The 69725-nt window shown below is 51.0% G+C and overlaps 5 protein-coding genes across 5 annotated transcripts; 2 read left to right on the top strand and 3 right to left on the bottom strand.

The window, feature by feature from the left end:
* Positions 1–3726: 3726 nt before the first annotated feature.
* Positions 3727–4662, top strand: LOC142365055 (olfactory receptor 14A16-like). The gene has a single exon (XM_075445500.1). The coding sequence runs from the start codon at positions 3727–3729 to the stop codon at positions 4660–4662; it is 936 nt and encodes a 311-aa protein (XP_075301615.1).
* A 5079-nt stretch (positions 4663–9741) lies between these two features.
* LOC142365100 (olfactory receptor 14A16-like) lies at positions 9742–10680 on the bottom strand. Its single transcript, XM_075445547.1, has one exon. The coding sequence runs from the start codon at positions 10678–10680 to the stop codon at positions 9742–9744; it is 939 nt and encodes a 312-aa protein (XP_075301662.1).
* An 11483-nt stretch (positions 10681–22163) lies between these two features.
* LOC142365099 (ubiquitin carboxyl-terminal hydrolase 42-like) lies at positions 22164–25577 on the bottom strand. Its single transcript, XM_075445546.1, has 12 exons — positions 25391–25577; positions 25142–25229; positions 24858–24968; positions 24680–24811; positions 24396–24532; positions 24238–24308; positions 23753–23785; positions 23610–23692; positions 23240–23351; positions 22781–22921; positions 22462–22562; positions 22164–22326 (listed from the first exon to the last, which is right to left on the bottom strand). The coding sequence occupies exons 1-12, from the start codon at positions 25575–25577 to the stop codon at positions 22164–22166; spliced, it is 1359 nt and encodes a 452-aa protein (XP_075301661.1).
* A 22873-nt stretch (positions 25578–48450) lies between these two features.
* On the top strand, positions 48451–55895 carry LOC142365098 (uncharacterized). The gene is given in 11 exon segments (XM_075445544.1): positions 48451–49370; positions 49768–49962; positions 50160–50311; positions 50524–50612; positions 51680–51769; positions 53214–53315; positions 53808–53929; positions 54140–54246; positions 54430–54623; positions 54724–54821; positions 54887–55895. Coding segments are annotated over 11 exon segments (3078 nt in total).
* A 12098-nt stretch (positions 55896–67993) lies between these two features.
* LOC142365093 (olfactory receptor 5AP2-like) lies at positions 67994–68866 on the bottom strand. The gene has a single exon (XM_075445536.1). The coding sequence runs from the start codon at positions 68864–68866 to the stop codon at positions 67994–67996; it is 873 nt and encodes a 290-aa protein (XP_075301651.1).
* Positions 68867–69725: the final 859 nt, after the last annotated feature.

Genomic DNA, 69725 nt, shown 5'->3' with positions numbered 1-69725 from the left:
GAACAAGACCCTTTCCCACAGAGCTGCTACAAGCCTGAGCAGTCCCCTAAGATCATTGCAGGGTCTTAGTCCACCTCAAGGTCAGGACTTAATGACTATCATGAGGTTCCTATTGGCTCATCCCTCCAGTCTGTCAATGGCCCTTGGAATGGCAAGCCGGCCTCTAGTGTAGTGTCTGTTGTCCTCAATGTCATGTCTTCTACAAATGCTATGAAACACCACTCTCTCATCTCCTATGGGCCATTAAAAACATGTTGAACAGGGCAGGTTGCAAGACAGACCCTTGCCGTTCCCTGCTAGCTACAGGTCCCCAGGCTAAGTACAAAACATTGACCATGCCTCCCCATGCCTGACCACCCAGATGGTTTTTCTTACCTATCTACTTCTCCACCCACACAGACCATAAAATCCCATCCTGGACACAAGAATGTTGTGGGAGATCATGTTGAAATTCATGCTGACTTTCCATTGCAAGCTGCTCCCCGACGTCCAGACCAGAAAGTAAAGAGGATGGCCAGGCACATTCTCCTCTGGGTAAACCCAGTCACCTTCTCTTTCTGACTGCAAGAAATGTGATCCAAGTGCACAAGCTGTGGGGCACAGCCATTTACTTCTATTTTAACTGTTGCAGAAGTAGTCAGCACTCATCTTCATTCCCTGGAATTGCCTTACAGGTTTAGACTGGTTTGTCATTTGGACTGTTGCTGTGCTTGGGGGGTGCCGTCCTTGAAGGACAGCTGTACCAACCTCTGCCACCACACCTTGGCAATTGGTTCAGTGCGTGCCACAACTCTGTCTCTGACATGAACGGCTCCAGCTCATCCTGTCTGTGCCCCTGGCTGAGGGCATTGCTGCACATTTGGGCTGAAACACAGATGCTGTCCAACCAGGCATGCTCATATTTGGCATAAGAAACCTGGTATCAAGGATCCAAGACCCCATGTGTGCAAAGGTTTTTTTTCAAAGCAGAGATATACATGGACAAAGGAGAGCTGAATGTCTTTGTAGCCCTAAATATACAAACTCAATATGAAATGCCTAAAATCACTCAACTGAAAACATCCCCCGCTCAGCTTGAAATAATAGATCCTTCCCTGTCACCTTTCTTCTGTCCAGCCTAAATATGAGACAAAAAAAGTGATTCTCATGCCCAGCTCCTTTTCTGGTATGAGTAATTGCACTGATAAAAGTAAGTCTCTCTCCCCAGCTGAGGAAGGGAACATCAGTGACTCCTCCAGCCTGTTTCACAGCAGGTTCCCCTGGAGCCCCAGGAACATCTCGAGGGAGTCCAGAGGGAGCAGAAAAAGAGATGGCTTGGGCTGGTCCTCTGCTGCTGAGGTGGGCTGGTCTCCTGCGATAGAGGGAGCTCATGGCAGCCAAGAAGCACTGCAGAGAGACAGCTGTGTCCAGGAGCAGCTCCTCTGCAAAGCCCAGCAGGGCTGAGGGCTCTGCCTGCAGGCACCAAGGGGAAAGGAGTGAGGTAGAGGCAGGTTATAGGCAGTCAGGATTGGGAAGAACTTGAGCTGAGACTTTACTAAGGGAGAACTCTTCACAGCCCTCTACACGGTAAGTCACTGGATGCAGAGCAATGCAGCTCCTGTTCCTGAAGGCATCTCCAAACGTACAGCCTGTGAAATCTTTCAGGAGGACTCTCAAAGTGTCTCCGGTGTAGAGGAGGAGGATGTGCTCCAGAGTAGGGCTTCCCTGCTGCACCATCAGAGGGACAGGGCATGACGGCTGCCTTCTCCTGGCACCCTGGGGTGACTGTAGGGGTGCAAAGTCAGGTGTGTAGCCAGTGGTGCCCAGGGCTGTCCTTCAGAGCAGGGTCCCTGTACGCCAGGGGCTGTGTGCTGGGGCAAGGACTCTGCCTCCTTTCAGGGTTAGCGCTCAGCCTGCCTGGGGAGAACTCTATGCTTCTGTGGGGAAAAGATGAGGGAGAAAGGATCGACCCCCGGCAGGGCAGGGTCCTTCAGCTGTGGAGAGGGTGCTGCATGGGTCAGGGCTGCTCACAGAGCCAGCTCATGCCCAGGTCATTTCCAAAGGGACTTTTCACGAGTACGTTCAGTGCAGGGGATTCCTGCTGGAGTCTGTGCTGTCTTGAATCTGCGATTCCGGTTTTCTTCAGCTCAGCTTGGTGGCAATGGAAACCCAGCTGTGCAGGTCAGAGCAGGGGCTGAGACTCTTCAGCCATCACACTGAGGTTTGCTAGGAACCTCAGCAAGTGCCTTTACCCCCCACCAGCCTGTAGATAAAACCAGCATCACCTTTCCATTTTCACCAGGGTTTGTGTGACCTGTTCTTTCAGCCCTGCACACACAGAGTGGTTGCAGGGCAGAGCTGTGCCCATGGGGACTGGGATGGGGTCTGTGAGCATGGGCAGGGAAGAAGCACGGGGCCAAAGAAACAAGTCCCAGCAGGGACAGCTCCAGGCAGTGGAGATGTGGGTAGGGAGGGAGGAAAATGCTGATGGAAATCCTGGTTCAGGGGAGACCTGGGCACCTCTGAGCCATGCCTTGCCGGCAGACTCCTTCCCTGAGCGACACATCTCTTTTCTCCTCTCCCACGTAGCAGAACCTTTAACCCGTGAGGTCTAGGCTGTTAGTCAGCTCCTCATCCAGCAGATCAGCCAAAGAGATCAAATGCATCTCCCCTCCCATGTGCCCATTTCCCAATGACCAGGGCCCAAGGGCGACTGCCCTGAATAATTGACGTCTGGGAAATGGTGTGCAGAGCTGGGTAAGGGAAAGATTTCCTGAGTGCCCACCTGTGTCGCTCCTTGCCTTTATTAGACGCTCTTGGAATTGCTGTCAGGCTCTCTGGGAATGGGAGTTTCAGCTGTAGAGTCAGGCACAGACCCTGTGGGTCGTCCTATGCAGATGTGTCCACAGCAGTGAGGTGTGCCAACTTTCCTCTAACCTGTGAAGCTCTGGGCAATGCAGTCCATCAGACTGGGGAATAAGCTGGCTCTCCTTTAACAAGTTACCATGACTAGGACCCTTGGCTATCTCCTTGGTGTGTCCATCCAGGCGGCATGCATCTTCCAGGGGACACTATGAGCCGTGTGAGTCCTTGGCTAGAAGTGGGGAATGGAGATTTTGAAAAAGGGTGACTCGTTTCATGGTCTGCAGTACATCTCTGCTTTTAGCAGTGTCTGGTTCCTTTTCAGGGTATTATGAGAGTATAATCACCCTTGATCTTAGAAACAATCAAGTCCGTGGCAGCTGGGAACAAGACAGAGGGACAGACCAGCTCCTGTTATTCTGCACTAAGCCATAGGCAATCCTTTTCCAGCTAGGACTCACTTTATTCTCCCTGAGTGCAGCAGAAAACATTCTCCAATTGCCTTTTGCCATCCCCTTCCTTAGCACTGGGAGATCAGACAATGACAACCCCCTCTGCATTAGGAGCAGATCTGTCTGACAAAGTCAAAAGCACCAGGACTGGCCCCTGACCCCAGTGTTCCAATGAACCCAGAGCTGCAGAGCAGGGCTGACTCCTCAGCACCCAGCAGGCAGCACCACTGCTCATCACGGCACACTCAGCCAGCACAGACAGGAGCTCCAGCTGTGGAGCTGAAGGCAGGTCTGCTAGAAAAGGAAAATAATATAACCTGTAGACCTGGAGGTAGGTCTAGGAGAAAGGGCTTTGACTTTTCTCAGAGAATTCTACCCTAACTTGTCACTGTCTCTTTTTTTTCAGACAGTGCTCCATGCTGAGTGGAAGCAAATGTCCAACAGCAGCTCCATCACCCAGTTCCTCCTCCTGGCATTCACAGACACACAGGAGCTGCAGCTCTTGACCTTCTGGCTCTTCCTGGGCATCTACCTGGCTGCCATCCTGGGCAATGGCCTCATCATCACTGCCATAGCCTGCGACCACCACCTCCACACCCCCATGTACTTCTTCCTCCTCAATCTCTCCCTCCTTGACCTGGGTGCCATCTCCACCACTGTCCCCAAAGCCATGGCCAGTTGCCTCTGGGACACAATGGCCATCTCCTACATGGGATGTGCTGTACAGTTGTTTTTCTTCCTTTTCTTGATCACAGCAGAGTATTGCCTCCTCACCGTCATGGCTTATGACCGCTACCTTGCCATCTGCAAACCTCTGCACTACGGGACCCTCCTGGGCAGCAGAACTTGTGTCCACATGGCAGCAGCTGCCTGGGGCAGTGGGTTCCTCTATGCTCTCATGCACACTGCCAATACATTTTCACTCCCCATCTGCCAAGGCAATGCTGTGGACCAGTTCTTCTGTGAAATCCCCCAGATCCTCAGGCTCTCCTGCTCAGACTCCTACTTCAGGGAAGTTGGGCTTCTCCTGCTTAGTGCCTGTTTAGGTTTTGGTTGTTTTATTTTCATTGTGCTGTCCTATGTGGAGATCTTCAGGGCCGTGCTGAGGATCCCCTCTGAGCAGGGTCAGCACAAAGCCTTTTCCACGTGCCTCCCTCACCTGACCATTGTCTCTCTCTTTATCAGCACTGGCATCTTTGCCAACCTGAAGCCCCCCTCCACTTCCTCCCCATCTCTGGATCTGGTGGTGTCATTTCTGTACTCGGTGGTACCTCCAGCTGTGAACCCTCTCATCTACAGCATGAGGAATCAGGAGCTCAAGGATGCACTGAAGAAGCTGATTCTGTCATTTATTCCTCTGCAGAAATAAGCTGCCCTTCTCTCTTTAGAAGTGAATTTCTAATTCACCTCTGAAGCATCCTGTGCATGAGGCATTTTGTCTGTGACAGTCCTGTTTGTCCAGGAATGTCTGCATCCACTCATCTTCCCCAGAGGCACAACCCAGCCTGTCTGACCTAGAGGACTTTGCATGATTTTCTGGCAGAATGGTACAGCAGGACTCTCCTGTTACTTCTCTGTAATAAAAGATGATTTTCTCAGTACCAGAGTCTGGATGTCAGGCTCTTCTTCCAAAGCTGAGGTAGGGATCAGGCTGAAGTAATTGCCCCTATGAGCATGGTGCTACCCCTTGCTTCTCCATGGGTTCAGCACTGAAGGGCGTGGGGAGATGTGTTAGAGAATGAGCCTGTGTGGATGTTTCACACGTGGGTGCCCAGTGCGGAGAAAAATGATGAGTGATCCACAGGGATCTGCCTGGGACCATGTCCCTGTGCCTTTCAGGAGCCACTGCCCTGCAGGCAGCACTGCCAACTCAGGGCAATGCCCAAGATGACATCCCTGGTCAAGAGCAGAGCTGTTTCTGCGTGCACCAGTTTGGGCAGGCTTTTCTCTTACTGGTGTAGCAGGAGCTGCCTGGGGAACCCTTAGGGCAGGAGTCTTTTGCTCAGGAGAGGGACTGGTACAGAGGGGCTGCCAGAAATAGGCAATAAGATTCTCTTTGAGACAAGGCCAGCAGACACAGGGAGATGCTGGCTTCTGTCTCCTCATGCCATGGCTGGTGCCATCCCTGGGGCTGATGGGGAACCTGAGACTCCTCTCTGTCCCTCAGGACCTGCTGTGCCCTCCAGATGGGCTGTGGCTGTGGGGTGAGTGTCCAGAGCTCTGCGGCACCCTGTGCTGAGCACTTCTGTGGAACCAGCCCCACTGTGCTGTGCTGCTGGGCTGGGGATGGGTCAGTGGAGATGGGGAGAGCTGGGGAGGAGCTGGTCTGGGCTGGAAAGTGTCTGGGGGAGAATATGATGGTGCAGTAGGCAATCCCTGCTCTGGAGCACGACCTCATATCATCCCTGGGTTTCAGCTGGTCAAGTCTTTAGAGGGTGTACTAGGGGATAACATCATGGCCCTCCAAGTGCTAGATCCCAACTGATACACAGAGGCCCAGGGCAGAGCCGGTGAAAGGAAATGTCAGTCCTATCTGATAACCTGATAAACCTCTTCAGTGTAATGACTGGCTGGGTCGGTGAGTAGAGATTGTCCACCTGGAATTCAATAAGGCTTTCAACACTGTCCTCCATCAAATCCTCATGGAGAAGCTGGTGCAGCACGGACTGGACAAGCAGACAGTGAGGTGGACTGAAAACTGGCTGAATGGTGGGCACCAGAGAATGGTGATCAGTGGCATGAGGTCTCGCTGGAGGCTGGTCATTAGTGGTGCTCTGCAAGGAGCCATGCTGGCTCCAGTCCTGTCCCTTCCAATCTCAGCTGTGCTTCTGTGATTTTGTGATGCTGTCACAGACTTTCTGGGAAACCAGTGCTGTCAGATCTGTCTCTGAATTGTCCAGTGCATGGATGTGCATAGAGTGATGAAGAAAAAGGGGGAATTAAGTGGTTGTGTGTGGTTACAGTGAGCTTCAGAGTCATGTGGATATCAGAGATGGTGTGAGACAGCACACAGCAGGAGTGCTGCCAGGGATGGACAGGCCTGTGAGGCACGGAGAAGGAGTCATCTTTTATGATAGAAAAGCAGCAGGAATGTACAGATCTCTGCCTTGGGACAGGGGATGGGCCCTCTGTGAGCTTATGGAAGACCAACACTGTCCCGAGTAAACACTACAACAGACAGAACCCAAGTCATGGGCCGAATGAACTCAGTGGACATTCTGTGGACATTTTACAGGGATGGTCCATAAACTAAGGGAATGATACTTTTGTATAAATCGAAGGATGGGAAGGGGGGTGATGATTAATGAGGATGTATTGGATAATGTGAGACCTGAGCATGCTGTAAATAGCATGGAATGAGGGGAGGGGGTTGTCCTGGTTTTGGCTGGGATGGATGTAGTTGTCTTCATAGCAGCTTTTCTTGTTCTGTATGTTCTGGATTTGTGACAAAACCAGTGTTGAAAACACAGGGCTGTTTTAGTTAGTGCTGAGCAGGGCTTGTAGAGCATCAAGGCCTTTTCTGCTGCTCACACTTCCCATCCAGTGAGTAGGCTGGGGGTGCACAAGAAGTTGGGAGGGGACACAATGAGGATAGATGACCCCAAGGGATATTCCATGCCGTATGACATTGTACTCAGCAGTAAAAACTGTAGAGATGGAGGAGGAAGAGGGGACATTCAGAGTTGTGGTGCATGTCTTCCCAAGTAACAGTTATGCATGACGGAGCCCTGCTTTCCTGGAGATGGCTGAACATCGGCCTGCTGGTGGGAAGTAGTGAATGCATTGGCTGCTTTTGCTTGGCACTTGCGCACAGCTTTATCTATTAAAATGTCTTTATCTCAGCCCACGATTTTTCCCACTTTTACCCTTCCAAGTCTGTCCCCCATCCTAGTGGGGAGGAGTGAACCAGTGTCAGTGTGGAGCTGAGCTGCCTACTGTGATTTACCCACCACACTCCAGCCCCTCGAGATCTCCCTGGATGGCACCTCTGCCCTCCAGCTTATTGACTGGCTCTTCCACAGTTGGGTGGCATCTGCAAACCTGACAGAGTGCACTTCATCATTTCCTCCATGTCATTGGTAAAGATGTTAACCGGGACAGACCCCAGGGTGAACACTTGCAGTACTCCATGTGTTGCTGGGCTGCAGGCAGAGAACCACTCCTTCACTATCAGACTCTGAACCCCACCACCAAACCAGCTCTCCAGACTGTAATGTTCTTCTTTGGACATCTGGCTGGTCCCAAAGAGTTGTGCTGAAAGGCCTTAAACCAAACCAGCAGCCAATCAGAATTGATGTTGCCCAGGGCTCAGTACTGGGGACAGATCTGTGTATCTTTATCAATGATCTGGATGAGAGGATCAAGTGCACCTTCCGTAACATTGTAGACGACAGCATGTTGGGTGGGAGTGTTGTTCTGCTTGAAGGTAGAAGGACTCTGCAGAGGGACCTGGACAGGCTGGAAAATTGGGCCGCAGCCAATTGTATGAGGTTTAACACGGCCAAGTGCCAGGTTTTGCACCTGAGTCACAGCAACCCCATGCAATGCTACAGGCTTGGGGAAGAGTGGCTGGAAAGCTGCCCGGCAGAAAAGGACTTGGGGTGCTGGTCGACAGCCGGCTGAACATGAGCCAGCAGTGTGCCCAGGTGGCCAAGAAGGCCACCAGCATCCTGGCTTGTATCAGGAATAGTGTGGCTAGCAGGAGTAGGGCACTGATCGTGGCCCTGTACTCGGCACTGGTGAGGCCACAACTCGAATCCTGTGTTCAGTTTTAGGCCCCTCACTACAAGAAAGACATTGAGGTGCTGGAGCGTGTCCAAAGAAGAATAACAAAGCTGGCCCTCAGCTGGCCGTGGTCTGCCCGTTTATCAACACTGCAGTGTTTCCCTACCTGAAGCCCCCTTCCATCTCCTCCCCATGTCTGGATCTGGGGGCAGCTGTGCTGTACTTTGTGGTACCTCCAGCAGGGAATCCCCTAATTTACACCATGAGGAACCAGGAGATCAAGGATGGCTTTAAATAAGTGATTCCATGGACATTTGCTAATAGAAATTAGATTACCAACTCGCTGCACAAATGCTTCTCAGAGTATCTGGATTTAAGGGGTTTTTTTATTTCTTTCTTTGTTGTAGATGTTGTGGGGATTTTTTGGTTTTTTTGTAGTATCATTATAATTATCATCATAGCTGATGTTATTTTTAATTCATGGTTTTTAGGTTTCTACACAAATATCAGTATTTATGTCAGAACATCTGAGTCATGCACCTACTCTGCGTGTATAGGGGCACCGGGTGCTCTTATAAAAGCATGTTTAAGACAGGCTCAGTGTTAGCCTCTCTTGTAGCATCTCTAATAAAAGAGGATCTCCTGATCTCCTTGGTGCAGTTCTTTCATGCTGGACTATTTGTACAAAGAGACCTGAGGACCCTAACAACTGAAATTCCTCTTCCTCTATGTGTTCAGGACTAAAAAGCTTCGTGTCTGTTTGTGACCTTCTAGAGACACAGGACTGGATTTAGGAGTCGTCAGTCGATTCTGGCAAGTAAGATGGTAAGTTTAATGGAGGGATGTACCCAGGGCTTTCACACAGGAGGAGAATCTGGAGCTGCCTGGAGAGCACGGAGGTTCTCATGGGACAGCATGTTCCTGGGGTGGAGTGGATGTGGAAGAGGTCTTCTCCAGTTCTTCCTCACCAGTCTACAGCCAGAATTCCCACACAGGGACACACTTGTCCAGATGTGACCACACCACGGCACACCGGAGGGGGATGAAAACTGAAGATGTCTGGGTTGGCCACGGTCCTCCTAGCGCGGCCCCATATGCAGTTGACCTTGTTCATGGTGAGCATGCACCACTGGCTGGTATGATGTCCTTCAGAGTGCCCAGGTCCTTCTCCTCAAGATCACTGCTCAGCCAGTCAGGATCCATTCTGCCCTGATATATGGGGTTCAGAATTCAGGCCTAGAGGTGAGGAGTATCCATGGCACAAAGAAAAGTTTGTCATTTGCACCCTGTGTCCCCTTTTCTCTTCTCCAGGAGATCCTGAGAGACATGCAGCCCCGCCATGGAGAGAACAGAGCCCTGGCCTTGGGGGTCCTCAAACGTCTCGTGCTGCCCCACAGAATGAGCAGCCTGCCCTGAGTAGTGGTAATCAGACAGGTGTTTTCATTGGCCACTTGTTCCTGCACAACTGAGGATGGTTCTCAGCTAAACAAGTTTCAGCAGGTTCATTTGTTTTGTTTAAATACACAGAGAGCCTGGCTCCTCAATTACACAAAGTCTCTGGGTCATGCAAGTTGGGTGAATACTTAAGTAGAAGGGGATGAATAAGAACAATAATTTCATGACAGCATAATTACAAGTGCAAAAAGGAAGCCAAATGCGATGAAGGAAAGATAAGGTTGAGCTGTCATGACATTCACAGGGAAATATATTAAAAAGAAAGTAGTCAGTCTCTAGCTGCTGAAACACATCTAGCCATCAGTGTTCTCAGGGCATGCTTGAGATCCTGGTTCCTCATGCTGTAGATGAGGGGGTTTAGTGTTGGAGGTACTAAAGTGTACACAACAGCAACCATCACGTCCAGAAGTGGGGAGGAGATGGAGGGTGGTTTCAAATGGGCAAATACTGCAGTGCTGACAAACAGGGAGACCACAGCCAAGTGAGGAAGGCACATGGAAAAGGCTTTGTGCCATCCTTGCTCAGAGGGAATCCTCAGCACAGCCCTGAAGATCCGCACATAGGACAGCACAATGAAAGCAAAACACCCAAAGACTAAACAGACACTAACCACAATAAGTCCAACTTCCCTGAGGTAGGAGTCTGAGCAGGAGAGCTTGAGGATCACGGGAAGTTCACAGAAGAACTGGTCCACATCATTGCCTTGGCAGAGGGGGAGTGAAAATGTATTGGCAGTGTGCACGAGAGCATAGAGGAACCCAGTGCCCCAGGCAGCTGCTGCCATGTGGACACAAGCTCTGCTGCCCAGGAGGGTCCTGTAGTGCAGGGGTCTGCAGATGGCAAAATAGCGGTCATAGGCCATGATGGTGAGAAGAGAAATCTCTGCTGTGATCAAGAAGAGAAAGAGAAACACCTGGGCAGCACATCCTGAGTAGGAGATTGCCCTGGTGTTCCAGAGGCAATTGGCCATGGCTTTGGGGAGAGTGGTGGAGATGGAGCCGAGGTCAATGAGAGACAGGTTGAGGAGGAAGAAGTACATGGGGGTGTGGAGGCGGTGGTCGCAGGCTATGGCAGTGATGGTGAGGCCGTTGCCCAGGACGGCAGCCAGGTAGATGGCCAGGAAGAGCCAAAAGTGCAAGAGCTGCAGCTCCCGTGTGTCTGCGAATGTCAGAAGGAGGAACTGGGTGATGGAGCTTCGGTTGGACATTTGCTGTGTCAGTGAATGGGGACGTGTTAGGGCACTCTTCTATTTCAGTTCTTATGAAAAACATCACAGGCTGCGTCTCCCTTTTCAGGAAGACCTCTGGCAAGTCCCTTGTGTAAAGTGCAGTTGGTGCTGGCCGAAGATTTCCCAAGGGAACTGTGTCCTCTGCTGTGCATAAGATAGAAGGAAGTTCTGCCTTGCAGATTAAATCTACTCATGTTATCAAAGAACTTTTTAGCATAGTTGCTCCCAGTTCACACGACTGCAGAGCAGAGCTGTGGAGATCTGGTTTTGTTTATTCCCCTCCGGTTGTCCCACCACAGCTCAGCAGTGCTTTTACGGCCTTTCTGCTGCCCTTCAAGTGAAATCTGGTGGGTCCTGAGAGGCAAAGGGACTGTCCCTTAGTGCAGAGTGAGGAGAGCTGGTCTCAGCTGCCCTGTGCTGGCACCTTTTGGAGCTGGAGGACAATCGCAGACAGGTGTTCCTCTCAAAAGAAACTGGACACTGCTGAGAGCAGAGGAATCCAGTTTCCAAGGGCACATCCCCAAAGCCCTCAGCGCAACTCGTCTTACCTGAGCAGGATCTCGGCCCTCTCCCAGCCAGGGACACACAGGGTTCATTACAGCTGCCTGCATGAAAGCTTCCAGCAGCATTTTGGTGGCCTTGGTGCTTCAGTGTCTTCTCCGTGGGGCTCTAGATAACACAGAGATGCCGTGGTTGAGCTGTGTCCTTGCAGTAGGAAACCTGCAGCCCAGCAGGATCACACAGTGAGAGTGAAATGTCCAAAACCTAGCATGTCCTGAAGGGAGGGTGAGATCACTGCCAGCCCTGCATGATGAAGCAAGCAGAGCCCCACAGTTTTACAGGTGATGTGGCTGCTTCTCCTCCATGGACATGTCTGCATAAGAAGATCCACAGCACTGGTACTCAGCAGCACCTGAATCCTCACTCACCTCATTAGTGGTTGTTTGTGTGGTGGTAGAAGGGAACTGATCACCTGGTGTCCATGGCATCAAGGGTGGGGGGCTCTGCTGGGTGGGAGAGGAGAACATGAGGATGCTCCAGGGAAGATGCCTGCACTGCACATGGGGGCAGGAGGCACCCGAATCCCCCCTCCACTGCATTTCTGGCAGCGGATTCCTCTCCCTCCCTGCCCACGGCTCTGCTGCCTGCAGCTCTCCCTGCTGGGAGCTGTTTCTCTGTCTCAGCTTCTCCTCTCTGTCTGGGCACACAGAACCCTACTCACACACTGTGTGCTCAGCTCCGCTGTGCAGAAACCTCCAGGCAGGAGATGACTGCCCAGGGGCATCTCTGTGAGTGCGGGGGCTGTTCAGACCTAACTAGAGCTGGGTGCTCAGTGCCTTCCTCCGAGCAGAGAAGTAAATTCCCTTCTCCCACTGCCCACCCAGTCCACCAAGAGGAGAAATGTCAAAGCAGAGAGTGCTTCCCTTTCAGATAAATGCTACCTTGAAGTCCTTCTTCAAAAGGACCCTCTGCCAATGTCCTGGGGGTGATGGGCAGCTGTGAGCAGCCCTGACCCATGCAGCACCCCCTAAACAGCAGAAACTCCTTGCCCTGGCCAGGGTCTCATTTTCACCCTCAGCTTCTCCCCCCAACACCGTGAGGTGGTCCTGGGCAGGCTGAAAGTTGACCCTGGCAGGCAGCAGAGTCCTGCCCTGGCACAGAGACAGGGCAGTGGGACCCTGCTCTGAAGGACAGCCCTGGGCACCCCTGGCTGCACACCCACCTTCACACCCTGCAGCCATCACTGGGAGAGGGCAGTCTCATGCCCTGTGCCTCTGATGGTGCAGCAGGGAAGCCCTGCTTTGGAGCACCTCTTTCTCTTCCACTCTAGCCATGGGTTGTGCTAGGTTTTGGAGTCCTGTGCAGGATACTCCTGTGCATTGCAGTCAGAGACTTACTGTGTGAAGGACTGTGAAGATTTCTCTTCGAATGAGCTCTCTACATTCTCCAACAACTGACTGCCTTTAATCTCTCTGTCCTCTTCCCTCAGTGCCTGTAGGCATTCCCTCAGCCCTGCTGGGCTTTGCAGAGGAGCTGCTCCTGGGCATAGCTGTCTCTCTGCAACACTGCCCACTTGTCATGAGCTCACTCCATCCCAGGAGCCCATCCATGTTCAGCAGCTGAGGACCAGCCCAAGGCATCTCTCCTTCTGCTCCCTTTGGACTCCCTTGAGATGTCCCTGGGGCTCCAGGGGAGCCTGCTGTGAAACAGGCTGAAGGAATCACTGATTTTCCCTCCCTCAGCTGGGAAGAGACACTGCTTTCCAGCAGTAGCATTACTCCTATCAGTGACAGCTTTACACCAAATTCTCACCTTGCCTTGTCCCGTCAGCAGAAAGGACAACCAGACTGTGCCAGGGAGGGATCTCCTTTACCCCTGCTGTGGGGAGGAGTGCAGCTGAGTCGATCGAGGCATCTCATTTGTGGATTTGTGGTCCTGGGTCTAGAAGGGAACTCAGCTTCCTCTGATTCAGACCACAAGCCCATGGGAACAGAAATTGCTCTTGTGCCAGTGAAGTGTGCATAAAATAGGCACCAGCGTGAGAGGTCCTTGTCTCAGCTCCAACACTGGTTAATGGAGATAGAGGGCAGGAGTGGGTTGCTCAGACACTGCACCAGGCAACATCTGAGGTGTCAGGGGTGGGTGCAGATCTGTGCAGGCACCTGCAAAGTCGAATGGAGCAGTTCATAGAGACAAGGAAACATCTTGGGGTATCCTCTTGGAGACTGCTGGGTATTTTATTTGGCCAAGTGAAATGACAGCTGCTGCCCAAATTCTAGGCAACTGAACCTGTCCCCACTCATTATGTCCAGGGCAGCCCATAGAGTTATTCCTCTGAATAACTGCAGTCTTGTGCCGGAGGGAGAGCTCGGGGTCTCTCTCTTCTCCACCAGTTGTATGTACGAGGTCTCCACTGACTACATTGGCAGTCCTTTTATGTTCATCCCCACATTGCCTTAGAGAGTTCAGGGTCTCTTCTCATTTAGTTTTCAAAACCATACCTATCGAACTGCCTGAGATGCCAAGGCTTGCAGGAACAGCACAGGACCTACAGGAAAGCAATTCCCATTCAGGCTGGGTACAAGAGAGACACCCCGAACAGCATCACAGAGAGTGGGATTTGGTGCCTGCATACCACTGACTGATGGTGTCAGTCAGAAGCATGAACCATCAGACCTCATCAGAGAAGCAAGGTCTTTTCCTTCTGTACCCAATAGCTGCAGGCACTGCATGAACACAAAGCACATTACGTTACTCACCGCCTTGATGATACCGTCAGGGAACAGACAAACCATTTTAGCAATGTGCCTGGATACTTCTTGTATTCAAGGACACCATAATCCAAGCAATGCAATGGTTTATAGCAAAACAGAAATTAAACTCAGAAGGGAAATCAAGGGCACCAAGATGAGCTATTGTTCTTTCAGGAGCAGCTAAAGAAGAAGTGGGGATACTGTGAGACAACAGCTAAATGAACAAAGAGTAGGTGTGGATAGATCTGAGATACTTCACGTTCTCTCAGCCTCGGTTACCACCAACAAGGTCTTCCGGGGCTTTGTGCTTTCAGGCAGGACTCTGGAGGGGAACAACCAGCGGTGGGTTGGTATCAAGCCAGGGGCTGGTTGAGCAAACTGCTCTCTTACCAGTCCATGGGGCTGGAGGGACTGCTTCAAGAGTGATCAGAGTGTGTTTTTCACCAGGAGGCACTGGTTCATTGTAATTCCAGTAAGAAAGGCACTCGCACTCTGCCAAGTACCTTTTATAATGGTGTTCATTAGTGCTGACACTGTAAGGAGAGAATCATGCAGATAATCTTAGGTCCATTTAGATGGTGGGAACCCCGGGTGGAGTAGCATTGAACAGGCTTCTGACCCCCACACAGCATGCCAGAGAGACCCAACCCATGGAAGACACTCCTCTGGTTTTGTTATTCAGGTTACTACAGGATTTTCTTACAAGGAAACAACTGCATTCATCATCTCCACAGTCAAAGAGAAGCAATGTTCTCATAAGTACTTCTTCCTGCACTATTGGTTACAGGCAAGGCCACGCACAAGTTGTGATGTCCAGTACACAGAGGGAGCTGCCTGCAGCCTGCACTGTGACAATGAGCTGCTGAGGTTGTTCTGCAGCCAAAGGGTCTGTGCAGCACAGCAGAGGCGTGAAGGTCAGGCTGGAAGCACAGTGCAGCAAGGCTCAATGTCCACTAGTCTTCTGGTTAGGATGAGGGTTCATGTTTCTCTGAAACAAGTCTGCTCTCAAATCTGGTGCCACAGATGAGATACTGCAGCCAAAGTGGGCAGAGCCCTTAGAAGCTGGATCACAGCCTGGAGGAGGTAGATCACAGCCAGGAGAAGGTGGTGGCCTCCACCATTGTGAGCACATAGTGCTTGCCTTGGCGGGTTTGTGGCAGTGTGATGTAGTCAATCTGCCAAGCCTCCCCATATTGATATTTTAGCCATCGTCCTCCATACCACTGAGGCTTCACCCGCTTGGCTTGCTTGATTGCAGCGCATGTCTCACATTCATGGATAACCTGTGCCATGGTGTCCATGGTCAAGTCCACCCCTTGGTCACAAGCCCATCGGGATGTTGCGTCTCTTCCTTGGTGGCCCGAGGTGTCATGGGCCCACCGTGCTATGAATAGTTCACCCTTATGTTGCTAGTCCAGATTCACCTGAGCCACTTCAGTCTTAACATCCAGATCCACCTGGTGGTTGTTTTGATGTTCTTCAGTGGCCCGACTCTTAGGGACGTGGGCGTCCATGTGACGGACTTTTACAAACAACTGCTCTAGCCGGGCAGCAATATCTTGCCACCATGGGGCAGCCCAGATATGTTTGCCTCTGCGCTGCCAGTTGTTCTTCCATTACTTCAGCCACCCCCACAAGGCATTGGCCACCATCCAGGAGTCGGTGTAAAGATAGAGCACTGGCCACTTCTCTCGACTGGCAATGTCTAAAGCCAGCTGGATGGCTTTCACCTCTGCAAACTGGCTGGACTCACCTTCTCCCTCGGCAGTTTCCGCGACTTGTCGTGTAGGGCTCCATACAGCAGCCTTCCACCTCTGCTGCTTCCCCACAATGCGACAGGACCCATCCGAGAACAGGGCATACTGTTTCTTATCTTCTGGCAGCTGGTTATACAGTGGGGCCTCTTCAGCACATGTCACCTCCTCCTCTGGCGATGCTCCAAAATCTTTGCATTCTGGCCAGTCCATGATTACCTCCAGAATTCCTGGGCGACTGGGGTTTCCCATTGGGGCGCGCTGGGTGATCAGCGCGACCCACTTACTCCACGTAGCATCGGTGGCATGATGCGTAGAGGGGACCCTCTCTTTGAACATCCAGCCCTGGACTGGCAAGCGCGGTGCTAGGAGGAGCTGTGCTTCAGTGCCGACCACTTCTGAAGCAGCTCCAACGCCTTCATATGCTGCCAGAATCTCTTCTTCAGTGAGAGTAGAGGGGGCCTCGCATCCTTTGTATCCCCGGCTCCAAAAGCCCAGGGGTAGACCTTGAGTCTCCCCTGGTGCTTTCTGCCAGAGACTCCAGGTTGAGCCATTCTCCCCGGCTGCGGTGTAGAGCACATTTTGAACATCTTGCCCTGACCAGACTGGACCAAGGGCTACGGCATGAACTATCTCCCGTTTCATTTGTTCAAATGCCTGTCGTTGCTCAGGGCCCCATTCCAAATCATTCTTCTTCCGGGTGACTTGGTACAGAGGACTCACAATCTGGCTGTAATTTGGGATGTGCATCCTCTAAAAAACCCACAACACCCAGGAAGGCCTGTGCTTCCTTTTTGCTGGTTGGTGGAAACATAGCTGCTATTTTGTTGATGACATCATTGGGATTTGACGGCGCCTATCCTGCCATTTTATTCCCAAAAACTGGATCTCTTGAGCAGGTCCCTTGACTTTACTTCGCTTAATGGCGAAACCGGCTTTCAGAAGGATCTGAACTATTTTCTCCCCTTTCTCAAAAACCTCCTCGGCTGTGTCGCCCCATATAATTATGTCGTCGATGTACTGCAGACGTTCTGGAGCTTCACCTTTTTCCAGTGCAGTCTGGATTAGTCCATGGCAGATGGTGGGACTGTGTTTCCACCCCTGGGGCAGTCGATTCCAGGTGTACTGGATGCCCGTCCAGGTGAAAGCAAACTGTGGCCTGCTCTCTGCTGCCAAAGGAATGGAGAAGAATGCATTAGCCATGTCAATTGCAGCATACCACTTGGCTGCCTTTGACTCCAGCTGATATTGAAGTTCTAGCATGTCTGGCACGGCAGCACTCAGCGGTGGTGTGACTTCATTCAGGCCACGGCAGTCTATTGTCAGTCTCCACTCTCCAGTAGATTTTCTCACTGGCCATATGGGACTATTATAGGGTGAGCGAGTTTTGCTGATCACTCCTTGACTCTCCAGTTGATGGATCAGCTGATGAATGGGGAGAAGGGAGTCTCGGTTGGTACGATATTGTCGCCGGTGCACCGTTGTGGTCACGATTGGCACCTGTTGTTCTTCAACCCTCAGCAACCCCACAACAGAAGGATCCTCTGAGAGACCAGGCAAAATGGACAGCTGTTGAATTTCTTCCGTCTCCACAGCAGGTATGCCAAAAGCCCACCGATACCCCCTTGGGTCCTTGAAATACCCTCTCCTAAGACAGTCTATCCCAAGGATGCACGGAGCCTCGGGGCCAGTTACAATGGGGTGCTTCTGCCACTCCTGCCCAGTGAGGCTCACTTCAGCCTCCAGTACACTCAGCTCTTGGGACCCCCCTGTCACTCTCGAAATGCAAACGGACTCTGATCCTTTGAAATCTGATGGCATTAAAGTACACTGTGCACCAGTGTCCACTAGAGCTTTATACTCTTGTGGATTTGACGTGCCAGGCCACCGAATCCACACCGTCCAATAAACGCGGTTGTCCCTTTCCTCCACCTGGCTGGAGGCAGGGCCCCTCTAATCCTCGTCAGAGAATTTGCTGCTCACCTGCTGTAAAAATGACTTGGAGGTCCCCTCCAGAGGATCGGAATCCAGATCAAACTGTCTACCTGGTCTGGAGAGCTGGCTTCTGGAAACTGGAGCGGCATTTTTCCTAACAGAATCCCCTTTGGTGATTGTTTTACCTCGCAACTCACGGACTCGTGCCTCTAGACTTGAGGTGGGTTTTCCATCCCACTTCCTCATGTCCTCTCCGTGGTCACGCAGGTAAAACCACAAGGTGCCCTGGGGTGTATAGCCTCTGTATTCCCTCTCCTGAGCAGAGAAACGCTTGCCCCTAATAGCTGAGATGTTGGCCCATACAGGTGGGGAGTAGGACATATTCTGTTCGAGTCGCTGGACCTTCTGGGACAATTTATTTACAGCTGAGACAAGGGAGGAAGAGAGACTTTCCTCATATTGCCGCAGTCTGACAGCCACCTCATCCACTGTTGGTGCCTCCTTACCTTTCCAGTTTACAACTGCCAGTGAGTTGGCATATGAGGAGGGTGCGCTCCGCACAAACTTCCTCCAAATGGATGCTGTGCACTGGACTTCATCTGGGTCTGTGGGTAACTGGTCATCATCAGGTTCACAGTAAACCAGCTCCCGCACAGCTAATTCCCTCAAGTACTGAATACCCCTCTCCATATTGGTCCACTTGCCAGGATAACATACAAAATCGTCACTGAAGGGGTATCTCTCCCTCACGCCTGACAGAAGTCTCCTCCAGAGGCTGAGGACTTGTTCCTTTTTCCCAATGGCCTTGTCAATGCCCCCATCCCTGGCCAGGGATCCCAGCTGCTTGGCTTCCTTGCCCTCTAACTCCAAGCTGCTGGCCCCGTTACCCCAGCACCGCAGCAGCCAGGTGACAATGTGCTCGCCTGGGTGGCGGCTGAAATTTTTCCGCATGTCTGGCAGCTCGCCCAGGGACAGGGACCGGGTGATGATCTCTGTCTCTATCTCCCGTGATGACCCTGGCTCATCGTCATCCCCCCCGGAGCGATCTGCTCTCTTTGCATCTTTCTTTAGTTTTACAGGGGCGACTGCTCCCGGCACAGGTTGGTCATTGGGCTCAGCCACGATGCCTGCAGCTGGAGCTGGGGCTGGAGCAGCTGCTGTGCCCACCGGGGGAGGAGGGACCACGCCAGTGGCTGCAGCAGCCGTGGTGCCTGTCAGGGGGGCTGTGACTGCCTGATGGGCTGGAGGGGCTGCAGGGCCGGCTGGGGGGGCAGCGCCAGTGTCTGCTGCTTCGTTTCCCCCGCCTTCCCCTTTAAGGCGCTGAACAGTGTTGAACACGGAAGCTCGGTAGGGGTGGGCCAGACCGCAGCACATTGAGGTGATCTGTGTCTCTCTGGAGTTCCCAGGGTGGCAGCACACTTTTTGCAGATATTTTACTAGTTTGTCCGGATTCTGTATTTGCTCAGGAGTGAGTTTAAAACACACCGCAGGTGCCCACTGCTCTAGATACCTGCCCATGCTGTCCCACACACCCAGCCACTCACAGCTATCCGGCCCCGGGGCAGGTCTCTGCACGATGTTCTTAACTACTTGTTTAACCCTAAACAAAAGCTGAAAAACATTCAGGAGGCAGAACAAAAGGAGAGTGCTGGCCTGAGCATCCCACGGGTACTTGAAATTCTCAAAAGTCATTAGGACCAGCCTGAAGGAGAGAGAGGGGGCGAAAGAGTGGGGGAAGGTATCCCCTTCGGTTTTCCCCACAGATTGGGTTTGATTACTGACAAATTCTAAGACATAGGATCCGAGGTACGGAAATGACCGCAGTGCCGCATGCAAACACAAGCCTAATTTCATGCACAGTGATGTTATCATGTCATAAGTCGATATCATACAGTACAGCAAAATCATCATCCTGATCTTTTTTCCCGAGGTAACAAACAGCACGGCGGCAAACACATACAGCAAGTAAGGATTTACGTAGCAGAGATATTTGATCAAAGTCAGAAACATTTTTACCGGCGACTTTAACTAACACAGTAAATGCGTATAATACATTTTAACAAAATCTATGAAAGCAGTTTTAACACCCGCTGCTCAGCCCTGCCGTTATCCCCGCTCCACGTCTGGGCGCCAATTAAATGTTTTGGTTTCGGCTGCCGCCGGCAACAAAAGCACCACGCAGCCGCCCCTCCCCCTGCCGGCGTGCGGAGGAGAATGAAAAGAAACAGGCAGAAACTGGTGGGTCGGGATAAGGGCAGTTTAACAGAACAGCAAACAGAGGGAAACAGGAACAACAACGATACAGATAAGGAGAAAACATGACAAAAACAGACCCGCTCTCTCGGACCGCACCGGCGCCGCACGCTCCTGAGCCGCGAGAGAGTTCCCGCCGCGCCGCCCCCCCCACCGGAACCCAGCCTGACGTCACATGGTATGGAATACCCGGCTCTGTTTGGCCAGGTGGGGTCAGCCCCCACCCCCCGGCTGTGCCCCTTCCTGGAGTCCGGTGAAAATTAACCCTGTCCTGGCCAAACCCAGGACAACCGGGTATTTCCACCAATTTCCCCAAAGCCTACATAGAAGAAAACACCACACAGACCTCACAGGCAAGGCCAGCAAGTGTTTTCAATTCCAGCTTTGGCTTTCCTTCCTGCAGTGCCCTGAGTGTTAGTCCAGCCTGCTTCTCCTGGGCACTGAAACCCTCCTCCTCCTCCTCCTCCTCTTTGATGAGTGGTCGTGGTCTGTGGTGTCCACAAACCGGCTGCAGAGATCATAACGGGGATCTGCTCCACTCTCTCTGCTCAGCAGGGTTTGTTCCCGAGCAACGTTCTTCGTGGAAGCCCGCCTGGAGCTGGTGTTGGCAGGCCCTGCAGCTGCATCATCTCTTGGGTCTTGGTCATGATGCGGAGCACTTGCTCTCCTCCTCCTTGTTCTCCTTGCAGAGCGGTGGCAGTCCGTGTGCTCCATGAACCAGCTGCGCAGACCATAGCCCCAACGCAGGGACCTGCTCTGCTCTCTCTGCCTTGGCAGGGTTTGCTCCCAAGCAGCGCTGGGTGTGGGAGCAGAGTGGGAGTTGCTGTCGGAGAGCCCCGCAGCTGCCTCATCCCTGGCAGTGTGGACACTACTTGGACGGCCAGTTCTCCGCCTCTCTCTTGCGTGCTCGTAGTCTGTGGTGTCCACGAGCCAGCTGCGGAGATCCCTGCCCCACTGCGGGGATCTCCTCCGGGCCCTCTCCCTGGCACCTCTCCTCTTGCCGCGGGCAGCAGGGATGCGTCCGTGCTTCTCTTTGCTGCTCTCCTGTGTCCCGGTGTACAGCATACAGTCGCACGGCTGACAGAAGCCCAAGCACGCAGCTGTCCTTCTGAACAGCAGCCTCACACAGCTGCAGAAGAAGCGGTGCAAGCAGGAGCCCACTCTGGAGACGATGCTGAGCCTGCCTGGCCAGTCGAGACACGGCCAGCCTGAAGACACCTCGCGAGCGCCTCTCCAGGTGAGCTGGCTGGGGCTGGCTGGTGCAGAGAAGCTGCTGTCATCTGCAGAGTCCTCCATGCCCACCGCCACGTTCTGCAAAGGGAGTAGAGAAAAGGTCTTTCTGAAAGGAACAGCACAGCGGGGAACCCTCAGAAGCCCTGTCAGAGGACGGCTCAGGGCCTCCCAAAGGCTCTCCTGGAGGGCTGCAAAGGCAGCAGGGCCAAAGGTGGACAAATGGGATGGACCTTGCTGGGATGCTGGGAGCAGCGTCGTGGCTGTGAAGCCAGCTGCAGTCCGTGAGGGAAAAGAGAGCAAGGCCTGGAGTCCAGAAAGCAGTCCACCGTCCATCTGGTGCCCGGACCCACCCCCCCAGAGTTACCTTAGTCTGACGAGGCAGACCCTGCGGTCCCACAGGACCCACCAGCTCGCTGCCAGCTGCCCACTCACTGAGGAAAGCCTGGGCATGTGATGGTGCCAGTGAGGATGAAGTCCTTTCTCCAGTTTTCAAATCGGAGTGCCTGAACTGCATTTGGAGCTGTTCTTGCAGCCTCCCCTGGGTTTCAGTCACTTCCTTGGAGCAGTTTCTATGACAGAGAGAAGAGGTAATCAGGACTACCAATGGCAAATTCAATTGGGGTCTGCCCACCTGGTCTGCCCCCGTCAGAGCAAGACCTTGCCTTTACACCCCTTATGGCCTCCGTTTCACAGAATCATAGAATCATCAAATGGTTTGGGTCCGAAGGAATCATCCAGATCCAACCCCCTGCCACGGGCAGGGACACCTCCCACTCGATCAGGTTATTTAAAGCCCCGTCAGGCCTGGCCTTCAGCACTGCCAGGACGGGCATCCACAGCTGCTCTGGACAAGCTCTGCCAATGTCTCACCACCCTCACCGTAAAGAACATCTTCCTAACGTCTGACTGGAACCTACCCTCACTCCGTTTAAAACCGTCACCCCTTGTCCTATCACTACGCTTCCTGATAAAGAGTCCCTCCCCATCGTTCCCGTGGGCCCCCTTCAAGTCCTCCTCTCTACACTGGGCAGCTTCAGACAGCAGACAGGTAGTAGTTTACAGCAGGGCAGCAGCCTGCAGCCCAGGAAGTTTGATTGACGTGGGGATAATGCTTGATGGATAATGATTGGATAATGATGGACGTGGGGTAGGTCAGACTGAAGAGAAGTGAGTGATGCCAGCAGTAACTGACTTCTCTGAGAGAGAGGGAAGCACTCGGAGGATGAGAAGAAAACCAGAAAAAGCAGGAAAGGAAACATTTAGAAGTTGTTTAGAATCTGTTTAGAATAGAATCTGCCTAGGATAAAACAGATGTCATTGCTTGTTATTACCTGACATAAAACAGCAGATAAGCTTGCTGCCTCAGAACTTCCTTGATGTCACAAAGAACCACAGATGTGTCGTTCATCATGTACCACCACCCATTGCTGGCCTGCAAAGAAAGGCATCGATGTCTGGAGGTGAACTGCATGGGTGCTCAAAACAAACAGGCAGAAAACTGCAGAACCAAGAGTACGTCAAAACAAAGCCAACCCAGACCGTAAGGAGACCTTCTCTCGCCAGGAACCTTGGCTACGAGTAACGTGGCCATGACAGTCTGTCTTCCCCAGCACACATTTTTCCCTTGTTAGGAAGGAAGTTGCTCTTTACCTTTGTGTAGCAGAAATAGTGTCCTTCAAGACAGGTGTCACCGCTGTGTACCAGGACAGCGTATAAGGTGTAGAGGAGAGGTTCTCCAGCTGTCTGAGACGTGTATGGGCGAAGATCCAAGTACTCAGGATATTCCACAACCTACGGAGAGACCGAGGGGCCTCAGAAATGATCCTGACATACTGCAGGAAAGAGCCTTCCAAGACTAAAGGCTGGAGGTGTAGAAATACATCTTTGGGGATTCGCTAAGGCAACGTGTAATGCTTTGGGTGGCAGGAAACTGCTCTCGGCCAAAGCAGCTCTGCTGGAGCAGAGCACATGCTTGTCTTCCCACGGGAACTCGCCTCTCCCCAGCAAGGAGCGGGAAAAACCCAACATGACCAACTTATGAAAGAGAGTACTGCTTTGGGAAATCTCCTGCTCCAGGCAGAGAAAGCTGCACCCCAGCTGCGCACACACCTTGGTAATCTTCTCGCCGGTGAAAGTGTCACGCCTCTTCAGACACAGCGTGAGAACCTTGGGCAGGCGATGGATCGTAAACACCTTGGAGGCGGCAACCCTCTTGTCACACCTTGAAACCAAGCACAGAGCCACGTGCTGAAATGCACCCTGACAGGAAACCTTTTTTCCCTCCAGAAAGCCAGACCAGCTGCCACGTCTCACACACCGTTACGCTGTTTTAAGGCCATTCAGTACCGTCAGGCCATATAAAAAGCAGCTGCAGCTCGTTGTTGCGCATCTAACCTACATGAAAATCTGATTTATGCTCGGTGCACACAGCACCTTCAGGCAGGATCCAGTGTTAATCTGTCACTAGTAATCAACTTACTTGCTGCATTTAAAGCAGTTTTCACCTTCCAGCTGCTCCGGTTTCAAACAGGCTTCCAGAGCCGCGGGCACAGAGGAGGCTGCCTGGAGGAGTGAGAAAGGACAGCGGTGAGCTGAGGGAAGCGCCCTCGCCCAAACACTTACTAGCAGCTCATGCAAATACCTAGCTAGAAGAGGCTGAGGAGACCAACCGTGGACCCGCAACAGGTGTCCAGAAGGAGGCCGAAAGAGGGGATGAAGCCGAAAATTTTCCTCATTTCCCAGGGATTCCCGGGGCTCTCAAGAACCACCTCTCTGTGGCACTGCACAGTTCAGCTATCGATGGTGTGCAGCGTCATCAATAACGAAACCAACACAGCCCATCAGGGTAGAAGTCAGACGGTGTTGGGGGAGGGCAGAGATGAGAGCACGTCAAGGGCACAGAGGGGATAATTCGTCCTTGTCCAGCCTAAAGCCAGCACTTCAGGCAGACACAGCCACAGCCCTCCTGGAAGGACACGCTCCATTCCACCTCCCACCCACCACCAAGATCTGCTGTGGTCTCAGTATATGTTTTTAAGCCAACTGTGTTTACTCTGGAAAGCTAAAGGAGCCTTGGGATGTCTTGAAGCAGTTACAAGCCCTCTTACTTTGATATCCAAAAGAACATCCAGGAAGGCCTTGTAGGAGTCGGAAACAGCTTTGCAGCTCAAGCACGTGACTGGAAGGCAAAGCGAAATGCTCAGGACACGGGAGGTCGACTGTCTGTGCCTGTTCATGCCATACCTGCTACGCCAGTCACACAAACCGCTGTTTGTCACAGGCAGACAGAACGGCACAGACAGTTCCAAGGAGAGCGACAGCTGTGGAAAGGTACCTCTGGATCTCAGGAAGCCCACAAATATTTGATGGACGATAGTAGTTGACTGGGAAGAGAAGTCCAAGCTGGAAATGAATGGTAAAGCACAGAGTTATCTCCTCCAAGGGTTTTGTTTTGTCTGATAAAGCTGGGCATCACTTTTCCTCGACGGGACTACATCAAGGAGTCCAAAGGGCTCGGGAACATTGAAAAGGTAATTTGCTTGTGCTTACTTGCCGCTTTCATGCAGACAAGCTCTCTGCATGGCATTGACAGTACAGCGCAAGAACTTGAGGGCATCTGCCGGCCTGTTAAGCTGGAAATGTTCTCCAATTCCTAAGAAAGAAGAAATTAGTAGTTGTCTCCTGCAAGAATGGAAGAACACAAGTCAAGGCACCTGAAATGACTTACGTGTGATGACACTGGTGATAAGCCAAGGATAGATGGTTCTGCTCCAGGAATTCAGGACCCTGTTCACGTATGCTTCCATTCTGCACATCATGCAGAAGCCCAGATGGCGACCTGAAGGGAAACAGAGGGAAGCAAGCTTCTCAGGGGAGCAAAATACCCATAGCGATGGGAAACCTCATGGAGAGCTTGAAGTTCTAAGAATATTCTCACTGCCAAGGAGCCAAGGTCCCAACAAGCCTGGGACATTTGAGTGCGTGAGGGATGCGAAACTGACAGAAGCTGACTGTGCAATAAGCAAAGAGAGTTGAACTTTCAGGAACAGGGACCGAGACCTGGGGCTAGAAAGAGCTGCCTTTCTGAGGATGAACACACCTAGAGACCAGAAGCAGCTTCTAGGCTTGAGTGTTCAAAGAACACCAGCTCAGGGGGCTGACAAAGAAGGGCTGCTTTTCTCCCAAAACACGTTCCAGTTTCTGGGAATCCTTGGGAAGCGCCCAACAGATTTACAAGAAGCTGTTTGCAGAGGTACTCACACGTCCGGCTGTGCTCCCGAGAGAGCAGGTAGTTGGCCAGCGGGGCTGTGTACGTCAGGCACTGCAGGACAGAGTTGATGAAGCACATATTGCCCACGTTGTAGAGCCCCGCTCCAGGCCCCCGCCTTCGCTGCCAGCTCAGGCAAATCTTCTCCGGGGGAAAGAGGATCCGTTGTGGCGGAGCCATTCCCTCTTCAGTGACTGCAGGGAAACGACATTTGAAAAGAGATGAGGAAATTTGCTTGCATGACAGTATATTTTAAAGGTCAAGTTTTGTACAGCAGCACCCAGGACACCCAGCTCTAATCTCCAACACAGAAACATCGGGGGAAACCTAACACTGGCACTGAAATTTAATGGTCAAGAAACAGTTTTGGCAAATAGTCTGTTCCCCTGCTTACTTTCCCAAAAGTCCAGCGAAACCACACACTGAATTCGGTGCCTCGGGCTACCTCCCTTTCCCTCTAGAGTCTTGCATTTGATTATCAGGTCAAGTCTTCCCTTGTCCTGATTGCAACTTGATGAAAACAAGCAAGTACCTAGCACAAGGTAACCCTGCTGATGGCAGATCTCTCTACGAGCAAAGTCGTCATTCAAAGTCTTGTACACAGTAGCAGAGGAGTGACAAAACGCATTTTCCTGTTTCTAATCCAAAGCACCTGGGTAAGTCTGGCTGCTATCAGGAAACGCCCCAGAATTCGCCATAGGTGTTCAGCACATCAGCATCCAGGGATGCAGCACCAGCCACACCCATTGCCTTTGGGGATTCACAAAGCCCAAGCCCGCTGGTGAAGCCATTACTCACAGAAGTCGTTCTCCATTGCGACCATCGCTCCTCTCAGCAACAGAGGGGAAAGCTTTGGATGAAAACGGATGTGAGGACGGGCTCCAGAAATAGAAGGTCAGCGCCAGTCCTGTCACCTGGTTGCAAAGAAATAATTGTCGCTCAACAAAATGATAAACCCCCCCCAATGCAACCCACAAAACAATGTCTGCCACCCAGAATGGTTCAGTGGTACTTGTAACCGCTGCAGAGCTGCAGGTGGGTGGCTCTGCTGTCGCTGTCACAGGACTCCAGTCGAGAGCAATCACCAAGGCCCTTTTGAGATGCTGCATTGAGTGTCACCTACTCTGAAAAGGACCTGCTCCTTGCCTGTGGGCAACGTCAGCAGCAGAGCCTTCTGCCTCTCCAGCCCACACTTTCCCACTCTGTTCGCACAAGTGACCAACCTTTGGCCGCTACTTTAACAGCTGCCTTTCTCGTGATCCTTTTTTGGCTCCCTTTCTACCGCATCAGTCAAGGTGAGCAGGTCAGCATTCTAGACTGAGCTCAAAGCCTCAGACTGCTGCCCCCTACTTCCCTATCCTAGGACATGGCAAGGAAATATGAATTAGCAAACAGGAACTCTACCAGCAGCCAGCCTATAAAAGTGCAGTAGCTCAGCCTTCAGCACGGAAGGTATACAACAGCCTACACTTTTAACCCCTATCTACCTCCACTAAGATCTGTCCCGAAAGTCAAATCATAGTTACCTGTGAAAGAGGGTGGAAGTTGAGGAGAAGTGCGCAGTAAGCGATAAGTGGTCAGAAGAAAGCAGCCTCGTAAAGGAAGGAGCCGAGTGATCCCGAAGGCCAGCTCAGCCCAACTGACGTTTGCTGGCTCGCTTTCCAGGACCCCAAGCCCTGGCCAGGTGATCTCACAAGCACCGGGCAAGTGCCGCATCTCTACCCCTTTGTGACATGGGGACACACAGCAACACTTCCCCTCGGGGACACCCGGCCACCACAGCCCGGCCACCTCCCCACGCTTCCCCACGTGCTGCTGGCGAAGGGCTGTTCATCCGACGGCAGAGCTCCCACCTCTTCCCCGAGCCGCACCAGCCAGGTGAATAAAACCCTGCCCAGGGCCGCAAGCATGCCTGTTCCCAGCTTTGGCTGGCACACCTGGGCTGCTGAGGGCTTCTCTTCCCCTCTGGCCAGGTACAGGAGTCGTCAGACTTGTGCAGCAACGCACCTGGGTTCTTACAGGTTCACTTCCAATGATACAGCCACGGGCGGACTCTGAAGCAGTGCTGCCAAAGAAACACCTTCAGCCCCTGCACTGGGCTGGCCTCGGCTGGCGGCCAGGCCCCCCGCCAGCTGCCCTCTCGCCCTGCAGCTCCAAAAAATGTTCATGGGCTTGCGCACAGCTTTATCTATTAAAATGTCTTTATCTCAGCCCACAATTTTTCCCACTTTTACCCTTCCAAGTCTGTCCCCCATCCTAGTGGGGAGGAGTGAACCAGTGTCAGTGTGGAGCTGAGCTGCCTACTGTGATTTACCCACCACACTCCAGCCTCTCGAGATCTCCCTGGATGGCAGCTCTGCCCTCCAGCATGTTGACTGGCTCTTCCACAGTTGGGTGGCATCTGCAAACCTGACAAGAGTGCACACCATCATTTCGTCCACGTCTTCGGTAAATATGTTAACCTGGATGAACACTTGCAGTACTCCATGTATTACTGAGCTGCAGGCAGAGAACCACTCATTTACAATGAACCTCCGAACCCCACCATGAAACCAGCCCTCGAGATTGTAATGTTCTTGTTTGGACATCTGGCTGGGTCCAAAGAGTTGTGGTGAATGGAGTTACACCAAACCAGTGGCCATTCAGAATTGATGTTGCCCAGGGCTCAGTACTGGGGACAGATCTGTGTATCTTTATCAATGATCTGGATGAGAGGATCGAGTGCACCTTCTTTAACATTGCAGACAACAGCATGTTGGGTGGGAGTGTTGATCTGCTGCAGTGTAGAAAGACTCTGCAGAGGGATCTGAACAGGCTGAATCAATGGACCGAGGCCACTTGTATGAGGTTTAACAAGGCCAAGTGCCGGGTCTTGCACTTGAGTCACAAGAACCCAATGCAATGCTACAGGCTGGGGGAGGAGTGGCTGGAAAGCTGCCTGGTGGAAAAGGACCATGGGGTGCTTGTTGACAGCCGGCTGAACATGAGCCAGCAGTGTTCCTAGGTGGCCAAGAAGGCCAATGGCATCCTGGCTTGTATCAGCAATAGTGTGGCCAGCAGGAGTAGGGAGGGGATCGTGCTCCTGTACTCAGCACTGGTGAGGCAGCACCTCAAACCCTGTGTTTGTTTTTGGACCCCTCACTACAGAAAGGGGTTCATTTGCTGGAGCATGTCCAAAGAACAACGACGAAGCTGTCCCTAAGGCAGCTGCCGTCTTCCTGTTTATCAACACTGCACTGTTTACCTACCTGAAGCCCCCTTCCATCTCCTTCCCATGTCTGGACCTGGGGGTAACTGTGCTACACTCTGTGGTACCTCCAGCAGCGATCCTCTTATTTACAGCATGAGGATCCAGGAACTCAAGGATGCCTTTAAATCAGTGATTCCATGGACACTTGCTAATAGCAATAAAATTAACACATCTCTGCATAAATGATTCCCAGAGTATCTGATTCCGGGGGTATTATTTTTGTTTCTTTGTTTGTTGTGGGTTTTGTGTTTGATTTTTTATTGTTTTTATAATATAATTATAGTCATCAATATTGCTGATGTTACTTTTAATTCGTGGTTTTTAGGTTTCTACACAAATATCTGTATTTGTGTCAGAACATCTGAGTCATGCACCTACTCTGCGTGTATAGGGGCACCGGGTGCTCTTATAAAAGCATGTTTAACACGGGCTCAGTGTTAGCCTCTCTTGTAGCATTTCTGTAATAAAAGGGCTTCTCCTCAGTGCAACACTTTCATGCTGGACTCTTTGTACAAAGAGTCGTGAGCAACCGCACCGCTAAAATTCCTCTTCCTCTGTGTGTTCAGAACTAAAAAGCTTTGTGTCTATTTGCGACCTTCTAGAGACACAGGACTGGATTTAGGAGTCGTCAGTCGATTCTGGCAGGTAAGATGGTGAGTGTAACGGAGGGATGTACCCAGGGCTTTCACACAGGAGGAGAATCTGGAGCTGCCTGGAGAGCACGGTGGCTCTCCAGGGACAACATGTTCCTGGGGTGGAGTGGGTGTGGAAGAGGTCTTCTCCAGTTCCTCCCCACCAGTCTACAGCAGGAATTCCCACAGAGGGGCACACTAGTCTGGATGTGACCACATCGTGGCTCACTGGAGGGGGATGAAAACTGAAGATGTCTTTGGTGGCCACAGTCCTCCTAATGCTGTCCCATATGCAGTTGACCTTGTTCATGGTGAGCATGCACCACTGGCTCATATAATGTCCTTCATAGTGCCTAGGTCCTTCTCCTCAGGATCATTGCTCAGTCAGTCAGGACCCAGCCTGCCCTGATGTATGGAGTTCAGAATTCCCCTGATGCAGTGCGGTGAATGACTTCACAGACCCCAACCTTGTGCTCGGTCAGAATCATTTTACTGCTGAAGTGAATACCTTATATACTAATACAACAGTTACTAGAGCCAATCAGCTTTGCATTCGTGGCTTCGCGGATGTCAGTTCATGGTTGCTGTTTTCCAGGATCTTTTGCAGGTGGATGTGTGAAAACAGCTTACCCCATGGGAATAGAAAGGGAGGAACAGGATGCGCTGATCCTTCAGGGTCATGAGACAGTGCTGTTCTGTCCCAAGTTATACAGTTTACCACAATGCAGGACTGGCCACTTGTCCTTTAAAACTTGACAAGCTTCTGTTGGCCAAATCCCGCAGTTTCTCAAAGTCCCCCTGGACTGAAGCTCCATTTTGCCCTTCTGATATCTGTGTGCAGAAGCCTCTACCATGATTGTGGTGAGCCATCAACATAAGCTCAAAGCATAAGAAATTGCAGGACAGTACAGCTAATGAAAGGAGTTACTAGTTTTGTACTGACCAATGCAGGAATCAGCACGACAGCTCTGTTAGAAGCACAAAGAGAGCAAACCAGGGCCCGTGGGGAAAGAGCAGAGCTGGGCTGTTTGTAGAGGAATTTATGAGGGTGATCAAATAGAAGAACTTGGGAGGAACAAGAAGGAAAAAGAATTCCAAGGGTTAAGCTCAGATATGATGAGGCCTGCTTGGGGTTACCTGCCTAGCAGCCCAGTGTCACTGACTTCGGTGACACACAACAGCCACAGCTGATCACTCCAAACTTCTGTCTGCTGAGCTCCATGGTCATGGGGAACCTGAGTGCTGTCCCTACTGTCATTAAGGGAAGATCTGCAGTGGAAGAAAATGCACGATCACTCATGCTCGAAGGGACCCGGAGAGCTCTTTAAGCCAAGAAAAACCACAGTGGCATTCTCAATACCTTAACCACAAGACTCCACAGTTTCTCCAGGAGGTGATTTAGACCATGATATCCATCCAGTAGCCAACTTGCAGCTAGCTGTCCAATAACCAGTCCAGACTTAAGGTCTCAAAAATAACTGCCTCTCAGGCCTCTTTCTGTACTCTCTGGCTGCTTTGGTTTGATGTTTGTTAGCAGTTTCACCCACTGACACACACACCAATGTCTGCTCTGTTCACGACAAGTTTTAGCAGGCATGGTGGTGTTGGGTTGACGGCTGGACTTGATGATCGAAGAGGTCTTTTCCAATCCTAATGATTCCATGATTTTCCACCCAGTAACCACAGCAAGGAAGTGAAAGCACAAACCACAGAAAGCACCTTTCCTTCCAAGTAGTCCCTGCCTTGATGTGAGAAGTCCTCCTGGAGATGTCCTGGGTATATCTCGAGCTCTGAAAATCCTGGAACTCTACTGAAATCCCTAAGAATTTCACTTAGACCCAAACCATTTCAGTTCACGCTATCTCCATCTTCCCTCTGACACTGGCTCTGGTGTGACTCAACTGTCCTGGACCCTCAGGCAGGATGGGCAGAAGAATTTCATTACTGAACTGGAACTCTGAAGGGCACAGAAGCTGCTCATGGGATGAGAGGCACAAGGCCCAGAGGTGCGGAGCATCCATGGCGCAAAGCAGTGGCACCCTGTGTCCCCTTTTCTCTTCTCCAGGAGATCCTGAGAGGTCTGCAGCCCCACCTTGTAATAACCTGTCCCCAGGCCAGAAAATGAGCCCTGCTCTTGCCGGTCCTCAGGCATCTCGTGCTGCCCCAGAGACAGAGCAGCCTGCCTCGAGCTGGGGTAGCCAGACAGGTATTTTCATTTCTCGCTTGTTCCTGCCCAACTGAGGATGGTTCTCAGCCAAAGAAGTTGCAGCAAGTTCTTTTATTTTGCTTAAATACACAGAGAGCCTGTCGCCTCATTTACACAAAGTTTCTGGGTCATACGAGAGGGGTGGATGCTTAAGTGGACAAGGATGAATAATAACAATTCTTTGATGACCATATCATCACAAGTCAAAAAACTAAACAAAATATAAAGAAGGAAAGACAAGCTAGAGCTGTCATGAATTCAGAGGGAATCATTTGAAAAGGAAAGTCAGGAGTCTCTAGCTGCTGAAACACATCCAGCCATCAGTGTCCTCAGGGCATCCTTGAGCTCCTTGTTCCTCATGCTGTAGATGAGGGGGTTGAGTGTTGGAGGAACTAAGGAGTACACAACAGCAACCAACACATCCAGAAGTGAGGAGGAGACAGAGGGAGGCTTCAGGTAGGAAAATATGCCTGTGGTGATAAACAGGGAGACCACAGCCAGGTGAAGGAGGCATGTGGAAAAGGCTTTGTGCCGTCCCTGCTCAGAGGGGATCCTCAGCACAGCCCTGAAGATCTGCACATAGGACAGTACAATGAAAACAAAACACACCAAAACCAGAACAGCAGTAAACATGAGAAATTTAAATTCCCTGATGTAGCCATATGTGCAGGAGAGCTTAAGGATCTGGAGAAGTTCACAGAAGAACTGGTTCACAGTATTGCTGTGGCAGAGTGGTAGGGAAAACGTATTGGTAATGTGCGGCACAACATAGAGGAATCCAGTGTCCCAAGCAGCTGCTGCCATGTGCACACAAGCTCTGCTGCCCAGGAGGGTCCTGTAGTGCAGGGGTTTGCAGATGGCAACATAGAGGTCATAGGCCATGATGGTGAGAAGAGAAAGCTCTGCTGTGATTAAGAAGAGAAAGAGAAAGACCTGTGCAGCACATCCCAGTAGGAGATGGCCCTGGTGTCCCACAGGGAATTGGCCATGGTTTTGGGGACAGTGGTGGAGATGGAGCCCAGGTAGAGGAGGGAGAGGTTGAGGAGGAAGAAGTACATGGGGGTGTGGAGGCAGTAGTTGCAGGCTGTGGCAGTGATGATGAGACCGTTGCCCAGGATGGCAGCCAGGTAGATGGCCAGGAAGAGCCAGAAGTGCAAGAGCTGCAGCTCCCGTGTGTCTGCAAATGCCAGGAGGAGGAACTGAGTGATGGAGCTGCTGTTGGACATTTGCCGTCTCTGTAAACGGGGACGTGTTAGGGCACTCTTCTATTTCAATTCTTATAGAAAAATCCCCAGGCTGCCTCTCCACTCTCAGCAAGACCTTTGGCAGGTCCCTTCTGTGAGGTCCAGTTAGTGCTGGCCAAGGTTGCCCAAGGGAACAGGGGGGTATGGTGTGGATAAGGGAGAAGCCCGTTCTGCCTTACAGCAACAGGTAAATAGAACACAGCTTGTTCTCAGACTAAATCTACTCTTGTTATTCAAGAATTTTTCAGCATTGTTGCTCCCAGTTCTCATGACTGCAGAGAAGAGCTGTGGAGATTTAGTTTTGTTTATTCTCCTCCAGTTGTCCCACCACAGCTGAGCAGTGCTTTTATGGCATTTCTTCTGCCCTGCAAGTGATATCCAGTGGGTCCTGAGAGGCAAAGGGACTGTCCCTTAGTGCAGAGTGAGGAGAGCTTGTCTCAGTCGCCCTGTGCTGGCACCTTTTGGAGCTGGAGGACAATCGCAGGCAGGTGCTCCTTGCAAAAGAAACTGGACACTGCTGAGAGCAGAGGAATCCATTTTCTAAGGGCCCATCCCCAAAGCCCTCAGCCCGACTCATCCTATCAGACAGCTGTTGAATTTCTTCTGTCTCCAAAGCAGCTATGCCAAAAGCCCACCAGTACCCCCTTGGGTCCTTGAAATACCCTCTCCTAAGACAGTCTATCCCAAGGATGCACGGAGCCTCGGGGCCAGTTACAATGGGGTGCTTCTGCCACTCCTGCCCAGTGAGGCTCACTTCAGCCTCCAGTACACTCAGCTCTTGGGACCCCCCTGTCACTCTCGAAATGCAAACGGACTCTGACCCTATGAACTCTGATGGCATTAAAGTACACTGTGCACCAGTGTCCACTAGAGCTTTCTACTCTTGTGGATCTGACGTGCCAGGCCACCGAATCCACACCGTCCAATAAACGTGGTTGTCCCTTTCCTCCACCTGGCTGGAGGCAGGGCCCCTCTAATCCTCGTCAGAGAAATTGCTGCTCACCTGCTGTAAGAATGACTTGGAGGTCCCCTCCAGAGGATCGGAACCAAGATCAAACTGTCTACCTGGTCTGGAAAGCTGACTGCTTGAAACTGGAGTGGCATTTTTCCTAACAGAATCCCCTTTGGTGATTGTTTTACCTCGCAACTCACGGACTCGTGCCTCTAGACTTGAGGTGGGTTTTCCATCCCACTTCCTCATGTCCTCTCCGTGGTCACGCAGGTAGAACCACAAGGTGACCCGTGGTATATAGCCTCTGTATTCCCTCTCCTGAGCAGAGAAACGCTTGCCCCTAATAGCTGAGATGCGGGCCTGTACAGGTGGGGAGTAGGACATACTGTGTTCGAGTTGCTGGACCTTCTGGGACAATTTATTTACAGCTGAGACAAGGGAGGAAGAGAGACTTTCCTCATATTGCCGGAGTCAGACAGCCACCTCATCCACTGTTGGTGCCTCCTTACCTTTCCAGTTTACAACTGCCAGTGAGTTGGCATGAGAGGATGGTGCTCTCTGCACAAACTTTCTCCACATAGATGGTATGCGCTGGACTTCATCTGGGTCTGTGGGTAACTGCTCATCATCTGGTTTATAGTAAACCAGCTCCCGCACAGCTAATTCCCTCAAGTACTGAATACCCCTCTCCATATTGGCCCACTTGCCAGGATAACATACAAAATCGTCACTGAAGGGGTATCTCTCCCTCACGCCTGACAGAAGTCTCCTTCAGAGGCTGAGGACTTGTTCCTTTTTCCCAATGGCCTTGTCAATGCCTCCGTCCCTGGCCAGGGATCCCAGCTGCTTGGCTTCCTTGCCCTCTAATTCCAAGCTGCTGGCCCCGTTACCCCAGCACCGCAGCAGCCAGGTGACAATGTGCTCGCCTGGATGGCGGCTTACATCTTTCCGCGTGTCCCGCAGCTCGCCCAGGGACAGGGACCGGGTGATGATCGCTGTCTCTGCCTCCCGTGATGACCCTGGCTCATTGTCATCCCCCCCAGAGCGATCTGCTCTCTTTGCATCTTTCTTTAGTTTTACGGGGGCGACTGCTACCTGCACAGGTTGGTCACTGGGCTCAGCCGCGATGCCTGCAGCTGAAGCTGGGGCTGCAGCAACTGCTGTGCCTTCCAGGGAAACCGAAGCAGACCCTTTAGCTGTGGCAGCAGCAGCGGTGGTGCCGGTCGGGGGGTCTGTGACTGCCTGCTGGGCTGGAGGGGCTGCAGTGCCGGCTGGGGGGGCAGTGCCAGTCGCAGTGCCTGCTGCTTCACTTCCCCCCTTTCCCCTTTAGGGCACTGAATCAGGTTGAACAGGGCTCGGTAGGGGTGGGCCAGACCCCAGCACGTTGCGGTGATTTGTGTCTCTCTGGAGTTCCCAGGGTGGCAGCACAATTTTGCAGATATTTTACTAGTTTGTCCGCATTCTGCACTTGCCCAGGGGTGAGTTTAAAAATCATCGGGGGTGTCCACTGCCCTAGGTACTTGCCCATGCTGTCCCACACACCCAGCCGCTCACAGCTATCCAGCCCCGGGGCAGGTCTCTGCACCATGTTCTTAACTACTTGTTTAACCCTAAACAAAACCTGAAACCCATTCAGGAGGCGGAACAATAGGAGAGTGCTGGCCTGAGCATCCCACGGGTACTCGAAATTCTCAAAAGCCGTTAGGACCAGCCTGAAGGAGAGAAGGGGGGCGAAAGAGTAGGGGAAGGTATCCCCTCCCGTTTTCCCCACAGATTGGGTTTGATTATTCACAAATTCTAAGACATAGGATCCGAGGTATGGAAATGACCGCAGTGCCGCATGCAAATACAAGCCTAATTTCATGCACAGTGATGTTATCATGTCATAAGTCGATATCATACAGTACAGCAAAATCATCATCCTGATCCTTTTTCCCATGATGATAAACACCACGGCAACAAACACATAAAGCAGGTATGGATTTAAATACCAGAGCCATCTGATTAAAGTCAGAAACATTTTTACCGGCGACTGTTTAACTAACACAGTAAATGCATATGATAAATTTTAACAAAATCTAAGAAAGCTGTTTTAACACACACTGCTCAGCCCTGCCGTTATCCCCACCCCATGCTGGGCGCCAGTTAATGTTGTGGTTTTGGCTGCAGCCGGCAACACAAGCACCACGTGGCTGCCCCTCCCCCAGCCGGGGTGCAGAGGAGAATGGAAAGAAACAGGCAGAAACTGGTGGGTCGGGATAAGGGCAGTTTAACAGAACAGCAAACAGAGGGAACAGGAACAACAACGATACAGAAAAAAGGGGTTACACAAAACAAACCCACAGAACAGAGCCTGCAGAACAGAACCGCTCTCTCAGACCGCACCGCTGCTGTGCCCTCCCGAGCTGCAAGCGAGTTCCCGCTCCCCAGCTCACCCCCCCCCGGAACCCAGCCTGACGGCACACGGTATGGAATACCCAGCTGTGTTTGGCGAGGTGGGGTCAGCCCCCACCCCCTCGGCTGTGACCCTTCCTGGAGTCCGGTGAAAATTAACACTGTCCTAGTCAAACCCAGGACACTATGGAATGGGACAGCAGCAAGCACACGGCTTGGTCATGTCTACCCAAGAAACTGAATATCTAGCAGCCTTGGGAGGTCGTGGTGAGGTTACTTTTGTCTGTCCAGGTGAAAGGCCACAAGAAGGCTGATGAGTTGGGATGTCTGCCTAAAGGGTTATTTCCGAGGTGGTTGTAGGAAAGAGCAGGAGAGAGAAACACTGCCACACAGTGCATCTTGGAAGCTGGAGACTGGACACAAGGAGGGGAGAAATGTCACTCAGAGGATAGTGCTGTGGTACAAGAGGCCATCCAGAAGGAGTATGAGACCAGTCCATCCCTTTGTGTTTCAAGGAACAGAGGGTGAGGGTGGACAGATGTCAGTGAATGTATGGATATACCAGAGTGAGAGCAAGGTGGGGAAATGAGGTGGGCGACTACAGCCTGCAGGGAAATGGAAGGTGCTGTAGGACATTGTAGGACAGCCTGTGGTGGAGATTGCAAAGGTGGAAGTCACAAATAAAACCCCAGTCTTTGTCCCCTTGTTTGTGGCAGCTGCCTCTGCCACCAAGACCTAAGAGGAGACACATTGTTCTAAGGCACTGGGGTCTCACTGCCTCCTTGCACAGCCCCAGTAGGGCTGGGAACTGTCAGACCATTGTCCTTCACTCAGCATCACACACCCCACATCCCCCTGTTCCCGGATCAGCCCGGAGCAAGGCGTGAAGGACAGGATCTGCCTTCCCAGGGCTGGCCTTTCTGCTTCATCAAACAAACCCAGGCTTTTCTCAGCATCTGAGCTACCTGAACATCACCTTTGCCTACTGCAATCATGGCCTCCAATTATCTGTTCTAATGAGTCCCTGGGGAGGCTTTGTTGGTAACCTCCATGGGACTCAGTAATGCTTCAAGGTACTTTGGGTTTTCTTTTTTATGCTGAGTCTTTGAGAGGTTTGTGCAATCTCTTCCCAGTACCCGAGGTTTGAGGACTGGGCAACAAATATGCCATGGGACTCATTAAAATAAAGCAAGCCCTAACAAGCCATGTCTCTTCCTGGAGTTTTCATCAAGTCTTCAATAGTTGTACAGATAGTTGGAGCGGTGTTCTAGGGTAGTGATGGAGAAGGATTTCAAGGAGCTCCTAATAAAAATGAGGTGTTATATTCAAGGGTGTATTTTATGGCTTTTCAGTTTAGAGAAGAGCTGATGGCAGTATTCCCCAAAAGGTATTGACCCAGGGTGTCTCCTCAGGAAGTCTGGACAGGCAGAACAGCAGTCTCATGAGGTCTGACAATGTATGGACAATGTCGACCTCACCACCCCAACCCCACCATTTCTCACATTGTCCACCTGGGACTTTCCCTTACACCAGACTTCTCTGCTGCAGTCTGCAGCTGGATGCTACAGCTCCTTTCTGTCAACTCCCACCGGCTTTCCTTGGACAACTGCAGAGAGGCACAGATTTGTTTTCCTGTTGGCAAGCAAACAAAAGTGAAGCATGACAAGTTTCATCAGCAATAAAAAGTTCTGCAACCCTATGAGATATTCTACAACTTAATGGTTTATTCTTTGAGATTCCTCTCAGTTTGCCAGCTGCTCCTTTTTTGAACTTCAGGGAGTTAAAAGCCTTCCTGCCTTTCACAGAACTAATTGTCTCCTCAGGCAGCTCTTTCATTATGCTAATATCTATTTTTTTTTCTTTACCCATCTAAACAAATTCTCATAAGATTATCCCTTGAAGAAAGGTGACCTCATAAGAGGCAGCTTGTACTTAGCCTATGGTCACAGGGTGTGATTTGTTGTTTATGAAAACTGTTTATGCTTTAATTTTTTTTGCTTTCGAAGAGGAAAAAATCTTCTGTGCCTGTGTGCAGCCAGTTCTGAAAGAAGGGCTGGTGGGAGATGATGCAATGGAGCGGTAACATCCAGTTGCAGACTTCAGTGGAGAAGTCTGAAGCAAAGAAGAGTGATGGAAGTCCCAGGTGGCCAAGGACAGAAATGGTGAGGTAGGGGAGGTAAGAAGCAAGGTTGTCCATACAGCGTCAATCCTCAAGGAATTGCTTTTCCTAACTGTCCAGACCTCCTGAGGAGACACCCCAAACGAATATCACTTGGACAATGCTTCTGTCACCTCTTTCTAAAGAGAAGAGTAACAAAGACTGCCCTTTAAAACAAAAATCATTACAGTTACATGCAGTTTGAAATCTTCCTTCTTAACTAGACTATGAAACCTCTTTAATTTGCTGTACAAGTCTTGAACACTTGAAGGAAATGACAGGAACAGACATGGGTCTTGAGGGCTTTCTGTATTTTAATGAGCCCCATGGTGTATTTTGTGGTGAGTCTATGAAACTCAGGTACTGAGAGGAGATCGAATAAGCTGCTCAAGAAGTCAGAAGCAAAACTTCAAGTACCTTGAAGCATTAATGGGCTCCACTGAGGGCAATTACTGACAAAGGCTCCCCAGGGACTCGTTAGAGCAGATAATTGGAGGCTATGATTGCAGGCAGGCAAAGACACTGTGCAGGTGGCTGTAATGCTATGAAAAGCCTTGGTTTATTTGATGAAGCAGAAAGGCCAAGCCCTAGGCCCCCAGGCCCTGGGAAGGCAGAACCTGTCCCTCAGATGTGGCTCAGGGGTCTTGCAGGGTCAGTGGGATGTGAGGGTGAGCAAAGCCACGTGTAGGAAAACTGTACAACACATCCTGGTTTCCCCAAGGAGAGCTGAGGAGGAAACAAAGACCGCAGCCTTAAAATAAACTTTCTCCTGGTAGGCGTCAGTGGCGGATGTAACTGTTATAGCCAAGGGGACAAAGACCTTGGTCTTGTGTGGCCTGTCAGCCTGTCATGAGCCTTTGGCCATTTCTACTGCAGGCTGTCCTACACCGTCCTGTGCCTTTAGCTCTTTCCTTTCAGGCTGCAGACACCCATCTTGCTTTCCACCTAGGTCCTATCCCAGCATTTCTATGCTTTCACTGATGTCTCTGCATCCTCACTGGCTGTTTCTTGAAACACAAAGCCATGGGCTGATCCAGACTCCCTTTGTGTGACCTCTTGCACCACAAGGCTACCACAGCATGACACTTTGATGAAGATTTCTGTTTCCTCACATTCAATGAGAGCCTCCCAGTACACACTTTGTGGAGATTTTCACTCCACTTCCACTATGAAGTTGTGCAGTACCCTTCAAGTAGTGGCAGACCACTACCATAGAGCCCCGAGCATCTACTTCACCAAGCTAAAGAGGCCTAGCTCCCTCAGCCTCTCCACAGAGGCTCCAAACCCCTGGCAGGTCTCCTGTGGACCCTCTCTGCTTCCATCCCACTGCTTCAGAACAGAGATCCCCACAGCCAGATGCACTACTCCAGAAGTGGCCATACCAGTGGTCAGTCAAGGGGAATGCTCCCCCTAATGCAGCCCAGTATGCATTTGGTCGTATTAACTTCGAGCATGAGCTAGTGGTTCTTTTGGCATTCCTCTTCATTGCCAGGCCCTTCTCCTCAGGGTCACTCCCAAGCTGTTCAGGTCGCAGCCTGCCCTCATTTGTGGGCTTCTTCTGCCCCTGATAAAAGATGGACTGCTTCCCCTTGTAAATCTTGATGAGCTTTCTACTGACTGAAGCACAGGGGTTTTGAAAGTCCCCCTGGAGTGAGGCTCACCAGATTTGCCATTTTCCACACCAAAAGCATTTGCCATTTTCTGCATACAGAGGAAACCTGTCTGGGGCTAGGGAGGAAAGGATGAACAGAGATGGGTTGTTTGCGTGGCAGGGTACAAGAATGTTCAAGGAGAAGAAATAGTGAGGTGGAAAGAAAGCAAACAGAAAATCTGGAGTAGTAATCACAGCTGTTGGTGGTACCTGCCAAGCAGCCCTGCATCTTAGCGATGTCTGGAATGTGACAAGAAAGACACAGATCATCTGACAAAAATTCTCTCTGCCCGACTTGAGTGGTAACAGGAAGCTGAGTGTTCTCCCTCCCATCACAAGGGCAAGATCCATGGCAGATGGAAGCACCGAATTATTCATGATGGAACAGTCTATAGGAGGGTCTCTAGGCTAATCTCCTGCTGACAGCAGGGTCAGCTATGGGGTCAGATAAAGCTGCTCAGATGTTTAATGATTTTGATCTTGAAAATCTTCAAGGGTGGAGATGACACAAACGTTCTGGGAAATCTGCTGAGGTGCTGAACTGTCTTGATGGGGAGAAATTTTTTCCTCCCTGGTTTCAGCTGAAATATGAAAGATGCCATACAGTTCCCCACAACATCCTTCTCTCTAAATTGGAGAGCCATGGATTTGATGGGTGGACCGTTCGGTGGATAAGGAATTGGTCGGATGGTCACAGCCAAAGGGTAGTGGTCAATGGCTCAATGTCCAGATGGAGACCAGTGATGAGTGGAGACCCTCAGGGGTCCGTACTGGGACCGGTGCTGTTCAATATATTTATCAATGACATGGACAGTGACATCGAGTGTACCCTCAGCAAGTTTGCAGATGACACCAAGCTGAGTGGTACGGTCGAGACACCAGAAGGACGGGATGCCATCCAGTGGGACCTGGACAAGCTGGAGAGGTGGGCCTGTGTGAACCTCATGAGGTTCAACACGGCCAAGTGCAAGGTCCTACACCTGGGTTGGGGTAATCCCCGGTATCAATACAGGCTGGGGGGTGAAAGGATCGAGAGCAGCTCTGCTGAGAGGGACTTGGGGGTACTGATAGACGTAAGGTTGGACATGAGCCGGCAATGTGCACTGGCAACCCAGAGGGCCAACCGTGTCCTGGGTTGCATCAAGAGAAGCGTGGCCAGCAGATCGAGAGAGGTGATTCTGCCCCTCTGCTCTGCTCTGGTGAGACCTCACCTGGAGTACCGCATTCAGCTGGGGAGCCTTCAGCACAAGAAGGACATGGAAGTGTTGGAGCGGGTCAAAAGGAGAACTACAAAAATGATCCGAGGTCTGGAGCACCTCTCCTATGAGTGCAGGCTGAGAGTTGGGCTTGTTCAGCCTGGAGAAGAGAAGGCTGTGGGGAGACCTGATTGCAGCCTTTCAGTACTTAAAGGGAGCCGATAGGAAAGATGGGGACAATCTGTTTAGTAGAGACAGCAGTGACAGGACGAGGGGTAATGGTTTTAAACTAAAACAGGGTAGGTTTAGGCTGGATATAAGGAAGAAATTCTTTACAATGAGGGTTGTGAAACACTGGAACGGGTTGCCCAGAGAGGTAGTGGAGGCCCCATCCCTTGAAACATTCAAGACCAGGTTGGACAGGGCTCTGAGCAACCTGATCTAGTTAGTGGTGTCCCTGCTCGCTGCAGGGGGGTTGGACTAGATGACCTCTAGGGGTCCCTTCCGACCCAAAACTTTCTATGATTCTATGATTCTATGCTCACTGGTCCTCACCCTCCCATCACACAATATAGTGAAGAACCTGGCTTCATTTTCTTGCTGATGTTCAAGAAGATGTGGCAGGCTGTTAGAATGTGTCCCCAAGCCTTGTCCTGTCCTGGCTTTGCATCTGTGTAGCAAAAAGGCCAATGACATCATGAGCTGCATTTGGAAGCGCACTGCGAAAGAACTGGTGGAGGTCATCCTTCCTCTGCACTCATCACTTCTACAATCTGTCTTGCTCCCTCAGGGTTTTTGCACTATGCCACCTCACTCACACTGCAGCCAAAGCTTCCCTCCACACCTTCTACACGTCCTGCCTTGTCTTTTTGTGAAACACAGATCGAGGGGACATCCCCCCATGTCACCTCGAATCACTGAATTATAGAATGTTATAGGTTATAAGGGACCTCATAGATCATCCTGTTCCAACGTCCCTGCCATGGGCAGGGACACCTTCTACTTAACACATTCATCAAACTCCCATCCGACCTGACCTTGACCACTACTAGGCAAGGGGCATCCATGACTTGTCTGGGCAACCTGTGCCAGTGCCTCACCACCCTCATCGTAAAGAATTTCTTCCTTCTATCTAATCTAAACCTACCCTCTTTCAGATGGAAGCCATTACCCCTTGTTCTATCACTCCAAGCCCTTGTCAAAAGTCCCTCTCAAGCTTTATCGTTGCCCCTTCTAGTACTGGCAGGTTGTTCGAAGGTCTCCCTACAGCCTTTCCCTTCTCCATGCTGAACAGACCCAACTCTCTCAGCCTTTCCTCCTAGGAGATGTGTTCCAGTTCTCTGATCATTTTTGCAGCCTCCTCTGAAAGAACCCTTCAAGCACTCTCAGGCAGCTCCTATACTGCCCTGAGACTCTTCACCATGGGGGTGAAGGGGCAAAGAACCACGGGGCAAAGAAGCCCACAACCTTCATCCTCTCCATATGGCACAAGATAACATGAGGAGTCGCAGGGCACCACAGACAAATAAAGAAGCATTCAGTAGAATTTGTGGCTCGAGTAGGAAGTACCATGACAAACATCACCAAAATACCAATGAAATTACACAGGCAGAATAGACAGGGCAAGCCGGAAAACAACAAATGAGTGTCGGCCTCTTTTTACGGTAGTGGATAATATATACTTCTAAAGACATGTAGAGGAAATGGATCGCTCTAGAAGGTGGTTTTAGACCCTCTGTCAATCCAGGAGCTGGGCTTTGGGATCCCCTTCTGTCTGCAATTCCCCCACATCCAGGCAGACAAACAAGAAAACACACACCCAAATGGCGCTCTCCAGTACAGAAACACAAAGCCATTGAGGCTGGAAGGCAGCTGAATTCCATCTTCTCTGTGGTTCCTCTTCATAGTTATTTTTTGTTAGGAGCTCCTTTCTCATCCATGTCTCGCTCCAATACAGTTCTCTTTTTAAAGCACAAGGAGAGCCTTTTCTAGCACCATCAAAACATCCACCTCTACTGCAGGCATCATTGATTTTGGGTAACTTAGTCTCAGCCTTATAATTAGTCAAGATGATTCCCACCACTGGCCATGATCCACCACAACTGAAAGGACTGCCCTCAGCAGCCCACCTGTGGCCCTGGCATGGTAAGCACCTCCTGGGCCCAGCTGCAGAAGCTCTGCGGTGACACAGCTGTGCTGGCCTCTCTATATAGGAAGGAGTCTGACACTTGGAGGGACAGGGTATTGTGCCATTTTGCACCCCTAAAGGATCAAGCTGGGAAATGAATCTCAGAGTCAGAACCAAAGAGGTCCATGGTGAGGCCCGGCTGTGGCCATGGCTGTAGCTGGAGACTGCTGCACCCACGGTGTAGCTCAAATCAGGACTGAAAATCAGATGTGGGGCTTCTGGATCCAGGAAGATGGAGAACGGAGGGTGACAGTGGAGGTGGTGGGGTGGGCCTGGGTACCCTCAGTCCCTGACACTGTCCCCTAATGGCATCCCACTCACCAGTGCCCTGAAGAGGCCAATGACCTCCCATCTGAGATGTGGCATGTGCACTCTGCTGCTCTCCTTGCTCACTCCCCGTTGGATGTGAGACCTCAAAATTTCATGGGAACTCAAGCCAAGGCTGACATTGGTTTTCACATCCCTGACCTGCTTTGCCCTGATTTCAACTATGATATCCAGGTGAGCATCACCTGTGTTGGCACACGTGCCAGAGGTGCTAAGAAACTGACCCCAAGAACCCCCAGAAGCCTCTGGATCTGTTTACACCCTGAAGTGTCTGCTTCCCATGAGTGTCAGGCTGATTAAAGTCCTCAGGAGTGATGACGGTTCATTGGACTGGAACGGGTAAAATATGACTTAGTCCTCTTACTCCTCTGACTACAGGTCTCTGTCTCCTACCATGATGTCTCCCTAACCAGACTGTCCTCTGACCCTCACCCTGAAGGTCTCACCCAGTCTGCAGCCAAAACCACAGAGGATCTCCTTTCACCCAGGCAGCTCCTACACTGAGGGCATCCCCCTCCTGGTCTTCCCCAGCTGTCTCTTCTGGAGTCTCTATCCATCCATTGAGCACCTCAAGCTTTCTGATTGGTCCCACACACCGCAGCAGATATTACATCAATGTCACAGCTCTGTGACCGCACATGGGGATCCAGCTCCTCCTATCTGTGCCCCAGGCTGAGGACACTGACGCACATTGGAGCTGCAGCACCTCAGCTGTGGCACAAACGCTGAGCTCCAACTTGTCACAGATCTTCACCCAGGATCCTGTGCACGCAAAGGCTTTGCTTCAGAGCAGAGACCTTCTGGAGTGCATGGCAGATGGCAATGTAAGGATGAAAAGGGGACCCCACAAGGTGAGCAAACCCTGTGGCACCAAAGTCAAGAGAGAAACAGGGCTGGTCTTTGCAGCCCGACAAGAGAGGGCTTTCCTGTCTGTGGGGTCTTTGCAGTCCATGAGAGCCTGTGATGGAGATGAAGCTCATCTCCAGAAAGCACATGGTGCTGCTCGGAAAGTCCTTGGCTATGGACATTGTGTGACCTAGGTACACTGTGGAAATCATTCACTTGCTGCTTGACTGTATAATCAAGGAGGTAAATAAAGGATGGAGGTATAAAGAATCAGCAACATCTGAAAACAGTGGCACACAAGTGGAGACCCTGCTGTGGTGTCCTTCATGTACATGCACTGCCTGCGCCTACTGGATAGACACGGGACGGACCTTGTCTCTCTGCACTGGTGGCCTTCTGTTACTTGCTCTCACACACCAAACCTGTCTGAGATACCCTGGGGTACCTGTTCTGTACCAGCATGGGATGGGGATAGCTGTCCTGTAGGTCCTGCGCTGCCCAGACAGGTTTACGCTCTGGTTGTGCTGGGCAGCTTTGATATCTGTGGTAGCTCTGCAGGCCTCTATTTGGCCATTAAACTGAGCAGCTGCCCTGGACGAGGTTACACAATGTAGGGATGTCCATGGGAAGATACAAGTGACACTTGGTGGACACGTAGGAAAATTATGGAGAAGAGAAGAACAGACAGAGCTCCCTCTGTTGAACATGGCTTCATTTGGTCAGAGGAATACCTCTATCGGCGGCCCTAAGCATACTGAAAAGGGACAGGCTTGCTTCTCCTAAATGGAACCATTTTCTGTCATTTCATCTGTCCAATGGGATTCCCCACCTGTCTCCAAGTCAACGCCCCCAGATGCTGCCCTGGCTCCCACAATTGCCCCATCAGAGCTCACATTTCACTTCTGGCCGCTGTCTCCATTGGTAACACGGCAGCTTAGGTAAGAAGCTGACACCTCTTTAGTGCAGCTGAGCTGAGGCAAGAGGAATCCCAGCTCCTGGGGATCTGTGGGTGCACTGGAGAAGCCGAATGTCCCTGCGGCCTCAGGAATCCTGAGGAGAGCTGAGATGCCTTCATTGACTTGGCTCCATCCCTGCCCTGCCCAGATGGAAAGGATCCCCTGCCTGTCCCTGCCTACGTGTCCTGCCTGACCCTGGGACAGGCATGGGGGTTTGCAGAGGGGAACATGGACGCCTCCTGTAGATCCACACACCCTGGCAGAGCAATCCCCACTGCAGCCATCAGCCTGTGCAGTGTTCAGAGAGGGACAGTCAGTGATTATTTCAGCCTGCTTCCAATTGTGTTCTCCTGGAGAGACTCTGATGCCTTTCAGGAGTTGTCAGCCCTGGAGACCCAGGGATACCTCAAGGGATCTAGGGACAGGGGTGGTGGCAGGAAGCAGAGAAAGTGCTTCCCTTGGATGGTCCTGTGCTGCTGAGCTGGACTGGTCTCCTGGGATGGAGGGAGCTCATGACAACCAAGCAGTGCTGCAGAGAGACAGCTCTGCCCAGGAGCAGCTCCTCTGCAAAGCACAGCAGGGCTGAGGGCGCTGCCTGCAGGCATTGTGGGGAGAGCAGTGGGGCAGAGAGATGATAAAGGAAGTCTGCAGTGGGAGGGTGTTGAGAGATATCAGGGAGAGACTTCTTCACAGCCCTTGATATGGTAAGTCTCTGTCAGCAGGGCAATGAAGCTGCAGTTCCTGGAGACATCTCCAAAAGCTGGCACATCCCACAGCCTATGGGAGCTGTCAGGAGGACTCTCACAACTTGTTTGGTGTGAGGGAGGAGGACATGCACCAAAGCAGGGCTTTCTTCCACAAAATCACAGGGCATTATGGCTGCCTGCTCCTAGGACCTGCACCCCAAGGGGGGTGAAGGTGTGTGTTCAGGCAGGGTTGCCCAGAGCTGTCCTTCAGAGCAGGGTCCCTGCACCTCACTGTCTGTGTGCTGGGGCAGAACTCGTCTTCTTTCCAGGGTCAGCGCTCAGCCTGCGTCGGGAGCTCCTCATGGCACTGTGGGGAGAAACTATGGCTGGAAACATTGACCCCCGCCAGGGTAAGGTCCTTCTGCTGTTAAGAGGGTGCTGTGTGGGTCAGTGCTGCTCACAGCTCCCGATCACCCCAGACATTTCCAAGGGGACTTTTAAAGATGGAGATCCCTGAAAAGGGCAGTGTCTCTCTGTTGAGGTTTCTCATCTTGGTTGGCTGGAAAAGCAATGAAGCATTTCCAAGGTGAAACTGGACCTGCAACTGGAAGGTCAAAGGAGAGATTACTGTATGGATAAGGAAGTTTCCTGAGTCTGTGTTTCCAATTTCCATCTCTGGGGGCTACAGACAGCACCAGCATGTCCTTTCCAATGTCGTTGCAGTTTGTGGGACCTGCTTGTTAGCCCCTGCACACACGGGGAGGCTGCAGGGCGGAGCTGGGCACACAGGGGCTGACATGGGGTCTGTGAGCACTGGCAGGGAAGAGACGTGGGACCAGAAAAACAGCTCCTGGCAGGGACAGCTCCAGGCCATAGAGAGTGGCAGGAAAGAAGGGAACTGCTAATGGAAGCCCTGTTGTAAGGGAGATATGAGCACCTCCTGGACACCTCTGCTTTGCGGATGCCTTCAGTGAGGAACACCCTTCATCTCTCCTTTCCCACCCAACACTGCCCTTGGCCCTCACGACCATGGGGTTTATGTTTGGAGTCATCTCTCTATCCGGCAGACCAGCAGAAGAGGTGAAGGGCATGCCTCCTGACAGGTTCTCAATTTCTGCTGAGCAGCAATCAGACTGCAGGCAATTATCCTGCATTATCACTGTCTGGGAGGTGGCGTGCACAGCTGGGTAAAGGGTAATGCTTTCCTAGGTGCCCAGCTGCCTCTCCCCAGACCTGTCCCACTCAGACCCTCGCTATATTTTTCCTTGAACCTCCACTTGCCTCTTTTAGAGTTAGTTTTCATTGCTAACACACTCCCTTCAGAAGGGAATTCCAGCTGCAGAGTCTCACACTGGTCTTGTTCATCCATCCATGCAGCCGTGTCCATGGGAACAAGAGTCCACCCTTTCCTCTAACCTGTGGGGCTGTGGGCAATGCGGTCTGTGGGGCTGGGGAACGAGTCAGTTTTCTCTTGGTGAGATGTCATTTTAGGATACTCGACTGTTTCCTTGGGGTGTATTTCCAAGCTGTGAGGTGCCCTCCAGCATTCAAACATATCTCATAGCACCTTTGTCTTATTGAAAGACCCATAGAGAAACACAGAAACTATACAACTGAGGGAATGCTGTCTTGTTGGTGAAATGAGCCACGTGTATCCTTGTCTAGAAGAGGGGTACTGAGACCTTGACAAATGGTGAGACGTTGAGTGGTCTGCAGTGGATCCTTCTCCTCTCAGCAGGGTCTGGTTGCATGACGTAAGAGAGTGATCGCCATCCATCTCTGAAAGGTGCAAGCCAAAGCCAGCTGGGAACAAGATGGAGAGACCAACCAGCTCTCCTCACTCTTTTCTAAGTCACCGGCAGTCCTCTTGCCTTGCAGGACTCATTCTGTTCTCTCTCAGCGTAGCAGAAATGTGGAGGGATTATGATATCCAAGAGCATTCCGCAGCTGAGATGGGGGAAGCTGTAAGAAACCCCAAGCCTCTCAAAATGCTTTCTGCCATCCCGGTTCTTTGCAACTGGGAGACCAGATTCTGACAAGGCCTTCTGTGACAGGAGGGCTTTCATGTGACAAATTCAAACAACAGGACTGGCGCCTGCGCCACCATTCTCACAAACTCACTGCTCCAGAGCAGGGCTGACTCCTCGGGCAGCAAATGGACAGAGGCCCTGCTCCTCACAGCACATTGAGGCAATGTTGACCAGAGCTCCAGTCACGGAGCTTGGGAAAGTCAACTGGAAAATGAAAAGGAAGCGTGTGCAGCACGAGCAGAATCTCTGGGAAATGGCTTTGATACTGCCTAGAGAAGTCTCAGCTAACTTCCAGTGTTTTCTTACTTCAACAGGTGCCCATGCCCAGAGGCAGCAAATGTCCAACAGCAGCTCCATCACCCACTTCCTCCTCCTGGCATTCGCAGACATGCGGGAGTGGCAGCTCTTGACCTTCTGGCTCTTCCTGGCCATCTACCTGGCTGCAGTCCTGGGCAATGAACTCATCATCACTGCCATAGCCTGCGACCACCGCCTCCACACCCCCATGTACTTCTTCCTCCTCAACCTCTCCTTCCTAGACCTGGGCTCCATCTCCACCACTCTCCCCAAATCCATGGCCAATTCCCTGTGGGACACCAGGGCGATCTCGTACACGGGATGTGCTGTGCAGGTTTTTTTCTTTCTTTTCTTGTTCTCAGCAGAGTATGCCATCCTAACCATCATGGCCTATGACCGCTATGTTGCCATCTGCAAACCCCTGCACTATTGGACCCTCCTGGGCAGCAGAGCTTGTGTCCACATGGCAGCAGCTGCCTGGGGCACTGGGTTTCTCAATGCTCTTCTGCACACTACCAATACTTTTTCACTACGTGTCTGCCATGGCAATGCTGTGGACCAGTTCTTCTGTGAAATCCCTCAGATCCTCAAGCTCTTCTGCTCAGACTCCTGCCTCAGAGAAGTTGAGCTTCTTGTGGTTACTGTCTGTTTAGCTTTTGTCTGTTTTGTTTTCATTGTGGTGTCCTATGTGCAGATCTTCAGGGCTGTGCTGAGGATCTCCTCTGAGCAGGGACGGCACAAAGCCTTTTCCACATGCCTCCCTCACCTGGCCATGGCCTCCCTGTTTGTCAGCACTGCAGTATTTGCCTCCTTGAAGCCACCTTCTCTCTCGTCCACATCCCTGGATCTGGTGGTGTCGTTTCTGTACTCGGTGCTGCCTCCAGCACTGAACCCGCTCATCTACAGCATGAGGAACCAGGAGCTCAAGGATGCTCTATGGAAACTGGCCAGCTGGACTCTGTTTCCATGACGATATCCTGCCTCCCTTTCTCTGCACATTTCCAAGAGTTAATTTAGGACAGGCATCTGCTTTATTTTTTTGTGTGATCATCCTGCTTAGAGATAATTTTGTGGAATTATACTACTTGTGTTGAGGCTTCATCCTATTGTGTCTGACCCTTGCACAACATTGTGTCATATGTGGCCTGTCAGATAGCAGCTCGCCAATAAAGACCGATGGCTGTTCAGGGCTTTCCGTATTTTAATGAGCCCCAAGGTGTGTTTGGTGCTGAGTCCATGAACCTCAGATACAGAGATGAGATAGCATAAACTGCTCAGGAAGTCAAAAGCAAACCTCAAAGTACCTGGAAGCATTAATGGGCCCCACTGAGGGCCATTACTGACAAAGCCTCCCCAGGGACTCGTTAGTGCAGATAATTGGAGGCTGTGATTGCAGACAGGCAGAGGCACTGTGCATGCAGGTGGCTGCAACCCTGAGAAAAGCCTTGGTTTGTCTGATGAAGCAGAAAGGCCAAACCCTGACCATCAAGCTCTTGGAAGGCAGAATCTGTCCCTCAAATGTTGCTAAGGGGTCTTCTAGCATCAGTGGGATGTGACAGTGAGCAATGCCAAGTGTAGAAAAATGGACAACACCTCCTGGTTTCCCCAGAAAGCGGTAAGGAGGAAAAAAAGACTAGACCCTTAAAATAAACTTTCTGCTGTTAGGCCTCAGCGACAGATGCAACTGTCATAGACAAAGGGAGAAAGAACTTTGCCTTGTGTGGTCTTTCAGCCTTTTATGAGCCCTAGGTCATCTCTACTACTGACTGTCCTACACTGTCCCAGGCCTGCATTTGGACCTGACAAGATGCATCCCAATGTCCTGAGGTTAATGGCTGATGTCGTTGCCAAGACTCTCTCCATGATATTTGCAAGGTCATGGCATTCAGGCAAAGTCCCTGGTAACTGGGGGAAGGGAAACTTTGTGCCTATTTTTAAAAAGGATAGAAAGGAGGACCCTGGGAACTACCGACCTGTCAGCCTCACCTCTGTGCCTGGGAAGATCATGGAACAGGTACTCCTAGAAGCTATGCTAAGGCACGTGGAGGACAGGGAGGTGATTCGAGACAGCCAGCATGGCTTCAGCAATGCAAGTCCTCCCTGACCAACCTAGTGTCTTTCCATGATGGCTTGACTACATCAGTGGACAAGGGAAGAGCTATGGATGTGATCTCTCTGGACTTCTCTAAAGCCTTCGACACAGTCCCCTACAACATCCTTCTCTCTAAATTGCTGAGATATGGATTTGATGGGTGAACTGTTTGGCGGATAAGGAATTGGTTGGCAGGTCACAGTCAGAGGGTAGTGGCCAACAGCTGAATATCCAGATGGATGCTGGTGGCAAGTGGTGTCCCTCGGGGGGTCTGTACTGGGACAAGTGCTTTTTAGTATCTTCACCAGTGACATAGCAAGATCGAGTGCATCCTCAACAAGTTTGCAGACAATGCCAAGCTGAGTTTTTCAGTTGACACCTCAGAAAGACGGGATGCCATCTAGAGGGTCCTGGACAAGCTCAAGACATAGGTCTGAATGAACTTTAAGAGGTTCAGAAAGGCCAAGTGCAAGGTCTTGCACCTGGGTCAGGGTAAACCCCGCTATCAATGCAGGCTGGGGCATGAAGGGCTTAAGAGCAGCCCTACGGAGTAGGTTTCAGGGATGCTTGTGGATGAAAAGATGGACACAAGCCACCAATGTGTGCTGGCAGCCCAGAAGGCCAACCGTATCCTGGGCTGCATCAAGAGAAGTTTGATGACATGAGAAGAGACCCTGAACTCTGTAAGGCAATGTGGGAATGAACATGAAAGGACTGCCAATGTAGTCAGTGTAGACCTCGTACATACAGCTGGTGGAGGAGAGAAAGAGAGAGCCTGAGCTCTCCCTCTGGCACATGACTGCAGTTGTTTAGAGGAATAACTCTATGGGCTGCCCTGGACATAATGAGTGGGGACAGGTTCAGTTGCCTTGAATTTGGACAGCAGCTGTCATTTCAGTTGGCCAAATAAAATACTGAACAGTCTCCAAGAGTATGGCCCAAGATGTTTCCTTGTCTCTATGAACTGCTCTATTTGCAGGTGCCTGCACAGATCTGCACCCACCCCTGACACCTCAGATGTTGCCTGGTGTAGTGTCTGAGCAACCCACTCCTGCTCTCCATCTCCATTAACCAGCGTTGGAGCTGAGACAAGGAGCTCTCATGCCGGTGCCTAATTTATGCACACTTAATTGGCACAAGAACATTCCCACTCCCATGAGCTTGTGGTCTGCATTAGAGGGACCTGAGTTCGCTTGTAGCCCCAGGACCAAAAATCCAAAAAGGAGGTGTCTGGATTGACTCAGCTGCACCGCTGCCCTCAGCAGGGGTAAAGGAGATCCCTCCCTGGCACAGCCTAGTTTTCCATTCTGCTGATGGGACAAGGCAAGGTGAGAATTTGGTGTAAAGCTGTCACTGGTAGGAGCAATGCCACTTCTGGAAAGCAGTGTGTCTCCCTCAGAGAGGGTGGGAACTTCAGTGATTCCTTCACAGCAGGTTCCCATGAGCCAACAGTGTTCTCATGGGAGAACACTGTTCTCCAGGTTCTCATGGTTAACCAACAGGTTAACCATGAGCCAGCAGTGTGCTCTGGCTGCCAAGAAAGACAATGGGATCCTGGGGTGCATCAAGAAGAGTGTGGCCAGCAGGACGAGGGAGGTTCTCCTTCCCCTCTACACTGTCCTGGTGAGGCCTCATCTGGAGTACTGTGTCCAGTTCTGGGCTCCCCAGTTCAAGAAAGATGAAGAGCTACTGGAGAGAGTCCAGCGGAGGGCTACAAGGATGGTGAGGGGACTGGAGAATCTCCCCTATGAGGAGAGGTTGAGGGAACTGGGCTTGTTCAGCCTGAAGAAGAGAAGGCTGCGAGGGGACCTTATAAATGCCTACAAATATCTGAAGGGTGGGTGTCAGGAGGATGGGGCCAAGCTCTTTTCAATGGTGCCCAGTGACAGGACAAGGGGCAATGGGCACAAACTGAGGCACAGGAAGTTCCGTCTGAACATGAGGAAGAACTTCTTCCCTCTGAGGGTGACAGAGCCCTGGAACAGGCTGCCCAGGGAGGTTGTGGATTCTCCTTCTCTGGAGATATTCAAGACCCGCCTGGACAAGATCCTGTGCAGCCTACTGTAGGTGACCCTGCTTCGGCAGGGGGGTTGGACTAGATGACCCACAGAGGTCCCTTCCAACCCCTACTATTCTGTGATTCTGTGATTCTGTGATTCCCCTAGAGCCCCAAGGACATCTCAAGGGAGTCGGAAGGGAGCAGAAAGAGAGATGTCTTGGGCTGGTCCTCTGCTGCTGAGCTGGGCTGGGCTCCTGGGATGGAGGGAGCTCATGGAAAAACAGGACAAACAGGGCAGTTCTGCAGAGAGACAGCTGTGCACAGGAGCAGCTCCTCTGCAAAGCCCATCAGGGCTGAGGACAATGACTGCAGGCACCGAGGGGTGAGGAGAGAGAGGTTAAAGGCAGTAAGTTGCTGGAAGATGCAAAGACCTCATTTGAGGAGAAATCTTCACTGCCCTTCACACAGTAAGTCTGACTGGAATGCACAGGAGTATCCTGCACAGGACTCCAAAACCTTGCCCATCCCATGGCTAGAGTGGAGGAGAAAGAGGTGCTCCAAAGCAGGGCTTCCCTGCTGCACCATCAGAGGCACAGGGCATGAGGCTGCCTGCTCTCAGGGATGGCTGCAGGGCTGTGAAGGTGGGTGTGCAGCCAGGGGTGCCCAGGGCTGTCCTTCAGAGCAGGGTCCTTGTGCCCTGTCTGTGTGCCAGGGCTGGACTCTGCTGCCTGCCAGGGTCAGCACTCAGCCTGCCTGGGACCACCTCACAGTGCTGCGGGGAGAAGCTGTGGGTGAAGGCGAGATCCCTGCCAGGGCAAGGTCCTTCTGCTGTTTAGGGGGTGCCGCATGGGTCAGGGCTGCTCACAGCTGCCCATCACCCCCAGGACATTGGCAGAGGGTGCTTTTGAAGAAGGACTTCAAGGCAGCATTTATCTGAAAGGGAAGCACTCTCTGCTTTGACATTTCTCCTCTTGGTGGACTGGGTGGGCAGAGGGAGATTAAAATTAATTTCTCTGCTCGGAGGAAGGCACTGAGCCCCCAGCTCTAGTTAGGTCTGAGCAGCCCCTGCACTCACAGAGATGCCCCTGGGCAGTGATCTCCTGCCTGGAGGTTCCTGCACAGCAGAGCTGAGCACACAGTGTGTGAGTGGGGTTCTGTGTGCCCAGACAGAGAGAAGCTGAGACAGAGAAACAACTCCCAGCAGGGAGAGCTGCAGGCAGCAGAGCCGTGGGCAGGGAGGGAGAGGAATCCGCTGCCAGAAATGCAGTGGAGGGGGGATTCGGGTGCCTCCTGCCATCATGTGCAGTGCAGGCAACTTCCCTGGAGCACCTTCATGTTCTTCTCTCCCACCCAGCAGAGACCTCCACCCTTGATGTCATGGACACCAGGTGATCAGTTCCCTTCTACCCCCACCCAAAGACTAATGAGGTGAGTGAGGACTGAGGAGCTGCTGAGTACCAAAGCTGTGGCTCTTCTTATGCAAACATGTTCATGGAGGAGAAGCAGCCAAGTCCCATCCAAAACTGTGGTGATCAGGCACTTCATCATGCAGGGATGGCAGTGATCTCATCCTCTTTACAGGACATGCCAGGTTTTGGACATTTTACTCTTTCACTGTGTGATCCTGCTGGGCTGCAGGCTGCCCACCGAAAGGACACAGCTCAACCACGGCATCTCTGTGTCATCTAGCACCTCATGGAGAAGACCGTTAAGCGCTAAGACCACCACAGTGCTGCTGGAAGCTTGTATGCAGGCAGCTTTAGTGAACCCTGTGCGTCCCTGGCTGGGAGTAAAGAGCTGAGATCTTCCTCACGTACGATGAGTCGGGCTGAGGGCTTTGGGGATGTGCCCATGTAAACTGGATTCCTCTGCTCTCAGCAGTGTCCAGTTTCTTTTGAGAGGAACACCTGCCTGTGATTGTCCTCCAGCTCCAAAAGGTGCCAGCACAGGGCAGCTGAGACCAGCTCTCCTCACTCTGCACGAAGGGACAGTCCCTTTGCCTCTCAGGACCCACCAGATTTCACTTGAAGGGCAGCAGAAATGCTGTAAAAGCACTCCTCAGCTGTGGTGGGACAACTGGAAGAGAATAAACAAAACCAGATCTCCACAGCTCTGCTCTGCAGTCACATGAAGTGGGAGCACGAAAGATGAAAAGTTATTTGATAACACGAGTAGATTTAATCTGAAATCGACCTGTGCTCTAATTTACCTGTTGCTGTAAGGCAGGACTGACTCCTCCAGTGTACAAAGCATACCCCTCTGTTCCCTTGGGCAACCTCAGCCAGCACCAACTGGACCTCACAAAAGGGACCTGCCAAAGGTCTTCCTGAAAGGGGAGAGGCAGCCTGGGGTTTTTCCATGAGAATTGTAAGAGGCTTTACTCAGAGAAGAGTGCCTTAACTTCTTACTGCCTTTTCTTCCTTGAACAGGTCCCCATGCTCAACAGCAGCAAATGTCCAACAGCAGCTCCATCACTGAACTACTTCTCCTGGAATTTGCAGACATGCGGCAGCTTCAGCTCTTGACCTTCTGGCTCTTCCTGGCCATCTACCTGGCTGCCCTCCTGGCCAACGGCCTCGTCATCACTGCCATAGCCTGCGACCGCCACCTCCACACCCCCATGTACTTCTTCCTCCTCAACCTCTCCCTCCTTGACCTGGGCTCCATCTCCACCATTCTGCCCAAAGCCATGTCCAATTCCCTCTGGGACACCAGAGACATTTCCTATACAGGATGTGCTGCCCAGGTCTTTCTCTTTCTCTTCTTGTTGGTAGCAGATTACTCTCTCCTCACCATCATGGCCTATGACCGCTACATTGCCATTTGCAAACCCCTGTACTATGGGACCCTCCTGGGCAGCAGAGCTTGTGTCCACATGGCAGCAGCTGCCTGGGGCACTGGTTTCATCTACGCCATGCTGCACACTGCCAATACATTTTCACTTCCACTCTGCAAGGGCAATACTGTGGACCAGTTCTTCTGTGAACTTCCCCAGCTCCTTAAGCTCTCCTGCCCAGATACCTACCTCAGGGAAGCTGGGCTTCTTGTAGTTAGTGCCTGCTTAGCATTTACTTGTTTTGTTTTCATTGTGGTGTCCTATGTGCAGATCTTCAGCGCTGTGCTGAGGATCCCTTCTGAGCAGGGACGGCACAAGGCCTTTTCCACGTGCCTCTCTCACCTGGCCGTGGTCTCCCTGCTTATAAGCACTAGCATTTTTGTCTACCTGAAGCCTCCCTCCAATTCCTCCCCACTCCTGGATCTGGTGATTACTATTTTGTACTCATTAGTACCTCCAACACTGAACCCCCTCATCTACAGCATGAGGAACAAGGAGCTCAAGGATGCCCTGAGGAAAGTGATGGCTGGATGTGTTTCAGCAGCCAGAGACTGCTGACTTTCCTCTGCAACCGATTCCCTGTGTATGTCATGACATCTCAGACTTGTCTTTCCCTAAGTGCATCAAATTCAAGGAACCATGGTGTAAGCCTGGAAGTTGGGAGGATTTATGCCTGTGTGAGAAGGAGCAATGAGAGTGTTGTGGGAGTTTGTAGATTTTTGGAGCTTATTGACAAAGTCTTCCTGACAAGGGGGACTGAGGAGCCAATGAGGGTGACTGTCCTGCATGACATCATACACAGAAGCAAGAAAAAGCTGGTCAGGGATGTAACAGTCAGGGGTGAGAAAGAATTAAGGTTCCTGAGAGAAGGGAACAAGGCAAAGAGCAGGACTTCAGGAGAGCAGGCTTTGGTCTGCTGAGGAACCTGCTTGGAAGAATTCCATGGGGTATCGTCCAGCAGAGCAGAGGGGAGAGATGTTTGGTGGTCAAGGATCTCCCCTTCAAGGTCCAGAACAGTGCACCCAGAAGTGCAGGAAGCCAAGACACGTTGCAGGAGGCTTTTATGGATGAGAAAGGAGCTCCTGAGATAAATCAAGCATGAAGAGGAAGCACAGAGAAGGTGGAGTCCAGCTGTGTTTGCAGCCTCAGTGGTTCTGTGATTCTGTACTAGAGACCCATTTATGTGTGTATGTGTATGTGGTTGTGTGTGCATGGGGGAACTGAGGGGATGAGGGGATCCCAGGACCAGCTCCTGGACAGATGGAGGTCCTAAGATCAGCTCCTGCAGGGATCACCACTCTATGTGTGTCTCTATAGGCCTAGGTTTTCCACTAACACAATCTAGCATACAAGCAATCAGACCCTGATATCTCTTTTCTCCATTGACAGTGGTTTTGCTTGGCCTAGGGATCACCTGAGGTGCCTTCCAGGATGAGTGACTGTGCATTCTTCCACCACAGGTCTCCTCTTGATGGTGGTAGGGAGAGCACTCAGGTTCTCCATGACCGTGGAAGTAAGCAGACCTACGCCAACGACCCGGATGAAGAGTTAGAATGTACCCTCAGCAAGTTTGCTGATGACACAGAACTGGGAGGTGTGGAAGACAAACCAGAAGGCCGTGCTACCATTCAGCGTAACCCAGACAGGCTGGAAAGTTGGGCAGAGAAGAACCTGATGAGGTTCAACAAAGGCAAATGCAGGGTCCTGCACCTGGGGAGGAACAACCCCATGCATCAGTACGGGCTTGGGGCGGACCTGCTGGAGAGCAGCTCTGCAGAGAGGGACCTGGGTGTGCTGGTGGACAACAGGTTAACCATGAGCCAGCAGTGTGCCCTGGCTGCCAAGAAGGCCAATGGCATTCTGGGGTGCATTAGGAGGAGTGGGGCCAGCAGGTCGAGGGAAGTTCTCCTTCCCCTCTACACTGCCCTAGTGAGGCCTCATCTGGAGTACTCTGTCCAGTTCTGGGCTCCCCAATTCAAGAAAGATGAGGAGCTACTGGAGAGAGTCCAGCGGAGGGCTACAAGGATGGTGAGGGGTCTGGAAAATCTCTCCTATGAGGAAAGGCTGAGGGAGCTGGGCTTGTTCAGCCTGAAGAAGAGAAGGCTGCGAGGAGACCTAATATATACTTACAAATATCTGCAGGATGGGTGTCAGGAGGATGGGGCCAAGCTCTTTTCAGTGGTGCCCAGTGACAGAACAAGGGGCAATGGGCACAAACTTAAGCAGAGGAAGTTCCGTCTGAACACAAGGAAGAATTTCTTCCCTCTAAGGGTGACGGAGCACTGAAACAGGCTGCCCAGGGAGGTTGTGGAGTCTCCTTCTCTGGAGATATTCAAGACCCGCCTGGACAAGGTCCTGTGCAGCCTACTGTAGGTGACCCTGCTTTGGCAGGAGGGTTGGACTAGATGACCCACCGAGGTCCCTTCCAACCCCTACCATTCTGTGGTTCTGTGATTCTGTCTGGAGTGATCAGCTGTGGCTTTTGTGTGCCACTGAAGTCAGTGACACAGGGTTGCTAGGCAGGTAACCCCGAGCAGGCCTCATCATATCTCAGATTGTTTTCTTTTTCTTTCTTCTTCCTCCCAAGTTATTCTCTTTGATCAACCTCGTACATTCCTCTACAAACAGCCCAGCTCTGCTCTTGAGAGTTGACCCCGCTGGCCCTGGCTTTGCTGGCTTTGTACCCTCATCTGCTGTTTTGAGGATGGCACTGGGGGAAGAATAAACTCACACACCCAAGCAGGCTGGGTCCTGACTGGCGGAGAAAAGACCCTGTGGAGAAGGGCTAGGGCACTGCAAGGCAACCATGCGAGCCAGCGGTGTATACAGGGCTATGTTAGGAGAAGTGTTGTCACCCAAGACATCTTGAGTTTTTCATCCCATTCTACTCCAGAATAGATGTCGTCACATCCAGGCCAGTGTGTCCCTCTGTGGTAATTTCTGCTCTGGACTGTAGATTGCCCAGAGGAGGTTGGCACACATCCTATACTTTTAGCCCCAAACCCTGTTTATGCCACACCTATCATACCTGCTCAAGCCCAGGAACATGCTATTGCTGGAGAACTATTGTGCTCTTCAGGCAGCTCTAGATTCCCCTCCTAAAAGACTGGTGCCCTTAATGTCACCTGTGTGAAAGCCCTGGTTGCGTCCCTCAGTTACACTTATCATCTTCACTCTCAGCAGGCACCAACTGGTGACTCCTAAATCCAGCCCTATGTCTCTTAAATGGTCTGAGCTTTTAGCCCCAAACACATGGAGGAAGAGGCTCATCAGTGGTATAGTTCCTCAGGCGTCTTGAGTGGAAGAGTCCAGCCTGAAAGCACTGCACTGGGAAGATCCCATTTTCTTACAGAGAAGCTCTGAGAGAGCTCCCTCTTAGCTGACATTAGACACACCAAGGCACCAGGCTAGGACCATAATAACCATGAATAACCATAGCAGAAGCAATAATGATAAGTGTAATGGTAGATAAATAAATCAATAAAAATGAAACAACAACAAAAACCAAAATAAAACAAAACAAACCTGGAAACAGATACTCTGAGAATCATTTGAGGAGAGAGGTGGCAATTTTATCATTAATAAAAAATGTGTGTGGAATCAGTCTCTTAATGGCATCCTTGAGCTCCTGGTTCCTCATGCTGTAGATGAGCGGGTTCACTGCCGGAGGCACCACCGAGCACAGTACTGTCATCATCAGGTCCAGGCATGGGGAGGAGAAATAGGGGGGGCTTTAGGTAGGTAAGTATACCTGTGCTGAGAAACAGGTCGACCACGGCCCGGTGAGGAAGGTACATTGAGAAGACTTTGTGCCTTCCCTGCTCAGAAGGGATCCTCAGCACAGCCCTGAAGATCTCCACATAGGACAGCACAATGAACACAAAATCTCTGAAAGATAATAAAGAACTTAAAATAAGAAGCTTAAGCTCTCTGAGGGAGCAGTCCAAGCAGGAGAGCTTGAGGATCTGTGGAACTTCACTGAAGAACCGGCCCACAGCATTGCCTTGGCAGAGAGGTATTGAAAATGTATTGGAAGTGTGCAGCACAGCATAGAGGAACCCAGTGTCCCAGGCAGCTGCTGCCATGCGGACACAAGCTCTGCTGCCCAGGCGGGTCCTGTAGTGCAGGGGTTTGCAGGTGGCCACATAGAGGTGGAGGTAGACTCGGCTGCAGTGACCATGAAATGGACGAATTCAGGATCCTGCGTGGAGGAAGCAGGGCAATAAGCAGGATCAAAACCTTGGACCTCAGGAGGGCTAACTTTGGCCTTTTCAAGGACATACTGGGAGGAATCCCGTGGGACAGGGCTCTCGAAGGCAGGGGGGTCCATGAGCGCTGGTCGCTCTTTAAATACCACTTCCTCCATGCTCAGGAGCGGTGGATCCCGCTGAGAAAGAAATCTAGCAAAGGAGGCAGGAGACCTGCATGGTTAAACAAGGAGCTTATAGCGTAGCTCAGGTGGAAGAGAAAAAAGATCCAAGGAATGTGGAAAGAGGGGCAGGCCACTTCGGAAGAGTACAGGAATGTGGTCAGAGAGTGCAGGGATGCGACGAGGAAGGCCAAGGCTCACCTGGAATTAAAGCTGGCAAGGAATGTCAAAAACAACAAGAAGGGCTTCTTCAACTACATCAGCAGCAAAAGGAAGGCTAGGGACAACGTGGGGCCGCTGCTGAATGAGGTGGGTGTCCTGGTGACGGAGGATGCGGAGAAGGCAGAGCTACTGAATGCCTTCTTTGCTTCAGTCTTCAGTGCCAAGGCAGTCCCTCAGGAATCCCAGGCCCCGGAGGTAAGAGAGGAAGCCTACAAAGAGGATGAATTTCCCTTGGTCGAGTAGGACTGTGTGAGGGATCGCTTAAGCGATCTGGATGCCCACAAATCCATGGGCCTCGATGAAACGCACCCATGAGTGCTGAGGGAGCTGGTGGATGTCATTTCTGAGCCACTCTCCATCATCTTGGAGAGGTCCTGGAGGACAGGAGAGGTGCCCGAGGACTGGAGAAAGGCCAATGTCACTCCAGTCTTCAAAAAAGGCAAGAAAGAGGACCCAGGGAACTACAGGCCGGTCAGCCTCACCTCCATCCTGGGAAAGACGATGGAGCAACTTATTCTAGAGGTCATCATTAAGCAGGTTTAGGAAAAGAAGGTTATCAGGAGTAGTCAGCATGAATTCACCAAGGGGAAATCATGCCTGACCAATCTGATAGCTTTCTACGATGACATGACTGGCTGGGTAGATGAGGGGAGAGCCGTGGATGTTGTCTGCCTCGACTTCAGCAAGGCTTTCGACTCTGTCTCCCATAACTTCCTCCTAGGGAAGCTCAGGAAGTATGGGCTGGATAAGTGGTCACTGAGGTGGATTGAGAAGTGGCTAAATGGCAGAACTCAGAGGGTTGTCATCAGCGGCGCTGAGTCTAGTTGGAGGCTGGTGACAAGTGGTGTCCCCCAGGGGTCAGTACTGGGCCCAGTCTTGTTTAACTTCTTCATCAACGACCTAGATGAAGAGTTAGAATGCACCCTCAGCAAGTTTGCTGATGACACAGAACTGGGAGGTGTGGTGGATACACCGGAAGGCTGTTCTGCCATTCAGCCTAACCTGGACAGGCTGGAAAGTTGGGCAGAGAAGAACCTGATGAGGTTCAACAAGGGCAAGTGCAGGGTCCTGCACCTGGGGAGGAACAACCCCATGCACCAGTACAGGCTTGGGGCGGACCTGCTGGAGAGCAGCTCTGCAGAGAGGGACCTGGGTGTCCTGGTGGAGGACACATGTCCCAGTCCCAAACTTACTTACATCCTCAGTTTGGCTCCATGAGCCAGCAGTGTGCCCTGGCTGCCAAGAAGGCCAATGGCATTCTGGGGTGCATTAGGAGGAGTGGGGCCAGCAGGTCGAGGGAAGTTCTCCTTCCCCTCTACACTGCCCTAGTGAGGCCTCATCTGGAGTACTCTGTTCAGTTCTGGGCTCCCCAATTCAAGAAAGATGAGGAGCTACTGGAGAGAGTCCAGCGGAGGGCTACAAGGATGGTGAGGGGTCTGGAAAATCTCTCCTATGAGGAAAGGCTGAGGGAGCTGGGCTTGTTCAGCCTGAAGAAGAGAAGGCTGCGAGGAGACCTAATATATACTTACAAATATCTGCAGGATGGGTGTCAGGAGGATGGGGCCAAGCTCTTTTCAGTGGTGCCCAGTGACAGAACAAGGGGCAATGGGCACAAACTGAGGCACAGGAAGTACATGAGGAAAAACTTCTCTCCTCTAAGGGTGACGGAGCCCTGGAACAGGCTTCCCAGGGAGGTTGTGGAGTCTCCTTCTCTGGAGATATTCAAGACCCGCCTGGACAACATCCTCTACAGCCTACTGTAGGTGACTCTGCTTCGGCATGTGGGTTGGACTAGATGACCCACAGAGGTCCCTTCCAACACCTACCTTTCTGTGATTCCTGCCCCTTTCAGTGCTGTTCTCTGGCACTGATGGGATTGAGGAAAACACCACCTGCACCCCTGATCCTTCAACAAGTTTCCCCAGTGCCCTGAAGTGCCTTTTGATGGCCTTGGGACTTCTCTCTGTAATCTCATCACTGCCAGCCTGTATTACATTCAACAGCAGGTAATAATCAGAGGGCCCCACCAGAGCAGGGAGCTTCCTAGCAACATCCCTAATTCAGGCCCCAGGGAGGCAGCAGACTTCCCTGTGGGATGGGTCTGGTCAGCACATCGGGCCCTCTGTTCCCCGCAGAAGGGCATCGCCTATTGCAGTTACCCTCCTTTTCTTCTTAACAGGGGCAGTCATAGTACGTGGGGCTGACCGACTCATCCTAGGCAACGCCCTGGATGGACCTTCACCCACATGCTGGTTTGCCTGGCCACTGAGAGAAATGACTGGTGGAAAGGGGGGGAGAGGCACCAACAAGGACAATGGGACACAGGGAAAAGATGGCCTATGATTCGAAGATCCGGTAGGAAAAAATAACTAACAGTACAATGTATACTGTTAAGCAGGGATTCTTTATTGCGGCGCCGGGCACACAGGGGATTTCTCCTCCAAAAGTGCGCACCAGACACCCTGTTGCTACAGATTAAATACAATCACACATGTAAATGTTCATTATATTTCTAGGAACTAATTAGCATATGTAAATATCTTTCACGCTTGTCTATTAGCATCTTTGGGTGGTCTACGGGCGTCCCAAGATGAAGGCCCATCCTCTTCATCACGCTGTTCACTGATTGACATTTGTTTCCGCGCAAACTCAGTTCCAGGGTCACGTATATCGTGTCCTTCAGGTTGTTTTGCTCCTGTCTTGTTTCTCTCTTGGTGCCTCCTTATCTCTGGAGCTTGGCGCATTTGCCCTCCCAAGGCCGAGTTGTCTGGAGTCCCAATTATTTGCTGAGAACCAAGAGCACTTTTGTTTCACTTAATTATTTTGTCTAACGACCAAGTGATAGCTTGTGCCCATGTCCTTGCACTACATTCCTTAATGAGAAAACAGGGATTAGTGTAACAGTTACATCATTAGATCACTATGCATGCAGAAATACAAGTTACAGTACTAAAGACTACTAAAAACTATAAAATATTAAGGCTTTTTGTTATAGTTTCACATTTCTTACAATCCCCTCTATCACCTATGCAGTGTCTGAAATAAATTATTTTACCATTCCTACATATTCAGACTTCATGAGGAGATGCTGTGGAGTAGAGAAGGCTGATATCACTTGTTCTGTAAGCAGAAATATAAAGAAAACTGGAAAAAAAAGAACCAGGAATTTATTGTTCCTTATTATTTACGTCTTCTCTGCTTGGCTGCTCGCCTGAAATTTCTCGAATTAGCCAGTGAAGACATGAAAAATTAGGGAAAATTTTTCACGGAGCCATGGCTTGCTGGGTGTTTTGCATGTTAGTGAGCCCTCTGGTGCCCAGTTCCTGACCTGCAGATAAAAGCTCTAAAGAAGTGGGAAGAAAAAGGAAACACAGAGTTTCTGAGGGTGTTGGGGCCCCACTGAGGGCCAGCACTGACAAAGCCATGAAGCGAATGACCAGTCAAGTTGTATGTCCCTGGGGGCTGCTTAGTCAAAACAGTGGAGGAGTCACTGATTGCAGGTGGCCAAGGCAATGTGTCGGTGGCTCTGATGCCTCGTAAGCCCTTGGTGTTTATTCATTACAAGAATGGCCAAGCCCTAACCCCTAGGGGCTGCTAAAAGAGGTCCTTTACCTCATTTGTTCCTCAGCGGAATACCTAGGGCTACTGTGAGTGGGGTTGGGTGAAAGGGGGGGATGTGGGGGGATGTTAGGTGCCAGACGCTTTTGCTTCACTCACAAGGCTGTGGTTTTCTTGGCAAGTGGCAATGCCTGAGTGTTCCCCAAAACCCATCTGGCTTCTTTCCTAGTAAAGGCTAATGGTCCTCAATCCCCTAAGATGTCCCATTCCCAAACTTGCTTACATCCTCAGTTTGGCTCCATATTCCGTGCACTGCACTGCACGTCCTCATTCTCTGGCTGCCCTAAAAACAAAACTCTGTCTCTTCCACATCAGGATGAGCAGTCCATGCTCATACAGGTCATTTTCTTGTCTTTAACACACACACACACACTGCTACACAGACACTGCTCCCTCCCTGCACTCTCACATGTCCCAGAAAACCTTCCCAGTTTCCCTGCAGTAATGGGCCATTGCTCTGGGGGGTTCGTGTGTTTTCCAGACTCGTGTATGTTTCCTGAAATGCAGGCAAATGTGGAGAGCAAAGCAGAGAAAGAGAGGAAGGTCAGCTCGTGGGGTATGATAAGCACTGTCCAGCAAACCCTCAGACAACTGGCATTCCCCATCTCCAAAACTGGCACATGATGGAAACTTCTCTGTCATCCCTGCTTCATGCAGAGGCTTTCAGCTACATTTCCAGGACACACCTACTCCACCACCAGCCATCAACTGCTTTCCATTTCTGGGCTCAGGAATGGGTGTAAGGATTTGCTAAAGGCCTCAATCCAACACCTTGCTTGTTGCTGACTTCCCTCCACCCTCTCTGGAATCCCTACACTCTACCAGTCACTGCCTAGTCACCAACTACAAAGTTCAGAAGCTCTCAAGGCTTTCCATCTCGTCCTCAGGGGATGGCCATGTTTCTCCATTCACTGTTCATGTGACCTAAAACCCCAGCTGAGGAAGCATAACTCGGGGAGAGGACAACCGCTATAAGGCACCTCTGTGCTTTTTGAGATCTAAGAGCTTGTACAAGGCCCCTGGAACTGTTCATCTGATGCCCAGAGCTATATTTTTGATGATAGGTCTGCAGCGGGCAGGGAATGAGACAGAGCTGCTACCAGGAAGGAGGAGGGAGGGGAGATTTGGTGCACCGAGTGTGGCTGGGGTGGAGATAATTTTCTTCACAGCAGCTGATATGTTTCCATGTTTCAGATTTGTGACCAAAACAGTGTTAATAACACAACAATGTTTCAGCTGTGGCTGAACTGTGCTTGCGCAGGGCCAAGGCCATCTCTGTTTCTACGCTGCCCCACCAGCGAGTAGGCTGGGGGAAGGCAAGAAGTTGGGAGGGGACAAAGCCAGGGCAGCCGATCTCAGCTGACCGAAGGGATGTTCCATACCACATGACATTGTGTTCTGCAACAAAGGTGAGGGGAAAGAAGGAGCAAGGAGGAATATTCATAGTTATGATGTCATTTGTCCTCTAAAGTAGCCATTAGGCATGATGGAGCCCTGCTTTCCGCACAGTGGCTGAACACCTGCCTAAGGATGGGAATTAGTGAATGAAGTCCTTATTTTGCTTTGATTCTATGTGCAACTTTTGCTTTATCTATTAAATTCTTTATCTCAACCCACAAGTTTTTCTGACTTTTGCTACTCTTATTCTCTCCCCCATCCTGCTGCAGTGCAACGCTGTCAGTAAGCAGCTTGGTGGTACGTTATTGCCTCTCAGGGCAACCCTCAACAAATAAGCTACTCTCAAGAAGCAAATGGATTAAGAGAAGAGAGATCTAAAAAGCAAGAGAAACTGAATTTTGAGTGGCAAAACTGTGAGCTGTGAAAACACCTGGTTATTAATGCAGGCTCTTCTGCACTGCTAAGCTCAAGAAGGTGAGTGGCAGAGAGGGGCTCTGAAAGCATATTATCTGAAAAGAAAGTGAGAAAAAATTAAAAGGCACAGTGTCTTCAAACATCGTAACTGTTGCAAAAGCACAACATATTCAGCGACATCGTCAAAATCTCACATTAGAAAGAAGAAATGAATTAAAAGAAACTGTTCAGACTTAAGCAGCAGAGGAATGTAACTTTGAGTGGTCTTAAGAGAAGTGTTCCCATCTCTCCCAGAAAACTTTTGCAAAAGTACTCCAAAGATATAATAATCCTGCTTGAAGAGCATCAAGTAGATCTACTGAGACAATTATCAACTTCATTCATGTGCTCTGGTGGGTGCTCATCCTAATCATCAGCTAAATCGAACCTAATGGTAATCTGACTTTATCTCAAACCCTACACTGACCATTAACTAAATGTAGCCCTACCCAACCCTAACCATAACCCTTAACTCTAACCATAAGCCTTACTCAAACCTTAACATAACCTGAAAGGAACACTGACCCCAACCTTAAGTGTATCCCTAAACCAACCATAACCCTAACTCCAGCTCAGACGTGAACCTGAACTCTTATCTAACATTATCCTAAACCATTTTGCAAGGTTAACATCACCTGTGTAACAACATTTGTGAGAAAATATCAGGCAAAGATTACTATGATAACAGCATCAGGAAAAAAAATTTGAGTTTAGGGGTAGCACAGCTGGGATGAAGAGAGGAAATCCCCCTGCAGCACCTGGATGTGTCTGTCCACGGTTGCTCCAAGCCATAGCACTGGCTCTTCGTAGCCTCTGTGACTCTTGTGTCTTTTGGTCCTTGTGGGAGATTAACATCTTGTGTTGATCCCAACTTTGCTAGTTTACACAAACGGACACACTGGAGACTGCTGAGTTATGTGTCAGGTTTCAGAGCAAGAAATCAGGGAGGGCATTAACCTCACACAATGGCAGAAGACACTTTCCTCTGGAAGGGGTTATTTGCGCTAATGGCTAAAAACCACCCCAAGCCACTGTGGTCAGACTCATTGAACCATTTCTCAGGCTCTGGGGCCAAATTAATCTGTAGAAATACAGAGATCTACTGTGTAGTGACATCACACCGTCCTTTCTTTCTTGCCATGTGTAAGTCTCAAAGACAGGCTTTGTCTACAGGCCATTTCTGGAGATAAACCAAAGTGCAGACAGCACATTGGGAGTTCAGCCTCTCAGAGAAACCTCCATCTCGGGGCTTGCATGGTGCACACGCAAAAGATGGTTAAGCTCCCGAAACATGCTTCTCTCCATTTTGTTGCTGAGCATGATGCTATCTGTCATGAAGTATCTCTTTGGTTAGTTGGGGTCATCCACCTGGTGGTGTCCCCTCAATACTTCTAGCACAGCTCCCAGTCTGTTTTGGTCACAAATTAAAAACACAGCACCATATGAGCTGCTATGAAGAAAATTAGCTCCATCCCAGCCAGATGCAATATATGATGTTTACAGCTGGACTAGATGATCTTAAGGGTCTTTTCCAAACTAAAGGATTCTGTGATGCTGTGATCTTCAAGGACTGGCTCTCCTCAACGACACGGGAACAATCCATCATGACATTCAGAAAATCATACTTTGCAACAGTCCCCCCTGCATGGATTTAAGGAAGAAATTCTTTACTGTGAGGGTGGTGAGACACTGGAACAGGTTGCCCAGAGAAGTTGTGGATTCTCCACACCGGAAGTGTTCAAGGTCGTGTTGGACTGAGCAGCCTGATCTAGTGAATAACGTCCTAGCCCATGGCAAGACGGTCGTAACCACACAATTTTTAAAGGTCCCTTGCACGTAAATCATCTGAGGATTGTATGATTCTACGGTCTCTCTTGGAGAAGCATCAGAACATTGCCTCAGAGTCCAGAAATGGAGTTGGGGGAATCAAAGCTCTGTTGGAGTTTAAACCCTGGAGCTACATGAAGGAAAACCAGAAGGGCCATAGCTTGTCAATGAAAATGGCAGCTAAGGAAAATGTGAAGATGTGGAGGGAGAACAAAGCACATGAGCTCCCGAATGACAATGGCGTATTGGTATTAGTTTGGTAGTGCAGTGAAAGAGAACCTTCACTACTGGCAGACTTGCTGGCTTCCCCTTTCAAATACCTGCTGCTGAGGATGAGGACTTCCATCCCATGAACACACACTATGAGGAAGATGCCGCATGATGGTCCATGGAAAGTATTCACAAGTTGCACCAAATACTTTCACTTATCATCTCCTCTGCAAAAGAAAACTTTAACAATTCTGCAGTTCACACATGTAATACCACCAAGGTATTTACTGTCAAGGGAGAAGAAAACCCATCACATTTTCAGCATTAACTTCGAACTAAGAGTATTTTTCCCCAGATACTTCAAGCTTTCTTCCCCTTGTCACTCCTCAAGCAGTTTCAATACCATGCACGTCTGAAGATGCAGCTGGGATCCAGAGCTTTACTATCGAACAGAGCTAGAATTCTCTTCCGCCCAGTGTTCCCAATCCAGTCTGGGCCCTGGTGCAGGCTAGGGTTTTGCTGAGGGCTTTCCTCAGGGCTTCCCTGACCTCCCTGTTCCTCAGGCTGTAAATGAGGGGGTGACCAGGGGTGTGAGCACAGTGTAGAAAAACGAAAAGACTTTGTTCAGCTGCCTCAATGGAGCTGTTCTGAGTGGCACGTAGACAATGATGAGAGTGCCATAGCAAACAGTCATGACAGTGAGGTGAGAGGAGCAGGTGGAGAAGGCCTTCTGCCTGCCCATGCTGGATGGGATCCTTAGGATGGCAGCTATGATGCACACGTAGGAGGCCAGCGTGATGATTATATCTAGGATAAATAAGAAGAAAGTTATGAGTTTGACCACCATGATGTCACTGCAGCAGAGCTCCAGCAGTGGGGTGAAGTCACAGAAGAAGTGGTCAATCACCTGGGGGCCACAGAACTGCAACTGTGAAAAGAGGAATGTGACTACAGCAGATACTAGTGACCCCACCAGGCAGGACACAGCTGACATCCCAAGACACACTTTCCAGGTCATGAGGCTTACACAGAGCAGGGGCTGGCATATGGCCAAGTACCGATCGTAGGACATGGCTGCCAGCAGGTAACACTCAGTAGTTGCAAAAGAACCAAAGAAGTAGAGCTGAGCCATATAGTCGTGAGCAGAGATGGTCCTGTCCCCAGTCAGGAAGCTGGCCAGCAGCCGGGGCAGGATGGTGGAGCTGTAGCAGGTCTCCAAAAAAGACAGACTGCCCAGGAAGAAGTACATGGGGGTGTGCAGATGCTGGTCTGCCACCACCAGCACCATGATGAGGAAGTTGCCAACCACAGTCACGAAGTAAATCATGACTGTGAGGAGGAGAAGTAGTGTCTGGAGTTCAGGGACATTTCCCAGTCCCAGCAGCAGGACCTCCCTTGGTGATGTCTGATTGTCTCGTTGCCCTTCCCCCATACAGCGTTTTGTGTCTGTCTTTTCTTGCTTGCCAGGAAGGGTCCCTGTGCAAAGGGATATTTCTGTGTTTAATTTAGGAAGAGTTGTGGTGGACTTTATTGCTTAATAAAAGAAGCAACAAACAGCAAAATATTTTCCTTTCTTCACATTCTGGTTTTGCCCTTGCACACGCCATAAGGAGAAATGCAGATTCTTCCAGAGGGCAAACCTGCTCACCCCAAAGTGCCTTTTAACCACGGTGGGGACTTGCCCCATGGAGCTGCCTCTTCCTCACTTTTCCATAGAAAAAAACACACGTTTACTTACGGTGAGACAATCTGCTTCCCTGTGAACACAGGTTTTCCCAGTACTACCCAGAATAGCTCTGGAGGACATAGGTCTTCTGCTCTTTGAGAAGGGAAAGATGTGTGAGGGAAAACAATGACCGTCATCTGTAACAAGACATTTCTGCAAAAAATGTTAAGGCAGATATGCCTTCTACAAAAAGGAGCAGACTGGGGAGTTGCAAGATGAGTGGGCTCAGATCTTTGCAACAGTTGGTTTAGGAAAGGATTCCTCACCCTGTCCCACCCCAGCCCTTTACAAGCCCGAAACAGTTCCCTCCATTGGCCACAAGCAGGTAAACAGTTCTTGCCTTAGGTGAACATGGGGTTGTGCAGTGGGACAAGCACAAAGGATGTTTTAACCTACCTTGTGCGTCAAACTGCAGAGATAAAAAAAGAAAAACCAAAGAGAAGGAAGGAAAAAGAGGGGATGTCAGGGGAGCTGTGATTCAGGCAGGCAGTGTGAAGGAGACCTTGTGCATGGAAGAACAGAAAAGGACTCCACATCTTTCCCTCCTCAGCAGCAGCTCCTGAGA

Source organism: Opisthocomus hoazin, chromosome 31 (genome assembly GCF_030867145.1).
Source record: "Opisthocomus hoazin isolate bOpiHoa1 chromosome 31, bOpiHoa1.hap1, whole genome shotgun sequence".
Taxonomy (NCBI): Eukaryota; Metazoa; Chordata; class Aves; order Opisthocomiformes; family Opisthocomidae; genus Opisthocomus; species Opisthocomus hoazin.
Note: the sequence above shows the minus strand (reverse complement) of the source record. Positions and strands in the feature narration are given on the sequence as shown.

Bases quoted from the DNA above. Each gene is read 5' to 3' on its own strand.
- LOC142365055 (XM_075445500.1), top strand. From the start codon at position 3,727: ATGTCCAACAGCAGCTCCATCACCCAGTTCCTCCTCCTGGCATTCACA.
- LOC142365100 (XM_075445547.1), bottom strand. From the start codon at position 10,680: ATGTCCAACCGAAGCTCCATCACCCAGTTCCTCCTTCTGACATTCGCA.
- LOC142365099 (XM_075445546.1), bottom strand. From the start codon at position 25,577: ATGGCTCCGCCACAACGGATCCTCTTTCCCCCGGAGAAGATTTGCCTG. The intron at 24,812-24,857 runs GTAAGTCATTTC...CCATTCTTGCAG, and splicing joins TATCACCAGTGTCATCACAC to GAGACAACTACTAATTTCTT. The intron at 22,327-22,461 runs GTAATAACAAGC...CCTCTCTCTCAG, and splicing joins TATCTGCTGTTTTATGTCAG to AGAAGTCAGTTACTGCTGGC.
- LOC142365093 (XM_075445536.1), bottom strand. From the start codon at position 68,866: ATGGGGGAAGGGCAACGAGACAATCAGACATCACCAAGGGAGGTCCTG.